The sequence below is a fragment of the Bidens hawaiensis genome, unplaced genomic scaffold, assembly GCF_021521415.1.
Source record: "Bidens hawaiensis isolate Kalapana, Puna unplaced genomic scaffold, B.hawaiensis_p1.1 tig00010601_1, whole genome shotgun sequence".
Taxonomy (NCBI): domain Eukaryota; kingdom Viridiplantae; phylum Streptophyta; class Magnoliopsida; order Asterales; family Asteraceae; genus Bidens; species Bidens hawaiensis.
Window position 1 is genome coordinate 142,082 of NW_027491814.1, and position 72,089 is coordinate 214,170.

The window sequence follows — 72,089 nt, forward strand, 5'->3', positions numbered from 1 at the left end:
TGATATTTGCACGTTCATCTTCACATGAAATCGTCCATTAACAGCTACATTAAAGTAGGATCCTGGATCCACGTTCTAGCTATAGGATGTCCCGTGAGGATAACTCGTACAAGTACATCTTAAAGTTGCTACATCTGTCTAACACATCACCATACTAAATGCAATCATTAGTAAACAAGTAATACCGAGGATCATGGATCCTTTATATCCTGATGTATTTTTCAAGGATAAACTATCCATAAGACAGTCAAGGATAAAGGATCCTCCGTATAAAAATCATGGCCTAACACTATCCACCTCAAGAAGTATTTTTTCTAGTAAGGATCCAGTATCCTGAGAGGATATATTATCCATAAAGGATCAAGGATCCCCGAAATTGGTAATATCTATCCGATTACTTATCCTTTTCAATTTCTTATTATTAATTTAAGGATAATACATTCTTAACATTTTATCTTTTCCAAGTTTTAAGTCTCAATGCAGGGTTATAATAATACGTTTGATGATCAAGAGGTTGGCCACCTCTCCTTTACATTCAAGGTACTATCCTATTTCCCTTGGCCTAGCCCACGTTTGGGTATGACCCCCGATGGTCATATCCTCTAAGGTTTAAAGGTTTTCACCTTTCTTATAAATAGAATTCTACACTCTCGCCTGGAGCGCACGCTATACAACGTATAGTCCGGAGCAGCGGGACCAGTACACGCTTAGTGGCTGACAATTTCGTTGTTTTCGGCTATATGGAGGATCCTACGAATTATGGTAGACGTACCATACCACCGGTTTATAACGTCTTCACGTTATCTCAAGACAAAGGTTTCTAGCATTTTCATGTTAGCTAAGGTTTATGTTATCTATATTTGGGCTAAATCCCGGTTGGGCGAGTCCCCAGTTAACATCCGTATTAGGGCTTGTCCCTAGTTTTTTGGCTTGTCCCCAGTTCACGGGCTTGTCCCTAGTTTTTTGGCTTGTCCCCAGTTCACGGGCTTGTCCCCAGTTTATTATTTGGGCTTTTCCCCAGCTTAATGGGTTTGATCCCAGTTAACATTATGAATTATATGCAACAAATTTTCTAAGTTCAGCATGAAGACAAAGTTCTATGGATTCAATATCCTAAGATTATCTCTTCAAGGATCATTGAGAGTTCAATAATTATGGTAATTTAGGTCTACCTAGACTCTCTGGTATGATCTCTAATGATGAATTTATTTTGTCTTACTCTCAATAATTTTAAATGTTTTAATTTAAATAGTTTATTTCTTTAAGGGTATTCGGTAAAAGCTTTTGTCAAATTGTAAGGATACATTATCCTAGAGCTTATCTTTTAAGAATATTCTATCCTATATAATTTTCATAAGGATCTTTTATCCTAAAATCTCATAATCTAGATTATTTTTTGAAACTATCAATAATGCTAAAGTTATATCAAACAAACTTTTAAAATAAACAACAGGCAAATAGTTAAAAGATTTATATTAATTAAAATAAGCCACCAGGACTTATCCAAAATTCTTAACCCGGACTTCACCATGCAAAAGATGGACCATCCATCCGGGTTAAGTGAGTACTACTAACTGTTCATGAGTGCAGGAAAAATAAAAAAACAGGGGCATCAAAGGCTTCATCACCATAAATAGAGGATCCATCCACCTTTGTCACCCCCGCAAATTGTCTTAAGGATCATGGATCCTTTACCCTAGTTACTACTGTTTATTACAAACCAAAGTTATTGTTCAAGAAAAACTTCAACACAAAATAAAAAGTGGGCTCGGGCCTTGTCTTCTGTATCCTTCATCGCCAACCTAAGCTGCTTCTTCACCCTCAGTAGCACCTTCTCCCTTTCCAGCTTCAGCCACCTCTTTGACGCTACTAGTCCCAGCCTCGGTATTTTCAGCCATCTCCTCATCGTCCTCACCACCAAGATCATCAAGGGCAGCCTTCCACTTTTCCACATTCCAGGTCGTCTTATCAAAAGTAGGATCACCAGCCTCCTTCACCATCTTGATCCGTGCTTGGAATACCGACCTAGCAGCCCACACCTTGGCCTCATCTGTAACTTGCTCCACTTCTTCTTGACGTTGGGCTTCGGCTAAGGATAGCTGATCCTCCAACTGTTTCTTCTCTTTGGAGAGCTGGATCATGGCCTTGTCCTTCGCAACCACGGCTTTCCCTAACCCCGACAGTTTATCACTCATTTGGCTAATGATCTTTTAATAGTGCTCTTTAAAATCACTCATAGCCTATGCACAACAAAGCAATAGAAATCAGAAGGATGTCGGATCCTAAAATTTAAAGTGTCAGGATGCAGGATACTTACAGAGAGGACAATGTCATAATGGATCTCAGGATCAGAGGACCTCTTTCTCTTGGAAGCAGCGGACTTAGCCCTTGTTGTTGCAGTCTTGGGCTCAGAACTAGTGGCCGCTTTTGAAGCTTCTTTCTTAATGACAGGAGAGGTTACCGTACAGTTAATGTCTTCCAGGGAGAACTTGCCGGCTGACTTCTGGGATTTCTTAGCGCCTGAGAAAGAGAAAGCTAACAGTTAAGTATTCATATTCTAATTTTATTTATCTTAGAAATATTAACTTACTTGACATATTGGAACCTGAGGAGATCTCACAGAAATCTTCCACGAAACGAGCTTGAAAGGTTCTAACTTCTGTATCCAGTTCTAGGAACCGTTTTGTTTTCTCTTCCGTGCCAGGTAACTTGCCCAAAGAAGCAAAGTTCTCAACTTCAAACAAAAAAGAAAGAATCAGAATTAAAGTTAAAGCATCAAGGATCCTGTTATTTCTTAAGGATCCGGGATCCTACCCTTTCTAACCCACTTTGAAGGAAGGTCAATCCCTCCTGGTATTGAATCACATTTTACAAAGAAAAACTGGTTCCTCCATAAGGTATCGTTAAAATTGACTTTTGATATCGGGTGAGGTTATTGAGGCTTGGATTTGAAGATAAATCGGGCAAGACCATGGGTAGTGAGGGTGTACAGGTGTGATAACTCTGGGAGACTAACATCCATCTCTTTCTCTTCAACGATTCTCTCAATAGTGCTAAGGACCCTCCATACCAAAGGCATAGCTTGTATATAGGATATGCCGGTGGAATCGAAGAAGCTTTGAGTAAAAGGAGGAAAGGGATACTTGTAGCCGATCAGGAACGGAGTCACCGGGAAAAACACCTAGACCTTGGAATATACGCCGCAACGGACGCTGGATTCATAAGGTCGAAATAGGGTTTTCGGAGGGAACAACGAGCGGAAATCATCAATCTCGGGATCCGTGAGTTTGCAAATCTCGGCAGACGGGTTGGCTAAGAGGCATCGGGGTTCCATTTCCGACAACTAGGAGTCATCCGAGGTTTGTGCAGAAGGTTTGGAGGGAGACGGAGAAGAAGAAGATGAAGTAGTAGACATTGTTAAAGAAAATAAAGAAAAGAGTAGGAAGGATACCTGATTCGTCGGTTGAAGGTATGGTTATAATCAAAGATATAGGACGGCATATATAAACAGTTATTATTAACTCACGGGCTAAATGGTAAATATTTTATGGCAAAACCGTCCCATCTATCAGTTTTCGCAGTAATTTGAATTTCAAAATGACAGCTGTGTTCCACTATCACCCGCCATTTTGGGGGCAATTGTTAGGGCATGAATTTTATGCTGAGGATTCTTAATCCTTAACTATCTTTTGGATAGATTATCCTTGAGATATGTATCAGGTTATGAAGGATCGAAGATCCTCGGTATTATTTGTTTACTAATGATTGCGTTTAGTAAGGTGGTGTGTTAGACAGGCTTAACAATTTTAAGGCGTGCTTGCATTAATTATCCTCATGGAGTATTCTCTAGCTGGATTATCGATCTAGGATCCTTATTGAACATAGCTAGTAATGGACGATTTCGTGTGAAGATTGATGTTTAATTATCAACAACGGCTCTTAGACTTGTTCTTCCACTTATTTCGCTACTGGACTTCTATGGCACGTGGTCAAAGTGATGGGAGTGGCTAGTGGAGGACTTGCGGATTATTAGGAGTTATTGTTAATTGTATTTTCTCTATAATTATCGAGTTATGATCGATTAGGTTTGACTGGCACTCTCACGCACTCTAGAGCAGAAGCAATTACTCTCTCTACTCACTAGTTTACTTTGTAACATCGATCATAAACTCCACAACACTTGTAACCACCTTTTACCATTAATAAACTTGACGGTGATTGTTTTCACCTTCCGAGGGTTTTTTGTGCCGGAGATTATTATAATCACGTACCATCCGACCAAAGATTACCTTGTTAATCTTTGACCGAAGCAATTCGACCAAGGATTACCTTGCTAGTTTTTGACCGAAGTAAGATTATCATAATCAAGGGTTTTTTCCCTCGTGATCAAATCATTGTGTTCACCAATAGTTCAGTTATACATTCACTTTTATCGTGTTAGCACTATACCTCACTTGACAGATTTGGCATTAAACTAGGAAGAGAGCACTATGGTTGCATGTATTAGATAATTATATACATTATTAATAGTTTATGTTTAGTTTAGTTTAGTTTTATTATAGTGACATATTCTTAAGTATTATTAATATTTCTATTAGGATAAGATTTAGGTTAATTGAGGATGTTGTTGTTAAACAGAAAACCGTTTATAACGGTTTCTTGTGATTAACCGTCATCTCCTCCTAGTCTATATAAACAAACTTATGTATCTTTGTAAATCACCAAGATCAATCAATCAGTTATATTGTTTTGATCCACCTTATTGTTTCATCTATTTCAATTCATATCATTGTATACTTGTGTTGTGTGATGTCCGGTTTCTAACAAACTGGTATCAGAGCCATGTTTCATCACTCACAAAATCACAAAACCTTGATCATGGATAACACAAGAAGAAGGCACATGAACCGCATGAAACAAATTCAGAAAACACGAAGGCTGTGTTATTATTGCAGGCAACCAAGGCACTTAATCCATAAGTGCAAACTAAAGGACCAAGACGATGCCACACTTCTGATCCGCCAGACAATAGATACGGGGACACAGATGGAGAACGATGTTACTGATTATGCGGAAGAATACATCGTAAAAGTCATGGAGAACGGATTTTGGTCAGGAAAATGGGTTGTTAACACAGGTTTTCATCAACATATATTGGGTAATCATTCTCAGTTTAAGAACATTAAACAGTCTTTTGGGATAGAAACCCGAATAGGAGGAAATACGATTGCATTTATTAGAGGTATTAGTAAAATACTCTTAGATATTGATGGAAGAAATTTTAGGATTGATAGTGTCTAATACTCTCCTAATTTGGATAAAAACGTATTAAGTTTATACCAATTAAGATTTCAAGGGATTATGATTGAAATGGAGGGTAACAAGTGTTCACTCAAAAGTATGTTTAAGGAATCTCATGAAGTTATTTCTGACAACACAAATTCATTAGTTAATCTTGGAAATTCATCAGATCATGATGATTATGAACAAGAATATCTAAATGAATATTTTAAATTTCTGGATTTAAGTCAAGATAAAACCCGTTTTCATAAAGTAGAGAGTTTGATAAAGGATCTTGAGTTTAATTCCTTAAAAGACTGTGTTGCTTTGTTGGATTTAATCGAAACAACCAAAAATGTTTGGTACCATCATGGAGCATTCAAAAATAAGTTTCTACAAATGGTAGATTGGTTCTTGCATGTTTATCTATTGATTTATGATCGCCCAATTCCACCAATGTTTAAAATGAATAAAAGAGTGGAACTATTTGATCTCTACATGATTGTTAAAATGGAAGGAGGATATCAAAGAGTTACAGAATATAACATGTGGACAGTGATTGCAAAAGACTTGAATTTGGACTATGAAGATTGCAACTTGGTTCGGATGTTCTATGCTCAATATCTTGATGTCTTGGAATAGGGATATCAATATATCAAGAACCAACAGTTAAGGAATGAAGAAGAAACATTCTCAAACACAAAGGATGATCATTGTTAGTGCACGAAATTGTTGTCCGTAGCATTCGAATAATGTATACATAGTCTAGATTGTTATTTATTGTAAATGGCCCATTCCCTATGGTTTGTATAGCGAATGAGGTCCATTCGTTATACGCTAGGCTAGTTCGTTAAGGTATAAGCTCATTCGTTATGGTAGCATAACGAATGAGAACTAGTTCGTTAAGTTTATAATCCCATTCGTTATGTAATATAACGAATGGAGGCTGGTTCGTTAAGTTATCATCATTCGTTATGGAATCATAACGAATGGAGTCTAATTCGTTATGAAGATATAACGAATTAGACATAAGTTAACGAACTGGTGCTTTGGCCTATAAATAGGCATATCCATGCTCATTTGTAGGTGTACATATTTAGAGAGATATCTAGATCTAAATTATGCTCTCCATAAGTTATTTCCATCCACCATAATGTATTCATCATATATTTATCAATAAAGTAATAATTTAACGTTTAGATCTTGTATATAATCGATGTATCTTATTATCGGCTAGATCCGTAACGGGTTCTACAATCATGAGATTAAAGCCAAAGGAATTGCAGGGATTAACGAAGAAGAATATGCATGTTATTTAGGAGGAGACTGGAACGCAACAAAAAGGTTAATCAAGCGGAAGAAGTTCAACTTTGCAAAGGCAACCACTGCAGTGAAGGAAGCTCATTCAAGCCTACCCAAGAACCCTCTTAAACTTAATAATGTTTAAGGGGGGAATATTAGATAATTATAAACATTATTAATAGTTTATGTTTAGTTTAGTATTATTATTGTGACATACTCTTAAATATTATTAATATTTCTATTAGGATAAGATTTACGCTGTGTTCCTGAGTTCATTTAAGAAAAGAAAGGCAAGGAAAAGAAAATTTTCTCTTCTTATCTTTTCTTTTGGTATCTCCTCTTTTGCTTCAACTTATTTTCCTTCCTAATCTTTCCAATTTGGAAAGATACAAATTCTTTTATTTTACTCATTATTTTCTCTTCTCTTCCCTCCTTTTCTTTCTTTAAATGAAACTCGGGAACACATCTAAAAATTTTCCTTCCTTTTCCTTTCTTAAATGAAACTCGAGAACACAAAATATTTTTTCATGCCTCCTTTTCCTTCCCTTTCCTCAGTTAAATGAAAGTCGGGAACACAATGTTAGGTTAATTAAGGATATGTTAGGTTAATTAAGGATGTTGTTGTTAAACAGAAAACCGTTTATAACGGTTTCTTGTGATTAACCGTCTTTCCTCCTAGTCTATATAAACAAACTTATGTATCTTTGTAAATCACCAAGATCAATAAATCGATTATATTGTTTTGATCCACCTTATTGTTTCATCTATTTCAATTCATATCATTGTATACTTGTGTTTATTAGTATATAAACTAAACTTATTAATATTTATATTAAGTATAGGGGTCTTATTGTAATTATTGTATTTAGTAGGGTTAATATGTAATTGTTTAGTCAATAAATAGGGATGATGTCAGACAAATTAATAATAACGTATTTAGTATATTCAATCGCATATTTTCGGTATTTTATTTCAAGAATCAGTTTGTGTATATCATCTTGTTCTAATTGAATCGTCAATTGTGTGATTTGATCTCTGATTACCCATAGTGGCATAGAGCCAAGGTTCTTATCGATTTTGGATATGTTGTGAACATCCCAGGTTTAATTGATCCATTGTGGGAATCTGTGTGATAATCAATCGATTGGGGGTTGTGATCAATTATACTCCAATCAAGGGCTGGTTAAAATCAATAGAAGTGATTAATCAATTATTATTAGAAAAGAAATTCCAATCAAGGCGATTGACATCTTTTAATTGAATCTGAAATGAAAATTTGTCTTACACTAATTCAGAAAAATCAAATCAGATAGTGTTCGATTGAGTTTTTGATTGGTCTAAGGGTGTATTGTTGTTGAACTATTGATTTGGAATCCAAGTATTGGTTACTTGATTGATTAAACAAAAGGGGAATACGTTTGATTGCCCCTGGTGTGTTTGATTGGGTTCATAGCATTGGTCTAAGGGTGATTGCCCCTGGGTTCGTTAAAAAATCTGAATTGGTATTTAAAGGAACTAGAGGTTCTTGAAAATTTTGTTTTAAGAAGGGGCTGGATTTGTTCTAAAAAAACATTGGTAAAAAAAGGTTAAAGAATAGTTGGTTTGATTTGTTTGGCAACCGAAAAACCCGTGTATTGTTGTCGGTAGAGACGAACAATTGGTTTTGATTTGCCTTGAAACCGAAAACCCGGATACTATTCTTGGTCGAAGCGGTTGGATAAACCGGTATACCGTTTGTGTTTTGAATAGACAGCTTAGGCAACGGATAAACCCGTGTACTGTTGTTGGTTGAGACAAACAGTTGGTTGTTAAACCCGTGTACTATTCATCTCGGTTTTTAAGGAAAACGGTTGTTTTTAGTGTTTAGAATAGTCGGCTTAGGCAACGGATAAACCCGTGTACTGTTGTTGGTTGATACAAACAGTTGGTTTTGGCTTGCCTTGTTAAACCCGTGTACTATTCTTGGTAGAAAACAGTTTGGTTTTGATTTACATTGTGACCGGAAAACCCGAGTACCGTTGTTGTTGAAATAGTTGGTTTCAAAAAACCCGTTCACTATTTTTGGGATTAACAGTTGGTTTGTTTATAACCCGAAACTGTTTGGATTAAATTTGACAACAAAATTTTCTAAATTTGTAATAGTCAAGTTATCATAATTGGGAAAAAGAAAACTCGTAAAATGGTCGAGTCCAAGGATAAAGAAGTTGTGACTTCTAAGGAAGGAGGGACATTAATGAGTTTTCAGTGCCCTGTGTTAAACTCCACAAATTACACCATTTGGGCTATAAAGATCAGATCGATCTTTAACGTCCATGGAATTTGGGAAGCTATCGAACCAAAAGAGGGCAGCGAATCTGATGAGAAAAAAGATAATACTGCAATTGCATTACTATTCCAAGCGATTCCAGAAAACATGGTATTGCAAATTGCTAATTTCATTTCGACCAAAGAAATTTGGGACGCATTAAAGGTTCGACATGTTGGAGTTAACAGAGTTAAAAAAGCGCGTTTAGAAACACTCGAGTCAGATTTTGAGTCTCTAAAAATGGGTGTTGACGAGTCGCTTGATGTGTATGCCGGGTAAATAAGTGAGATTGCATCACAAGCGAGCAATCTTGGGCATACCATGAATGACAAGAAACTGGTCCGAAAGCTACTCAGTTCCGTGCCGGAAAAATTCATACAGATTGCTGCTGCAATCGAGCAATTTGTGGATCTTGGTGCAATGCCATTCCAAGAAGCCGTTAGAAGGTTAAAGGCTTTCGAGGAACGCACCAAGAAGAAAAACAAGGAGGTAGACAAGCATGACAGACTTCTGTTCACGAAAGAAGAAGGAAAAGAGAAAGTAAAGGAACAAAAGTGTGAACATTGCTGTCATGAAAGTTCAAAGCAAGGAAACAAAGAACGTGGTCGAGGCAAGTATGGGAAGACTTGGAAGAATAAACAAGGAAATCAAGCCCAACAGGACAAGGATCACATAAAATGTTTCAAGTGTATTGAACGTGGGCATTTCAGGCATGAATGTCCAAATTGGAAAAGAAGGGAGGATGCAAACTTGATCCGGGATGAAGATGACGAACCAACGCTACTGTGATGGCAACCGGATCTTGAAGAAACGCAGACCTCACTTAAACTAGGTTTAGTTTAAGGGGGAGTATTAGTATATAAACTAAACTTATTAATATTTATATTAAGTATAGGGGTCTTATTGTAATTATTGTATTTAGTAGGGTTAATATGTAATTGTTTAGTCTGTAAATAGGGATGATGTCAGACAAATTAATAATAACGTATTCAGTATATTCAATCGCTTATTTTCAGTATTTTAATTCCAGAATCAGTTTGTGTATATCATCTTGTTCTAATTGAATCGTCAATTGTGTGATTTGTTTGCTGATTACCAATAGTGTTGTGTGATATCCGGTTTCTAACAGCATGGTTGACCTACTAGGAAGAGCAGGGAGGCTTAACGAGGCTGTTGAGTTAATACACAACTTGGAGCCCAAACCGGACATAGTGACATGGAGGAATTTTCTTGGCGCGTGTAGGATTCACCACCACATGGATTTAGCTGCGTATGCTGCCAAACGAGTGCTGGATCTTGACCGGATGATGCAGGAACTTATGTCCTGTTATCAAATATTTATGTGAATAGTAACAGGTGGGAAGATGCTGAACGCGTGAGGAAGATGATGAAGGGTAACAAAGTGAGGAAAGAACCGGGGTGTAGTTGGATTGAAGTTGATAAACAGATTCATGCGTTTTTGTTGAGGGATAATTCCCATCCGAAAATAGATGATATCACACGATAGCTGGTTCAATATGTTCAGAGGTTAAGGGAAGTGGGTTATGTTCCGGATACGAGTTTTGTGTTGTATGATGTTGAAGGGGAGCAAATGGAAGACCCATTGATGTATCATAGTGAAAAGCTGGAAATTGTGTATGGTTTAATGGCTTTAACAAAGGGGAAGACTACAAGAATCAGGAAGAATCTTAGAATATGTGGAGATTGTCATTTGTTTGATAGACTTTTGGCAGAAATGAATGGTCGGAATATTGTTATTAGATATCCGATTCGTAATCATCATTTTCAAGGAGGAGTTTCCTCTTGTGGAAATTATTGGTAGCGGAAGCTGAGACTTAATAATTGGCATTATGCCAAACATTTTTACTCTACTCGGTTTTTTGTTTTTCTGTTCAAAAGGTTATGGGGTCTCGTAATTCTCTCTTTGACAATCATATACATTATTGAATGTTTTCCAACCTTGAAGCAGTCATCTATGTTCCAGGTGTTAGATACAGGTTTCAGAAACAAGAGAAAATAAAAAATGAATATAGGAGTTTGCTTGTTCGGTCAAAGAATGTCCTACTCTACTGGCACTAGGAAGTCTGTAATATTCATATAACTTTTTGGCTTCTTGGGGCTTACAAAAACATTGCTGATGTATTTTAGGATAACAAGTCTACATGGCTTCTTTAGGTATACAGTTACATTGCAGATATACTAATAGAACGATGAAGATGTTCGGGTTTATTTATATCAATTTAGTCCTTGGGTCTTGGCTTATTTCTGTTAGATAATATTATCATATATTTTTGTATATTATGCAACTATTAGGTGATATTTGTCTCCCTTCTAGTTATGCTTATACCATATCAAATAGTGATCAACATAACACAGAATGCAAACGTACTGGTTTTCATTATTTTATACGATACCAAGTGTTTTTCCAAACATATACATGGAAACGAGAAAGGCTCACCTCACATGATTTAGCCTCTTGTGAAGGGCTGCAAGGGCAAACAGAATGAAATCCAAGAATTAAGTCCGAAATCTATATGTTTGTTTATAGCTGTTCTTTTCTTAGTAGACTTAGATTTCGACCCAAATCTTTAGATGACTAGCATTTCATAAAAGCATGATCTTGTTACAATATATCGATGATTGTATCAATTGTTTAAAAATTTTTTATAGTTACAGTGTCTAGATGCTACCGATGAATCATTGCATCAATTGTTTAGAAACTGCAATCCCTTTCAAGTACTCTTGTTTAGAAATTGCAACAAAAACACCACTCAATTAACTAGCATTTCGTATTCCTAGTACATAATGAGAAGCTGATAGTTCAGTCGCTTCAAGTGCAGGTGGTGCTGTGATAAATTAACCATCACTGAAGACCCAAATTTTAATAGCACATAAGTGAACAAGAAGACAAAAAATATATTTTAAATGAGCCTTAGGGAGTATAATAAACATATGACTGCCACTTGCATAAAACTATGATAACTAAGAATATTATATACATGTGGGTCGGTTATAATGTTTTAAGTATCTAAAGTTACCTTTGGGTTTCTGCTTCTCAGGTAAGCTGCAGTTGACTAAATCATCTGAGTTATAGAGCAGTAGTTGATTAATCATCTGAGTTATTCTTGGTCACTGAACAAACCTGTGGGTCGGTAATAAACTTACAATGTGTAAACAAAACCGAATCAGCTAGAAAATGGGTATGATTGATGACCCGATAACAATTTGGTATGAAAAGTAAGCATTGGGGTTACTGTTAACAAAACAGACCTATACCGATGTATAATCAGATTGAATGTATTGTGTTTTCTTAAGAGTGAAATAAAAAATCTATATGTTATTAACCGTCAATATGAATGTGCTTAAGGTTATATAGCCCTATTACAATAACTGTCATCCGAACCACAATAATATTCGGATCGGTATGACATAAAGAGATATATTAAAGTATAAATTACATAATATAAGTAAATAAATTAATCTAGCTTAATCTAATGTATTATCGTGTTTAATACCCTCCCGTAAGCTAGATTGGGAGAACATTTAGTTGTTTCTTGAAATGGAGAAAATCTTTAGGTTGCAATGCTTTGGTGAAGATATCTGCAACTTGTTGTTTGGTGGTACAGAATTGTATGTAACCTCCTGATTCTTTACCAAGTCTCGTATAAAATGATATTTCACACGGATGTGTTTGCTCTTGCCATGTTGTACAGGATCCTTTGTAAGACATATGGTCGACTTGCTGTCACAATATAATGTTAAGGATTCATCACAATCAACCCATAATTCTTTAAGTATTCCTTGAAGCCATATGGCTTGACAACTAGTTAAACATAGAGCGATATATTCTGCCTCTGTAGATGATAGAGCTACCAAATTTTGCTTCTTAGATTGCCAAGACACCACTCCAAAACCCATTTTGAAAGCATAACCAGAGGTACTCTTGCTATCATCCAAATTACCTGCATAGTCACTATCGCTAAAACCAACAAGTTTTCCCTGATTATTGGAGTAGACTATTCCATGGCTTAATGTCCCTTTTATATAGCGTAAAATTGTCTTTCCAGCTTCCCAGTGCGTTTGTGTAGGTTCTTCCATAAAACGACTTATTTTGCTAACATCAAACATTATATCCGGTCTTGTATTAGTGAGATACATGAGACTGCCTACTAAGCTTCGATATCTGCTTGGATCAACAGATTCTTCTGGATCATCTTTATTCAACTTAAGTCCATAGTCCATACGTGTAATAGCAGACTTGCAATTTGTCATCTTAAAATTTTCAAGCATGTTTTGTGCATACTTGTATTGGGATATGTTAATATCATCACCTGAATAAGATATCTCCATTCCCAAAAAATAGTGCAAAATTCCCATGTCAGTCATCTCAAATTCTTGTTTCATTCCACTCTTAAACTCATGTATTTCTTCCGGCGAGTTACTTGCAATAATAAGGTCATCTACGTATAAACATACAATCAAACGTACTTTGCTTGTTAATTTTATAAACAGTTTATGTTTAAAGGTACACTTACTGAAATATTCATCAATCCTACTATACCATGTACGTGGTGCTTATTTTAAACCGTAGAGAGCCTTTATAAGTAAGCACACTTTATCTTCATTACCGGGTTTAATATATCCTTGTGGTTTTTCTATGTATACTTCTTCCTTTAAAAAACCATTAAGAAAGGCGGACTTTACATCCATTTGATGTAGGTGCCAACCATGTTGGGCAGCCAACGCAATGACTAATCGTACCGTCTCGAATCTAATCACAGGAGCAAATACCTCTTGATAGTCTATTCCATACTTTTGCTTGTATCCTTTTACTACTAGCCTTGGTTTGTATTTGTCTATATTTCCATGTTTGTCATATTTAGTTTTGTAGATCCATTTGACTCCAATGGGTTTGTAACCATGTGGTAAATCCACCAGATTCCATGTTTCATTCTTGATTATGGATTGAATTTTATCATCCATATCATTCCTCCATTTCTCGTCTAGGCTGGCTTCGTCATAATTTGAGGGATCGACATTAGAAAAGAAAACATAGTTTGATTGATTCTCATGAAATAATGCTTCTGTTTCTCTATATTTATTTTCCGTTTGTTGTTTGGTTAGAGGTCAAGTCTTGCGATATAAGCTATTTAGACTTTTAATTTTCTGAGTTGGACTTTGAGAACTTGTGGTTGCGTCTAATGTGGTGTCTATCTCTTGGATGTCAACCCTTTCTCTGAGGCATTTCCAATCATCTGGTGATCATTTGCCATTTCAGGGTCCATTTCTATGTCAATGGCAGTAGGCATGTAATCATTATTAGATTGATTGTCAATATCAGGATGCACGTTCTAATGTATTTTGGAGGAGTTGTTGATAATCAAAACTGGTGCTTCATGTTCACTTTGAATGTCATGGCTTAGTGTATTTCCTTCATCAAATTGCACATCCCGATTCACTATAGTTCGTTTTGTTATTGGATTATATAATTTACACCCTTTGCTATTTTCACTATAACCTATGAAAATTGTTTTTTCAGTTTTATCGTCTAACTTCCCCCTTTTTGTTATGGCATATGCGCATATGCCAAGCTTCCGAATACTCTTAAATGATCAACCTTCGTCTTAACCCCGACCATGTTTCTTGAGGAGTTATACTTGGTACACTCTTTGTTGAGATTCTGTTTAATAAATATACTGCACATGCCACTGCTTTCCCCCCAATATTTATTAGGCAGACTTTTTGCTTTTAACATACTCTTGGCCATTTCCATGATTGTTCTATTCTTTCGTTCCGCGACACCGTTCTGTTGAGGTGTATAACTAGTGGTCAGCAGGTGGTATATCCCATGTTCATTTAATTTTTTTTGAAAGTGGATACCACAATATTCACCACCACGATCAGTTCTAATGCATTTGAACTTTTTCTCGGATTGAGTTTCAACTCTGGCTTTAAATATTTTGAAGAAGTGTATGGGCTGTGACTTTTCTTTCAAGAAGAATATCCAACATTTTCGAGAAAAATCGTCTATAAAAGTGATAAAATATTTATATCCCCCAATGGTTTGCGTTCTCATTGGTCCGCATATGTCAGATTCTCAAGTGCTTTACTGGCTCGCCATTTTGCCTTCTTGGGAAATGATTTTCTTGAATGTTTCCCCAATGCACATCCTTTGCATACTTCATCTATTTTGTGAACTTTTGGCAATCCCGTGACTCTCTTTTTGACTCATATTAACTAAGGTGTCATATTTCACATGTCCAAATCTCTGATGCCAAAGTGTTGAGTCATCTTTCAAAGTCATATTTAGAGCCAACGTTATATCCTTACTTGGATTTAAAGGAAACATTTTATTACCCGTCATGCTTATATTAGCAATACTTATCCCTAATTGTTCTTTGATTTCACATTGGTTGTTTCTGAAATGCACATCATAACCCATTTGTGTTAACTTTCCAACGCTTAGCAAATTGTGTTTGAGTCCTTGTACATAGAATACGTTTGGTATGGTTTTTTCTTTTCCTTTGAGATTTATCCGAACCTCACCACACCCGAGTACTTCAAGTATCTTGTCGTCCCCGGTTCTAACTTCTCGTCTTTCAGCATTATTTAATGTAATGAATACGTCTCTATTTCCTGTCATATGATTGCTACAGCCACTATCTAGATACCATTGGGCATGATTGTATGTTTCTTCCATGTTAAATATTATAAACATGATTTCATTCTCTTCGTTATCTTCGTCATTTTAGTGCATTAATACATTGTCTCTTTGTTCATCGTTGTTTTTCATGGGGCAATTTCTACTTATGTGTCCAATCTTTTGACAATTATAGCATTCTATTTCACGATTGGGGTAAAAACTTCTGCTTCTTCCTCTACCTCGTCCTCTAAAGTTTCTAAAACCTCTACTTCTATTCAAATCAAAGTTAGAATTGGAATTTTGAACCTGAAACGCCTGGTCTATTGGTTGTGCATATTGCGTGAGTCGCAATTCGTGTGATTGTAGAATTCCCATAAATTCTTCTGTGGATATAGTCGTTACATCTTTGGATTCTTCTATTGCAACGACAACTGATTCAAATTTTCTTGTTAATGTCCGGAGTATCTTTTCTATAATCTTTTGTTTTACAATTGTTTCTTCATTCATTCTAAGTTTATTTACAATGGTCGTAATCTTGTTGAAATAATGTTCAATGGTTTCCGTTTCAGTCATTTGGATAATATCAAACTCACATCTTAGTGTTTGGAGTTTGACCCGCTGCACTTGTTGTTACCCTTTGTATGCCTTTGTAATATTTCCCATGCATCCTTTGATGAAGATGATGTCGCTATTCGTTCAAATACGCTTTCACAGGATGATTGAAATATAATGTGAAGCGGTTTCTTATCCCGTCGCTGGTTTTCTCTATGTTCGGTAATCACGGCATCCGTTGCGTTTGCCTGTAATTCGCTACAACGCGTTTCAACAATACCCCAAAGATCTTATGATACTAGTAATACCCGCATTTGAATATGCCAATGGTAGTAATTGTTTCCCAATAATTTGGGAATCTGGGTGCAATCCGTTCCCTTGTGTCGTCATCATGTATTCATATATCACTTAAATGGGTTCTTCGTTCGTGTGTGGATTAACAATCAATCGATGAAGGTTATCAGAAATTTCAAATTGAATCTGGCTCTGATACCAGTTTGATGTATACTCAGATTGAATGTATTGTGTTTTCTTAAGAGTGAAATCGAAAATCTATATGTTATTAACCGTCAATATGAATGTGTTTAGGGTTATATAGCCCTATTACAATAACTGTCATCTGACCCACAATAATATTCAGATCGGTATGACATAAAGAGATATATTAAAGTATAAAATTACACAATATAAGTAAATAAATTAATCTAGCTTAATCTAATGTATTATCATGTTTAATATATACTAGCCGGACGTCTAATGCAAGCCTAACATTTTAAATATACATAAAACCAGTGGCTGATCCAGAAAATCTAGCCAGTGGGTGAAAAAAAAAGTCAACCTAGAACTCGTCAATTCAAACTAAAGCAAGCCAAACCAAAATGGGTCGGGTCAAACCAAAACATGTTGAGTAAAAATGTGCATTAAATAAACTACGTATAGAAATGGAAACGATAAATTTCATTAAAGATAAACAAAATGCATATTACAATTGACCTCTACGTGATTTTATCTTTTGAAATCGGTAAATTAAAGCTTTATTCGTAACACTTAAAAGTGCTTCTTTTTCAACACTAAAATCACACAAGCATTCAAAAATTCTTCACCAATTCGTTTACGTAAATTTGTCTTTATGATCTTCCTTGCCGAAAAACATCTCTCAACCGTTATAGTTGCAATAGGCAAAACTAATGTTAGCTTTAATAATCGATAAACCAAATGAAAAGAGATATCTTTCCTTGTTTCCACCATGAACTCTAGCAAGATCCGCAATACCTTTCATATTAGCAAATCTTTCATCTTTTGGCACACTGTCGATGCACAAACCAAGTTGAGATGCAAGAACAATTTTGTCCCCATTATCAAAATCATATGTATATAACTCACATAATCTCATTAAATTTGATGCATCAAACTTGGAAAATGAATCATACGGATTGAAATCCAACATGTTTTGAAGTAAACCCGTGTTAATCTCATTAAAGCAATCATAAAATTCTTGAATTTCCATATCGACAACAATGTTGAAACAATTAAAATTATAATAATGCTGATTGGTGATTGTGTACCTTTGTCTTTTGGGTCTATAACCAGTGTCATCGACAAGATGTGAAGTCGCCATCACCCTAATATGCTCGCCAACCAATAATTCCAAATTTTCAATTAAAATTGTTGAGTAATTAACTAATATGGGCTTAATTGTTATTATTAAGAAAATTAAATTTAGGCTTAAAGATTTTGGCTTAAAATTTAAAAAGTTAAGTTTGGGGCACTAAAAAAATTATGAATGGGTCACTAAATATTTTTGGATGGATCACTTGGGTCTTTGGACATAATATATTACAAATTTATAAAAGAAACTATAGACTTGAGTGGGTGTAAACGCCCCCTGCCCGAACACTGGATCCGCCCCTGCATAAAATGACACAACATTTAACATATTGCAAGTCAAATAATCAACCAGCAAATCCCACAACCTAAGATTAATAGTGCTCCCATCTACCAACCCATTTGCACTGTTATATTAAACATACACGATAAATAGTCCTACAAGATATCCATCAGTGACACCGTTTTGATCTAGCAATACCTGTGTCTAAGAAACTTACATTATATATTAGTTTTTATTACCTGATGGGCGGAAGAGTAATTACATCCTAGTTAGGTGTCTGTATGACACACTGTAGCAGCTTAAGTTGTATGCCCTTGCAAGCCTCCTGCATCCTCTGCATGTGACTCATGCCATAAATCTTATTCCAGCATACCCGATTAAGATTTTCTACACCTATAATCAGAAATGAAAATCATCGGCTAAGTTGGAATAATCGATATTCCCCCACCCGAAACCCGAATCATAAGCGGATCGGCCGGTTTAGATGGTTTATGAAATATATACGACATGCTTACCTACTAACGAATGAATAAGATTCAGTTTATGTTTTATCTCTTACAAGTCATCTACAACAGGTAGGAGTATCGATTAGAAAGCAGGAAAAAAGAGTATATAATCTTCTATTGGTAATGGCTTAAGCACTTGTGTGCAATCATCATCTAGATTGTGAAAGTTGATCATCTTTCTTCTTTTTGTTATAAACATTACCAAGTTCATTGAAAATACATGGATTAAATCAGAGGCCACAAATATGATGCAAGCAACCAAAGTATGACCTCACCATTCGTTAAGAGCTAAACTACATAAGGAAATTAATCCAACACTTATCTCGGTCAGTAATGACTTTTTCTTTTTCCCAACAATTCACAATATGATTTAGGTTTTAGTAAATCAAGACTAACTGTACAGAACAAGACAAAAATTAGCAGCCACAAACCAGACTAAGTGAACAATCAACACCAGATGATTACAGTCTTTAGGTCGTAGTTTCCCATATCTTGTTGCTCTAGTTGAATTCTTGTAACAAAATCCTCAACTGAGTGCTTACACTTAGTTGGTATGTCACCAATCTCAAGGGGGATCTCTTCAAGATCGTCACAGCTGTCAATTTCAATTTGTTTGAGATACGGGAAGCTTGGACTATAGACCTCCCATTGTTTGATATTAACCACTAAAATTTCAAGAATTTTAGCTGTGGAAACTCCTGACCATCTGTGTTCCAACAGCTTCCCTCAAAGGCATTGTCTTTTAGTTTTAGAACCTCGAGATTAGGTAACGACTGTATGATTGACATATCACTCCAACAAAGACACCACCCACCTAGTGTAAGTGCTTTCAATGTTGCTGGGAATGTAATCTGATTCTTTCCATCCACAAGAAAACTCCACAAACTGAGCCTTTCAAGGTAGGTGAAAGATTTGAAGTCATTTTGCTTATAACTTGAGTAAGACATGAAAGTCTTTTAATGCATGTAAAATACTTTTGAAAACTAAGTGCCTCATCTTTCAACTTCACACATGATATAGTTTGCAAATTCTTTGGTTTTTCAATGGAACCGATAATAAAGTTGCAACTCCGGCTAAGCAAATGCCTCAAGTTAACGAGATTTGATATCTTACTCGGTAAAACAAAACTGGTACCCCTCGACTTGTAGATGAGAGTTTGAAGGTTCCATAAATTGCATATTGAAGATGGGAAACCTGTTGATAACTGAAAGATACCTCAAGTTAACTAGGAAAACACTTATTTCACACTTTTGTAGATCTAACAACCTAAGTAACACAAAGGAGCGGAAATACTTTGCAATGTTACCACTCAATAAATTGAAATACCTTAACCACAAAATCGATCAAAGGTTTGGGGTGGACAGATGAATTAAGTCTAGATTGTTGGTATTAATGAACTTACAAACCGACTTATATGGTGGTGTAATTACATTTAAGAACAATATTAGCCTTTCTGTTTCAAGGATGAATTGTTCTTCCCTGGCTTTTTTCAGGCATAACTCCTTAGTAAGATCATGCACTTTACAACCTTTGATAGCTCCACTAGACCTGCTCCTGCGTGCTACAATTACAAGATTTTAGTCAATTAGATCCATGAGGTAACCCTCTGGAATATCCTTCAACCTTTTATTTCCATCTTCTTGAATAAAACCTTCAGCCACCCATAACCAGATCAACTTTGGTACTTCTAACTCATAGTCTTCTGGGAAGCCACCAAGATGAAGAAAACACTCTCTCAAGCGAAGCGGAAGATGATTGTAACTTAAACATAACTAGTTAATACCCCCGGCGTGTTGCGCTGGGCTAATGGTGTAGTCATTAAAAAAAATAACTCCATCAATGCCCAACAAGATAACATATATAAAAAACAAAACCCACGCATTGCGGCCGCATACCGATGTAAAAAACTAAAGCTAATTCGATCTGTGTCAACATTAAAAACAACAAAAACCATGCATTGTGGCCGCAGACCGATGTAAATTCAGGCCTAAAAACATCAAATTATCCATGATGAATCCGAAAAACAAAAGAATACAACCCCACGTTCCAGACGCAAACTGTCAACACAAAATGTTTTAATTAAAACATGTTTTAAACAAAAAAGTAAACTTGTCAACCAATCTTGAATAAAAGAAAAACAAAGTCATGTATTTGATCCAGAAAAGTATCTTGGCCCATCAAAAGAAAATACAAAAAAAAAAAAAAAAAATGAAGAAGCACAACCTCGAACTTGGGCAAAAGCCAATAATGACACTAAACACAAACAACTTGAGCCAACTAACCACCAAACAATCTTAATTATTTATGCAAAAATGAATACTAAATAGTAAATCAAAAAATGAGGAGCTTTTTTGTGGCACCAAGATTCAATATTTATCTAAATATATGATGTTTCAAGGCAACCATTCTCCTTACCATCAATGTATGAACCTGTCTTGTAAGCAATTTCCACCCAAGTTTTCACTCAATGCTTCTTTTACTAGAACATCTGCAACGACAACCACGACAAGTGGTACTCCTTTACAATTTTCTACTATTTGCGTTTCGGGTTTAATTGACCATTCATGGTACTCATTGCCATGAAACAACTTCTAACACAAGAGCTCCCAACTTCTTTCTTTGCTCAGATATCCCAAGTGATGAATGTGACATTAATCATTTTCGATTCGATTTGTATTTGTTTTTGTAATGTAAACCCGGCCCATATTGTTTTTCGGATCGTTAAATATTAATAAAACAAAGCGTTTTATGTTATAATAATGTTTCATACTTTCGTTTCATTGCAAAGACTTTAACGGTGTTTAAAACAATTATTTTGTGCTTAAAATGACCTTAAACGAACTACGGGGACTAAAATTGCCAAAAAAAACAAAGTTTGGCCGAGAACCCCCCCTCACGTGGCACGTAGGTCTGGCCTCGGCCCGCTTTGCAGCAGCCAATAGTGCAGCTTAGCAATAAACAAAGCAGCTTTGTTACGTTTTTGGTTCGTTTAAGCTCGTTTAAAGCCCGAACTCGTTTTTTAACCATCCATACCGACCAAGACTCGACCCATAATTTATCTAGAACCCTACAAACTTGATATTATCTCTTGATATTATCTCTGGTTATAATTTATTTAACTTAAAACACATTTTAACTTATTTTTAATTAAAGAATCAAAGTGTACCGCTTACCCTTAAGTGTTACCCGCGGGTCAACCAAAACTCCCCCATAAGGCACCCGCGGGACATATGGAACGCCCGCATAATTGATGGCGGGAGAAACACCCCCATCAGGAATGCGGAAGCATCCTGGCATCCTCAAAAGTCATCCGTAATACGGAGAAAGCATCCGCATAAATATCTACGAGGTAATGCCCCGGGACAGCTGTCATTAACTAGTGACATTCTAGAAGATCTACCAAGATGCTTTCTTGAGCAATACGTGATCTCTCAACCAACCGAAAAGGACACCTGGCAAGACCGTTATAACCGTGCACATGGCAAAGGGTATCCACTACCCTATTATATGAAGACGCATGTCCAGGTTGTTATACATGCACATGCAACGTATAAGCTGAGCCTATCGCATGAGGACACGTGTCCAGTTGGTTACAAGAGCATCTTCTAAAGGAACAGCTGACCCAACCACCTTCGCACACCTTTCGGCTATAAATACCCTCTCAATCGTCATGAGGTATTCATTCACTCCCACTGTACTATCTCAATTTACTTAAGTATTTTATATTCATCGGAATTGTCCTTATTCTCACGCCAGAGGGTGGTTACGGGAAGACCCCCCTCTTGTCCTTCCCGTAACGAGCTCATGGTGGTTGTTTTGCAGGTTCACGTCACTGGACTTTGGGAATTGAGTTCATATCATGTTGGCAGTTAACCGTATCTTACCCTGGGGATTCATTGGATCTAGGACCCGCCAAGGGGAGCAGATCCGTGTTTCTTCATTGACGCCATCCTTGTTTTTGTTAGAACAGCAAGAAATTTTTTCCGTCCTCTTTACGATATGAATCTGTTACCTAAAGGGCCGACGGAGAACCAGGTGCAATCTTCACGAGATCCCAATTTTGAATCACGTGAAAAAGCAACATCTGTTTTTGCTCGAATCATGACTCCTGTTACAAGAACCGATGCTGTAAACCCCAGAGGTTTTACCTTAGGTGGTTCAACAGCTCGGGGACATTTCACTCCATTACCAGATGTCACTCCGGTAGACACTGGTAATGTCGTTACACCAACTACTATCCTAGGGCATGTTACAGCCCCAAGAGTTCTAATATGGGAGATCTAGAACGAATCATGAGAGACGCCCACCGAACTCACTCAAAGTTAGGCCTGGAAGAGGATTCTGGCGATTCTAATCCAAGAAGGACTTGTCGTCATAGTTTCAGAACCGAAGGACTTTTGTCTCCGGATGAATGGCTTCGTATCCAACAAGATAAATTGAAAGCTGAATATGATCGCAGGGTGTAGAATGAGCGTTTTCATGGCTGCACCTTGACGTATGATGATCCTCCTAGGAGATCTGTTTCTCCTCCCGTAAGGGGAAGTCACATTCAATACAGTCAGCCATTAGAACAAAATTTGGATGATCCAGAGGTTACGTCATCGTCCTCGCATAGATATGTGACTCCCATCTTATGAGGACGAACTGGATGGGCATGATTCGACATATCGCCCTGAGGGCAGTTATTACAGCGGGGACAGCCAACTCTCGTCATACGAAGAGGCTAGTTACCCGCGACTAGTTGTCCGCCATGCGGAGTATTGCAGTAATGTTGAGTATGATTTTTCCAAACCATACTGTCCAGAATCTTTTACAGAAAAGTCAAAATTTATTCCAAGCATCGCACAAGCTCCATTTCCAATGAACGCGAAGATTCCAACATCTGTTGGAACATATAATGGAATGACAGATCCCAGCGCTCACTTGCTAAGATTTGTGGCAGTAGGAGGAGTCAGTGGTTGGACTCTTCCGTACTGGTGCCACATGTTCGCATTAACGTTTACGAGAGCTGCTCGTGAATGGTTTGAAAAACTACCCGCTGGACAAATTAAAAGCTGGAATGATTTTGTGGCAAAATTTTCCCAGCATTTCAGTCAGCAGAAGAAGCATACTCGTAATCCTTCAGAAATATTAGATGTTACAAGGCGGAGTAATGAGTCTATCAAATACTTCGTTACTCGTTTTAATAACGAGAGCCTTAACATCGGAGGGGTCAACAAAGATATGTTGAGGGGAGCATTCCGCAAGAACGTTCATAGTGATGCTTTGATCCGCACTCTCACAGGGAGAGATGGAATGCCGAATCTTGGGATGATGTCATGAAGGAAGCAAAGTTGTTTGCAAGAACTGAGAAAACTTTGGGGTACAGTAGTCAAAAACAGTTACCAAGGGTCGAGTTCCAAACTCCAAGACCAAATAGACAGGGCAAGGGAACAATCTGGTCAAGACTACAGCCAACTTCGGAACCACCATAGCAATTTGATGCAAGATCCTTGATCGGAAATAAGGGAAAACATAATTTTTCAGCTCGATCTTCCAACAGTTGGACACCATTATCAAAGACTCCCTCAGAAATCCTCACCACCAAAAATTTGCTTTCAGAAAACCTCAACCATTACCAAGGAAGTCATTCCTCGACAACAAAAAGCACTGCTCATATCATAATGATATTGGACACAACACGAACGAATGTGTAGCCCTCAGAAATGAAATTGAAGTAGTTTTCAAAAATGGCAAACTCGAATATTTGGTCAAAGGCACACAACCAGGGACGGGTAAACCTCCCACAAGAGACAGACAGGCCCAGCTAAAATACAAGTCAAAGATTTGAACGTCCACATGATTCAAGGTGGACAGATGGTTACGGGAAAACGGAGGGAATACTTAGATGAGGAATGGAAGAATGAGCCCGTGATTTTTCCTCAAATCAGAGGAGGACCGTGTAACAAGAATCCATTAATAATCACTGCTCTGTTCGGTCACTATCGGTCGCAATATGTGTTCTTCGCCACCGGCAATACATCGGACATCATGTACGAATAGTGTTTTGAACAATTGGATGAAGAAGATAAGGAAAGATTAAAACGAATTCATGGCCCCATTTCTGGTTTCGGAGGAGAGATAATGAACCCGAGAGGGGTGATATCGTTTCCCGTAACACTTAGCGATGGAGTACACTCAAGAACAGAAGCAGTTGAATTTTTGGTTTTACCAGCAACGTCCAAACATGACATCATCTTGGGATGAGAGGCGATTGGTGACTTCAATGCACACCCATCCACAGCCCACGGTGAAGTAGGAGTCCCGACTCGCACCGGTGTGGCAATAATTCATGTCAACCGACATTGCTTTACAACGTAGAGTTCAAGGCCCGACAAGGTCCCAAAGAAAACTTTAAGAACTGAGCCGGAAAAATGGGTTTTGAACAAAAAATACCCTGATCAAACAATTGTGATTGGACCTGCTGTCTCCGAGATAGTAAGGACCTTCCTATAGCAATTACTGACAAAAAACATGGACATCTTTGCCTGGCAACCCGCGGACATGACTGGTGTCCCGCGGAGCATTGCTGAACATAAGCTAAGGGTAAACCCGATGTTTACCCCACTGTCTAGAAAAAGAGATAAATGGGTCCAGAACAAACGAAAGCTATGAATGAACAAGTGCAAGACCTTCTTCATGCCGGGATAATCAGGGAAAGTAAGTATCAAACATGGGTAGCTAATCCAGTCATAGTTCCAAAAAGCAACGGAACATGGCGAATGTGTATAGATTTTAAGGATCTAAACAAAGCATGCCCAAAGGATTGCTATCCATTGCTGGAAATAGATCTCAAGGTCGATGCAGTGGCCCCGTTTAAATTTAAATGCTTCCTTGACGCCTATAAAGGCTATCATCAAATTCGCATGGCAGTTGATGATGAGGATAAGACAGCATTCCGCACTGACCAGGGGATATTTTGTTATAAAATGATGCCTTTCGGACTAAAAAACGCGGGTGCTACATATCAGCGGTTAATAGATCAAGCGTTCAAAGATCATATAGGCCGAAACTTGAAAGTCTATATGGACGACCTAGTAATCAAAAGCATTGAAGAAGATCAAATGTTGAGAGATATCAAGGAAACTTTCAAAACACTGAGAAGGGTCAACATGAAGTTAAATCCGGCCAAATGTTTGTTTGGGATGGAGGAAGGAAAGTTCCTTGGAGTCATAGTTACGGATGCGGGCTTCAAAGCTAATCTTGACAAAGTTCAAGCTATAGCCCGCATGCCTTCTCCTTCATCCCTCAAAGAGGTTCAGACACTTAATGGAAGACTCATGGCGCTAAACCGATTCCTATCAAATCATGTGGCCAAGTCTTACCCATTCGTGTCAACACTTAGAAATTGCCTCAAAAACGCACATTTCAAGTGGACCGCAGAATCTGAACAAGCATTCTCAGAAGTTAAGAAGTGCTTAACGGAGTTTCCTACTCTAACAACACCATACGCGGGTGAACCATTGACATTATATTTGTCTGCTTCCGATTTTTCCGTCGGGGCTGTACTACTGACAGACAGAGAGAACGTCCAAACTCCAATATACTATGTCAGTGGGATCCTGTCAGATCCAGAGACTAGATACTCAATGTTAGAAAAACTCGTCTTACCACTGGTCTATGCAGCCCGACGACTCCGCAGATATTTCCAAAGACACCCTATAAATGTCTTAACCGGATACAAACTCAAGAATGTGTTACGGTTGGCAAAATGGGCCATTGAACTGGGTGAACATGCGATTGACTATAAACCTAGACCAGCAATTAAAGGACAGGTATTGGCGGACTTCGTCACATAAGTCCCGCAACACAAGGAACAAGAATGTCTGATTGAGCAACAACCCCAAGCACCTCCGGAACAAGGGCAAATTGTCATTGTTCACGGATGGAACTTCAAGCAGTGAGAGATCCTGTGCGGGCCTCCGATTAGTCAATCCCGAGGGCCACGAATTCACATACACCATAAAGTTAGACTTCAAAAGTACTAAAAATGAGGCTGAACATGAAGCCTTTTTGGCGGGCCAGTGGATAGCTAAAAAGCTTGGAGTAAAACATCTGGAAGCACGGGTGGATTCTATGCTGATTGCGTGACAAATAAACGGAACATATGAAGCAAAAAACAACGTTATGGCTTCTTATCTCTCGCATGCAAAGGACCTAATTCGACAGTTTTCTTTCTTCAATGTCATTCACATTAAGAGGAGTGAGAACAAATCTGCGGATGCTCTTAGCAAGCTCGCTTCAACAAATTTCGAGCACTTTACTAAAGATATTCGCGTAGAGGTTCTGGACCACCCATCCGTTCCGCAAAACCAAGTTCTGGTAATCGAAACGGGTGTTGAATCATGGATGACACCGATCAAAGCTTACATATCATCCAGAATCCTCCCAACAGAGAAAGCGGAAGCCCTGAAGATTAACCACAAAGCTTTGAATTACCAACTGAATGATGACGTGTTATACCAGAGATCATTTCTAGGGCCACTGTTGCGTTGTGTAGACGCCGAAGATGCGAATTATCTAATACGAGAAATTCATGAAGGCATTTGTGGCTTACATGCGGGTCCTAGAATGACTGTTGCAAAGATCATGAACGTAGGATATTATTGGCCTGGTATGCACTTGGACGCTGTGCAAGAAATCAGAAAGTTCGATTCTTGCCAGCACCTTGCTCCTAATACCCTGCGTCCTAAGAACGAACTGATCCCGGTAACATCCGCCTGGCCGTTTCAGAAGTGGGCTGTAGACATTATGGGACCACTCCCGGAAGCCCCTGGACGGGTCAAATTTTTGATAGTGGCCATTGATTACTTCACCAAATGGGTGGAAGCCAAACCGGTTGCATCGATAACGGCATCAAGTGTGAAGAAATTCCTGTGGGAATTCATCATTTGCCGTTTTGGTCTTCCGTAGGAACTGGTAAGTGACAATGGGACCCAATTTGCTGATAGCGGACTACATGAGTGGTTGAAAGAACTTCAAGTCATTCAAAATTTCACCTCGAACGAGTCAACCGAACTATTAAAGAAGGGATTAAAGCAAGGTTAGGAACTAAGCGGACGGGCTGGGTGGACGAATTGCCCCATGTAATTTGGGCCTTTCGCACCCAAAGGAATTCCAGAAATTCCGAGACGCCGTTTAGTTTAACTTATGGCACTGAGGCCATGATCCCAGCCGAAATCGGGATTCCATCCGCAAGAGTTCTATTGATCGATGATAATGATCATGAACTCCGGATGAATCTTGACTTACTTGAGGAAAGAAAGGAACTAGCATCAATCTGCGAGCACAATTATAAGCGACAGCTTCAGAAATATTACAACTCGCGGGTCCAGAAATGTGAGTTCGATGCAGGAGATTTTGTCTTCCGCAATAACGAGGATTCCGGACAAGAGCCTCAAGGCAAGTTAGCCCCAACTTGGGAAGGCCCGTATAGGATAAAACAAGTCTTATCTAAGGGTGCTTACAATTTATAAAAGTTGGATGGGACGGAGGTTCCCCGAACTTGGAATGTGGCACAGTTGAAAAAATGCTACATATAACAACTTCGTTTATCTTTACTTTGGCCTGCGTGCCTAAATAGGCTTGCAAAAGTTATGTAATTTTAAGTTCTGTAACATGGCTTAGGCCTGATCTATGAAAACTTTTTGTTAGTCTCATAATTATTTTATTTGTAATCTTTTATTGTTAAAAACATAGTTATGGAAAGACACTTATATTATAGCATAAAACAAAGTGCACTGGAAGGAGACAAATTTTTTATTATTGATCAAAAGAGATTACAAAGGGGAAATATTTACAAAGAAGACCATCTACAACTATGAGGCGGCATCTTCACCTTCGGCATTATTATCATCCGCCTTATCTTGATCTTCTTCTTCTTCCTCAACAAGGTCAAGGAGGTCTTTCAGCCTGTCTACGTTGTCCTCCTCGTCCGCAAGATCTGATATCTGCTTAGCAAGAGAAAACTTTAAAGAATCAAATGTTTTTGTCTTTTGAATAAGCACGGCAGCAGTATCTTGGCCATCCAGGACGTATTCTTTCGGAAGTCTGCCCGCTGAGGCGAATATATAACCTTCCTCGAAGCCCATCTGGCGGCCGGCTTGTTTGGACGCCTTCAAGAGAACGGCCACACAGTTCCCAAGCTCGTCGCTACTTCAGACATCGAAGATAGCCTATTGACATGATAAATATGAGTACTTATGAGTAATTTTACTTATATAAATAAGACAGAATACCTTGGGAATCGCTTCCGCCAGAAGCCACTTCTTGTCCGCCTTAGCCCGCAGCAATTCCATTTTGTGGCCAACACATTCCAAGGTTTGGTCACGGCTCTTGGTGGCAAGGTTGGACAAACGCTCATCCTTGACTGCTGAGTCAGCCTGGAGAGTTCTTATTAGCCCAGCTTGCTCTTCCAATTGCTTATGGAGAGCAACCTTGGTCTCCTCAGCAGCAAGGCGATTGGCTCTCTCGGCTTCGTAGGCTTTAAAATTCTCTTGAGCCTCAGTTAGAGCATTGAGAGTTTCTTTCTTGGACTCAAGCAGTTTAAGCTCTAACTCGCCCCACTCTTCGTTCATCACCAACCAATCCCGGGTGATATCTTGATTGGTAGAAATAGTATTCGCCAGGTGATAGGAATTTGAGTTCAGCAAATCCTGGCGAATATGGCGACGTTGTCGCTCCCTTTCTACGGGAGGAAGACTTTCCTGCAGATATTCAAAACACAGTATTCAACGTCGAATTTTAGCGTAATGACCAGTGTGGATTATGAGGGGCAGTGTCCTCTTCCGCGAGACGCGGGGAGGTCTGACCCCCATAACGGAATGCATTGACGCCCCCTTGGTCTCTAAATTGATGAACATTAAAGTTTGGAGACATACGAAGGGCGTCAGGCTCACCAATCTCCCTCTCTTTCAAAGGAGAAGTATCCATCAAATTGATCGGATCCTGAAGAGTGTTTGGTGGTGAGGATGGTGGAGTTGGAAGTTTTGGAGCACTTTAGCTCTTTAAACCAGAGACGTCTTCCGAAAAATCTTTCAAACCTACTGACATAACTATAATCACGCATCAGATACATTACCGTTCGAAAAGACGACAAATATAAGAGATAATGAAATTACCTAAGGAGCTGTCCCCAGCATCACGTTGATGAAGGCGCGATTCCAAGTCGGCGAATTTAGTCTTCTTCTTCTTCTTCTTAGGTGGATCAGCTTTAGTGGGTTGAGCCTTACGCTTACCAGCCGCCATAGACGCAAACGCATCAATGGCTTGAGGCTCCTCCTCAAATTTGGTGTCGTCAACCACCTGGTGATCACCATCATCACCCACCGACTGTTTGGCGGCAACTTTTGAGTCCAGCTTGCGGGTTAGACCTACAGTTGAACGAGATGGGTTAATAGCATCAACTCTAAACTCTTCCTCGCGGAGTGATGACTCCTCACTGGACGAAAGAAGTATTATCACTCCGCTAGAAGTAGCAGCAGTAACGGGTCGAGGTTGTGGAATCCCCTCACCTATCAAGACAAACTCCTCACCTTAAGCGAATATCACCTCAGAAACCACAGGCTCCGGGCTAAGAGTAGTGGAAAATAAAAAAATTGTTATGGGTACGCTCCAAGAAAGGCACGTCCCTCGAATCGATAGGGCGACGTACCATCATCCCTCCCTCGCATCTTAAAGAGTGTTGAACACGGAACCCTCATCTGTGCATGAAAATAATAAAGTTAAGAACGAGGAAGGATATTAAGAATAAGTTAACAACATACTTATGTTTATTCGAGTTCTCGTAATATGGTTCTAGTTGAGGGAACAGCCATAAGAGGCTCATCTTCGCATGTACCATCGCCCCTTTGTGAATAGGGCGCATGGGTGTTGGCGTTTGGGTCAAATTGTTGAACCATTTATGACCCTCGTATTCAATGGCGGGGATCTCAGGGGCTGCGTTTTTCGGTTTCCGTCGAGCCATTGTGAATGGGATGTCATCTTCCCGGATCCAAAAGAACTTGGATTTCCACCCATGAATACTCTGGATCCATTCAAAGCCGATTGGACCCTTTCCGGTATTAGCAAAACCATACCATCTGTCACGACACGTCATCTTGTAAAAAATGGCAAACATGTTGACGGACGTATCATAGTTATGAGATTGGCAATAGAATTCGAAGTGTCGAATTCTCAACATCCCAAATGGGTGAATTAGGGATAAATGGAGCCTATAGGCTTTCAGAACGGATCGGACGAACTTCGTCACGGGTAGCGGAAGTTACCCGTGGTAAAATGGTCCAGGTATACGGCCATCTTCTTCGCCGGCGGCGCCGTGGCAATTGCACCTTCTGCCGGACGTTCGGCTCCCCATTCCGGTGCCAAACCATATACGTTTTTCACATCGTTTAAATCTTTTTCTTTGATGTTGCATCCGACTTCATGGATGGCAGGAGAATTCTTCTTATCACCGGCCATCGTAGTATAACTCGATTAAAAAATAGAAGACGAAGTCTTAAAGATCTCAGATATGTTGAATATTTGAGAGAGATGTCTTAAAAGCGATAAGAACGAATGAAAGGCCATGGACCTATTTATACTTATCGCAATAAATGCGTCTGATGGATTAACAGAAGAAAGAGAAAGAACGGGCCGTTGGATGCTTGACACGTCAGGCGGGAAATTCGAAAAAGCGTGTACAGGCTATCAAGAGGCGTCCATCAGCCGTCGCTTAAAATTTCTTTCCCCGCCATGTCATCAATATTATCCAACTTGCAAAATTCAAAAATCAAAAAATATCTTGCAAAGATATTATCTCGTAAACAAGAACATAGTTATCAAGGAGTAAAAGTTCTTTTCATTAATAGTCAAGAAGGTAATTACAAAATATAAAGAACTATTACAAGCCCTACAAACTAAACCTATGGGTTAGAGGCTGGTATGTCTTCTGGTGCATTCGGAGCAGTATCCTCAAAATCGTCGTCCTCAGACTCATCATCTAAGTACACCCGCAACTGCTTTACACCATCTCTTGCGGACGCAAATTCCGGGAGCATATTCTGTAATATAAAAGTTAGACCATCATACTCCCGAACACGCATGGTATATTCCTGTTGTGCATCTAGGCCATGAAGCGGATAATTTTTAATAGATTTACCAGATTGGGCATACGTCATCCCTTCATTGAAAACCTTCATCCGGCCAACTCCTTCCGCATCAGTCATCAAGTTCACAAAGCAGTCAGTAAGCTCAGTGCTTCCTTTTATGTGCCGGATGACCAAACAAAAAATAGAAGAAATATGTTAATATCATAAACAACTAACGAGAAAAACTTACAGACTCAAGGCCTCGGTTGAGGAACCATTGCCGATCACGCTCAGCACACTCCACCCTATTCCGAAGCTCCTGCAATTTGGTAGAGGCGCGGGTCTCGGTTTTGGAGCGGGACTGCAGCAAGGAGTCGTATGCGGACTGCATATCAGTAATAGTTTTGTCCTTAAGCTCAGATTGCTCCTTCTGCAGCCTTAACTCAGCCTCGAGCTCTTGTATCTGTGTGCCTTTGGCGGGTCACTTCTTCTTATACCCGCGCCAAGTCATCCTTCTTCTTTTGAGTATCAACTCGGGCAACCTCAATAATAGCATTCTGCTTCTCACAAGCTTCTTTCCATCGTTTAGCAACATCAGCATTTCGATCTTTTTCTTTTTGGAGTGCAGCTTTGGCATCAGTTTGTTTCCACCTAGCTGCACTCGCTGCTTTGTGGTGCTCTTCACCTTCTTTCTTGGCAACATCTACGACCCGAGAAGCTTCGCCCAGTTTCCCGCCCATGGTACGCCATTCGCGTAAAATTTCTTAACAACAAGCTAAGCTATTAGTCAGAGAAACGGATAAGTCGGTGTGAAGTTCTTGGCGGGAACGGGTTTGCTGGTACGCTATTTCGGCAGGTGGCACGCAGTGTTTGACAAAATTCATGCAGGTCCCGGGGTCAGAAAACCAAGACCCGTTGACAATATCCCAAGGAGGGAAAAATAAGTCGAAGTCCCCTCCTAAAACGGCACCCCCAAAGTACTGGGAGCCGGAGGTTTCAAGAAGGATGGGGGGCGAGGACGATTGCTGCGGAACACCTTGTGTTGAGCCCCCTGATATAATGCTAAATGTTTATGTTTCCAGTGTATATTTTATTTAATATTATAATTGTTTTGTTCGTTTTTAGTTAAGATTTGTATACTACTAAGGTTTTTGTGTCTCGTAGGTTCTGGGAGTTGATCGTGATTAAAAAGAGCGAAAAACGAGCTAAAACGAGCCGAAACGGAGATCCGGAACGCGTCAGGAAGGAGTCAGAGCAGAGAACCGGTCAGACCGGGCCGGTCTGACCACCCCCTTGGAAAAGCACGTCGCTCCGCGCGACCGGGGTGCTCAAGGCCCGTCGCGCGGCGCCTAGGGATAGCTGGGCTTGATTTATTTCATTTTTGCTTAATGTCGGGCCTTGTTTTGGGTATTTAAACACCTTTAACTTAGACCTGACATAAACTGAAAGCCACCAGCCGAATTAAAGAGTCCTTGGAGCTATCTTACGAGTATTTTGGTGATTTTAAAGGAAAGAGAAAATCCGGTGAAGAGCTAGACGTTTAAGATCGAAGAATACGGGTTTTATCGCCTTTAATCTTTCGTTCTTTATTATTTCACTATGTTTTCAGTATTACTTGTTTTGTTTTATTTAGACTTTATGATTTTAGGCTAAATTTCATAAACTACCTAGGTCGTGATGAACCTTAGTTCGGTTTGATTTTGTTTGGATTTCTTTTCGTTATGGATTTTATGTTCTAAGTAAACAGTTGAGTTTGATTTAATTGATGCTTTTGATTGCTTGGTTTTGTTTACTTGAATTTATTGTTTCATATTGCCCTTGTTTATTGTTTCATAGGATAGGGTTTTGTTAGGTCAATTACTGTGTGTTCTTGGCTAGTTTGTGATTAATATGCAGTAAAATAATAGAAACAATAAAATCAATTAAATAGAGAAAAGTAAACTGCCAGCCTAGAAAGCGGTAAGGTGATAGGCTGTTGATAGATCTTTTCTTTTCGGGATTGCTAGATTTAGTTCTTCGTAAGGTGTCCGTCTATGTTTGATTGTCAGCTTAGTCTATTAAATTAATTGAGTCCGCTTTGCTATCTTTGAATTCCGCGTTGTAAGGTAGGTTTTCGTCATAAAGATACTTAGACATAAATTATTAAATAACCCTAAGGAAGTTTAATTCATAAAACTGGTGAGTCTTAAAACTTGTTAGAAATCCATAGGCGTCTTCTTGAAGTTCAAGGGTCCTGTTCGGGTTTTCTATCAAGGGTCTATTTTATGATCCCGGTTCCATAACTTGGGTTTTCCATTTGATTAATAACCGCATCTTTGGGGATTCTGGCCTGGGTAGTTATCTTTATCATCTGAAGTAATCTAAGTTTAATTAAGTAATTAATTAGTTTAAAGTAATGATTATGTTTTATTATTAATTAGGGTTTGTTTTAATTAGTTTAAATAATTAGTTTAAATCCCCCCTCAAATATTATTAATAAATAGTCGTGTCTTGTAGTTGAGTCTAATTTGCTAGTTTTGTAATTTAAAGAGTCTCGTGGGTTCGATATCCGGACTTACTTAGCTGTACTAGAGTCGATCGGTTCACTTGCCGGTTAGTAGTTTAAGTTAACTTTAAGGGTCTAGAGTATTACTTAGTGTCTAGATTAGTATAATTTTAGTTATTTATTATTTGACTACTTTTAGCACATCACCCCCTCCGACATCATAGACAGATGGTCCGAATTGAAAGTTACCCCCTACACCCACCCGTGGTAAGAGGCGAGGAGGTAGTGTAAAACTGTAAAGGAGATCGTGAAGGAGATTCGTGGATCCGGAAGCCTTCTGCAGTAACTTCCAGATTCTCACTTTGAAAGTCGGAGGCCCCTCCGGCTTGAAAAAGGTAGTCCAACGATTCGTTGGCTCCCGCTTGAAAATTAGACCCCTCCACATTTAGTTCAGTCAGGGGTAGTAGGCTTATCTTCCACTTCCTTCTCTGGAGGAGGAGACGGTTGTTTCTCAGCTACCGGAGTAGACGTCGGTAGTTTCTCCGAAACATCGTCCCCAGCTATAGATGGATCTGCACAAGAAAGTCATGTTTAAATCATGCCTCAAAAGCAAAAACAGTTAGTATACAAGACACGTACCGGTTGTCGTCTTCAGACGATCTTCAAGACTAGGCGGAGTGTTTTTAGGACGACGTGTCCGCCGTTTCTTGGTCATTGGTTCATCTGTGGAACCTGTAGTACTCGAGCCTGCACCACCAGTTTGAACGGACCCAAAAGGCCTCTTCTGTGCCAATTCTGTCAACAAATGCGAGACAGATGAAGCTTCAAAAGTATCATTAAAACTCCTTTCCTCTGAGGATGAAGAATCGTCACTCGAAGAAAGAATGACGATAACTCCCTCAGAGGTAAATGCATTAAGAGGAGGAGGATTTAGAGTATACGCACATGTTTGAAAGGTGGCGTCAGAAACTACAGGTTCGGCGCGCACCTTGACCGGAAGAAGGAAATATTTCGCGGTCTTCTCGAGGATAGGTGTATCACTCGCCTTGCGGATGCTCTTCATCACGCGATCTTTGTCATCAAACAGGGCATTCAGCATAGAACTTGGGCCTAGAAAGACAAACATCAATGTTAGTCGTGTAATCCTCCTGTAAAAATAAAAAGAAAAAAGACTTATGTTCGTCTAGCCCAACAAAAATAGGCTCCAGGTACACAGATGACCAAAGACGGCTCATGCCTGCCCATACGAGGGCCTCCTCAGGTAGCACCTGCATAGGAGTTGGATTGGAAACTAGGGTGCGGAACCTTTTTGCCCCTCGTTGGCAGCAGGGGTAATTTCGATAAGAGCCTCGTTAACCAAACGGCGTACCATCTTATCTGGTATCACGTCCTCAGAAACCCAGAAGAACTTGTTCCTCCAGTCCTCGGAACCCCCTCGACTTCCTGACCAATCCTCCTGCCAGTTACCACATGGCAAGTAAACCACCCGTTTCGGTTAACCAGTCGGTAAAACACAACAAACTGGTCAAGACGAGGCACCATATCGTGAGCTTTACACACGAATTCATAGGGACGAATTCGCATGACATCACGGGGGTGTAACTGGGACAAATGGATCCCAAAGGCACCCATTACCCTCATAAAAATTCTTGTCACAGGAAAACGGAAATTTCCACGGACAATGAAGTCTGAATAAACAGCCATTTTCCTTGGAGGTCGGAAACTGGCTATCGAACCGGCAGAGGGAAACTCTGGCCCCCCACTCCGGTGGGATACCATAGGTCTCAGTAAGCTTTTCATACTCAGAACGGTCCCATTGAACCTCTATCTCATTAATTTCAGACTGAATGCTTGTCATTTTGGTAATGTTGGATGAAATATCGAATGGTTTTAAGAAAGACTGGATGGATAATCAAAAATTTCAATGAAAGAAGGCAAAGATAATACTCAGAATTCAAAGGCGATAAAACTTCAAAAGGAAGTTAACTCCCCCTATTTATACTCATCGCAATTAATGCGATGGGATGCGAACAGTGGAGAGAGAAAACATTGCCCAATATGCAGACGCCACGTCATGCGGGAAATTCAAAAAAGAGAAAAAGTTGTACAGTTGGGTACAGTGACAGCCGTCATAAACGTCCAATCATCTGCACACGCGCCTGTAAGTGGTCAACTTGTCCTTTTTCATGATTATCCACAGCAACAAAAGATTTTTTTCAACAACTTGCAGAATAAAAAATCCCCAAATAAACATTAAGTCCAGAATTTCACCCGCATAAAATACTTCACACGGAAGAAACACTGGACTGGGGAGACTTATAGAGGTAGGGTACCAGAAAGACCCAAATAACCTTAAGTGTTACCCGCGGGTCAACCAAAAGGCCCCCATAAGGCACCCGCGGGACATATGGAACGCCCGCATAATTGTTGGCGGGAGAAACACCCCCACAAGGCATGCGGAAGCATCCTGGCACCCTCTAAAGTCATCCGCAAGACGGAGAAAGCATCCGCATAAATAACTACGAGGTAATGCCCCGGGACAGCTGTCATTAACTAGTGACATTCTAGAAGATCTACCAAGATGCTTTCTTGAGCAATACGTGATCTCTCAACCAACCAGAAAAGGACACCTGGCAAGGACATTATAACCGTGCACATGGCCAAGGGTATCCACTACCCTATTATAGGAAGACGCCTGTCCAGGTTGTTACACATGCACATGCAACGTATAAGCTGAGCCTATCGCATGAGGACACGTTTCCAGTTGGTTACAAGAGCATCTTCTAAGGGAACACCTGACCCAACCACCTTCCCACACCCTTCGGCTATAAATGCCCTCTCAATCGTCATGAGTTATTCATTCACTCCCACTGTACTATCTCAATTTACTTAAGTACTTTATCTTCATCGGAATTGTCCTAATTCTCACGCCGGAGGGTGATTTTTATGTAAAAATATTAACACTAATAGTAACCGAGATTTTTTAAGTGTAAAAATAACATTAAAACCGGTCTAAGATGAGACCCCGAACCCGAGACCTCTAGTTTAACAATTTATGTACAAACCAATCGGACCAAAATAACCATTGCTAATTAAACCCATAAGAAAATTTATATATCTATTACCCGGGTGTTTATCCTTTTCCCAATTCAAACCAACTTCAAACACGTCCAACCCGTATCAAATAAATATAACCGATACGCAAACCAATTATTATTAACAACTTGGATCTGAAAAAGATGATAAGCGAAAACCGATAACACCAACGCCCAAAATAATTTACCTATTAACTGTCCATATGGTCGTGACTCTACACCGAGAAGAAAATGAGCCGAGACCTGTTGAAGACGAAGCAACAGCAGTCGCCGAGGCCAATTCCGGAAGAAGGGAGAGAGAGAGAGTCGTAGAGAGATAAAGACTGTGAGAGACAGAGGCCGAGAGAGATAGGGTGTCGAGGAAAGAGAGAGTGAGCCGGAGAGGGTGAGAGAGACGAAGAGAGAGAGAGAGAGGCGGCTGAGAGAGAGAGTACGGCAGTGATGGTGGTGCACGGCGGCCGGTTTATCGGTCGCCGGAAATTAGAAAGAGGAAATTAGAAAAGCTAAGCTCTCAAGAAAAATGTAATATGAACTGACCAGACAAGAAACATAAAAAAACCATCTTCATAGACTGTTTTATAAAAAGTGATTTAAGTTAAACATATGGTCGGAAAACACGAGATTTTTAAAAATCTCATCTGGTGTGTCAGAAGCTTTCCACATGTCAACTTTTCATTGGTTGAAAAATCTCGTCGTTTATTTTCTCAAAGCGTCGGCTCAGTACATATTTAGTGGGTTAGTTTGGGAATGTGGACAAATTTAGAAACTTTTTTATTTTCTCTCTCTTCTTTTGGGTTATTTTGGGAATTTTCTCTAAATAAAATGTTAAAAAAAGACCGTTAAGTCTTGGCATGCTTGGAATTAACTAAGTTTTTGGATGACAGTTAGTGTAAAGCTAAAAAAAGCGAATGTATTTTGTCATATAAAGGACACCATTTACAAATAAACTTTTTAAAGTACCTGATCCATAAATCGCATATATTTAAAGGACAAAATTTGTAATTCTGTCAAAAAAATTTTGAACTCTATTTGGTTTCTCTCTCTTAAAAAGGACTATCTTGAGAATTTCTCTAATTTTTTTAACGATCAACAAACATAGAATGTCTAGGTATTCGGTACAGGGTGACTCAATGACAAAAGGCCACCACCAGCTGGCAAACCCATCCGTACAAAGTCCTTAAGTGCCTCAAAGTTATATCTAGTTTCGGGGAAAACTCACCCACCCAAAAGCCCACCGGTGGTAAAACCCGGATACCTTCAGGATCGAATCGAGATCACAAAGATCCCTAATCTTCCTTCATTAAGCCACCCACGCCCCCAAAATATTATAATTGAGTTTAAACTTGTATATCTGTTAAGAAACCCAAACTTTCTACTAATACACCACATTAAGATGCAAAGAATTTCTTTAATGATAAAGGAAACATAATGAAAAAGTAAACATTATTATATTATATCTTCATTCAACTTTTATAATTTACAGTTGTCATCCATAATCTTATAAAGAGAACATAATGATAAAGCAAACATTATTATATTATATCTTCATTCAACTTTTGTAATTTACTATTGTTATCCATAACTTTTTCAATCATGAACATATATTATTAATGTATACAGTCATAGATCAGAGCATTTTCATACGAATCTATTTCTCCATCTTTATAATTTGTTTAAAAAAATATATAATTCTTTAAAATTTATTTGTTATTTTTAAAAATCTAACAACATCTATCTCAATCTTACTCATAATTACTCAAAAACAGTTATCTTAGGGCATATTTGGCTAAGTTTTTTGTTTTTGCTTTTTGCTTTTTGGAGGGGTAAAATGTCTAAAATGCCTCTCCAAAAGCATCAAGTTGAAGCTTTTTTGCTTTTTGGAGAGGCATTTTGGACATTTTGCCTCTCCAAAAAGCAATAAGCAAAAACAGAAAGCTTAGCCAAACATGCCCTTAATGTTTTAGTTCTTTTCTTTATTTTTTTATCAATACTTGTAGAGAAGATGAGTTTTATAGACTTCAATGTGAATAATACTCTCATATGGATCAAAGAGAAAAACACAAAACATCCACAAACAAGAATCATATTATTCATAACAGATACATATTAACCTCAAACAAGTATTTCTTCACACGCGTTGTAGCATAGCGGTTTAAATGCATTACGTGCTAAAGATACTGAGCGATATGGCGGGAAGTTGGTCGGTATCGGTTTGTTTCGTTACGGTAATAGTTAAAGTTGAGGGATCAAAAAGTGTACATGTAAAACTTTTGTGACAAAAGTTTAATAAACCAAAGTTTATACATGAAGGTGAGGGGCCAGAAAGTATATATGCGAAGTCAAAAGTCTAACGAAGGAATATTCGTAAATAAAGTTCAATGGCCAAATTGTATATATGCAAAAAGTTAGTGGCAAAAGTTAAAAAAACAACTTTTCTAGTTGAGTTTAATACATATTTAATGTCATACTGCATGAAACCGAACCGAACTCACCTTCATGTGCCCAAACCCCGCTCCTAGACACCCTGGCTTCTACTAAACATCTGTTCACTGTACACAAATGAACATCCAAACTTTCATAGAACAAACCACAAACATATGGTTCATGGCTAGGGTTTAAAGTAAAATAAATATAATTATACTCAACTATAAATAAAGTGCCACCAACATCAAACTCATGATGGAAGTGACAACTTGTGATTTATAAAAAGCATTTAAGTTTAAATTAAATATGAATCCATTATGTTAACCGACTACTTATGTAACACATTTAAATGAAGAAATACCATGTGTGGCCAACCATCAACTATAAAGACGTCATACGAGTAGTGATCCACTGTAAAGCGCGTGTGCTTCTGATGACCGTCATTTGAGTCAATCAAAAACCTAATTATTCTAAATAGTTAGAGTAAGTAGGGTATCGTATCACAAGGAGTATATGATCAATGTGTTCGTGTAACAGATTTCTAATTATGAAATGACTGGTTTTTAATGCTGATCACACAAGCAATTAAGCAATTAAAGTGAGTTTAGAGAACAAAGCAATGAACAAGTAAACGAATTTCAAACAGTTAACAAAGCAAATCACACCCGGGAATTCAAGTAAGCAACCAACAGTATCTCATATAACCTAACCAATTAATTGCTAACGATTAACTGAAAACTGATCAATCAGACAAAACCTTAGACATCAACAATTACTTTACACACGGTACTGGTTATCAAACGGTCTTTGCCAGTGTGACTCAGTTAAGGGTAATTGTATGTTTTATCGTATTCAATTTAACCAAACAGTTATATGACTAATTATCTAGTAACTGGTAACAGATCGTTCAGACCAACGTAAACATAAACCGACCGAACACTCAGAAATACCAAACATCAATAATCATATATTAATCATCAATAACAAAACACAAGTATTCTTAATCACATGAGAAAAACGGTAAAAGGTTACAAACTATACATCCCGGGTGCGATTCTAGGAGATTAGCCAAGCCGCGATATCATCAAATCGTCAGTATAGATGAAATGGATCATAGATATGGTCTTGACACGAGCTACAATGGTGAAATCGCCTATTGGAACTGCTGGAAGTCACCTCTCTTTGTCAAAAACGGAGTTAGGGTTATCTTCTCATGAAAAAGATGATATAAACTAAAGAATCCCGTCTGCACCTCCTGTCGCGGTACGCGACGGGGTCTTCTATGGCCTATCGCGTACCGCGATTGACCAAAGTCAACATTTAATTTATCACCCATCGCGCTACGCGATGGGGACCTCAGCAAGCCCATCGCGTACCGCGATGGGACCTTGCTACAGCAAACTTCAATCATTTCATCGTTTTGCGTGCTGGACATCCCGGGTCTTCATTCAGTGTCACAACAGGTCCATATTAAGTACTTTAACGCCTGTGACCTGAAATCCAATAATACACGTATGAAGTATCGATAGTTCTAGAATAAATAGTTAAAACTAAACAATAAACAAACTAAAACATATACAAATTAACCAACCATCAGCTTCCTGTATGTCGAGTCCTACTTCAGCCAATAAACATATCAACAGTCAACTGCGAATTTTGCACCAATGAGAATTTATGGCAAATATTTGGCTCAAATTGTTGTAATAAGTATCTGATTCAGAAGCTTGGGCTTGTAACGTCATTTGATGAAAATGTAACTTCATGCAATGACTTGTATTTATTAATCAATAACATAATAAGAATTCAAGTCATGTCTTCGGGCTGGTGAGTCAAACCTGACACAAAGACAAGCACGGCATAAGTTTTCATGGGTTGACACAAACAATTGCAAGACCTTCAAGATAAGGTGGATGAATGATGTCATAAACTAATAAGACATGGTGAACAAGAAGACAAATAGTATACTTAGAGTTAATGGGCCTTGAAGTAGCATAAAAAACATATGACTATATGAGTGCCACTTGAATACCACAATGATTAGCTAAGAATATTATCATATAGACGCTGGTCAGTTATAATGTTTATCTAAAATTACCTTTGAGATATCTGCTTCCGAGGTAAGCTGTAGATGACTAAATCATCTGAGGCACTTAACAATCGGTTTAAAACTTATGATGTTTAAACAAAAGCAAATCAGCTATAAAATGAGTAGGGACTGATGATCACACAGTTAACATTTTGGTAATAAAAACAAAACTGTAAGCTTTGGGATTATTGTTTAACAAAACGGGAAGGCCCCACATTTCTAAAGAACACAAAACAACACCAATGTTTTTAACATATAACAAGTTAAATAATAAACCTACATATCCCACGACCTAAGATTAATAGTGGAAAGTAGAAAGTAGCGAAAATGTGTACTTTTAATCTCCTATTGGTAATGGCTTAAGCACTTGTGTTGTGTGCAATCAGCCAATCATCATCAAAATTGAGAAAACTGATCATCTCTGTTCTTTACTTTAAAACGTTGCCCACTTTGACTAAATCATTGGTCACAAATATGACGCAAAGCACAAGTATGAACTCACCATTTATTAAGACTATTATAGCAGTTAATTTACAACTGAATTACATCAGGAAGTTGTAGTTTAATCTTTATCTCGATCAGTAATGATTTGTTTTTCCCAAAGAGTTCACAATAGATGTAATTTGGGATTTACTAATTTAGTAAACAAAAAATGTACAATAAATCTTGACCTAATTTCAATCGTACAAGTTGGTCAAGCAGGCAATGAATATTACCCTAAGACGTTTTTAAGACTCACGATACAACACAAGACCAAAATTAGCAGCCAAACTACCTAACTGCACAAAGCAACACCAAAATTGGCAGCCAAATTGGAATTATCTTAAGATGGAGTGACCTCAATCTTTAGGTCATCGTTACCCATCATATCTTGTTGCTCTTGTTGAATTCTTCTAACAGATTCATCAACAGAGCCCCTACATCTCCTGATTTCAATAAGCTCAAGTGTTGGTATGTCACAATTTCAAAGGGGATCTCTTCAAGTTCAATGCAGCTGAGGATTTCTAATTGTTTGAGACACGGGAAGCTTGGACTACAAACCTCCCATTGTTTGATATTTAACCACTCAAGTCTCAAGAATGTTAACTGTCGGAATTCCTGACCATCTGTGTTCCAGTAGCTTCCCTCAAAGGCATCATGTCTAAGTTTCAACGTTGACATATCACTCCAAGGTAGAGCACAATATTGAATGATTGACATATCACTCCAAGGTAGAGCACAATATTGTAGTGTAAGTGCTTTCAACGTTGCCGGGAGTGTAATCTTATTCTTTTGATTCACAGTATAACTCCACAAACTAAGGCTTTCAAGGTAGGTGAAAGATTTGAAGTCATTTTGTGTATAGCCTTTAGTAAGGCATGAAAGTTTCTTAATGCATGGAAAATACTTTTGAAAACTACATGTCTCGTCTTCCAACCTCACATATGAAATAGTTTGCAAGTTCATTGGTTTTTCAATGGAACCAATATCAAAGCGCCATTTCTAGCTCTTCAAATGACTCAAGTTTACCAAATCTGATATGTTACTTGGTAAAACAACACTGGATCCACGTGATTCATAGATGAGGGTTTGAAGGTTCCATAACTTACATATTGAAGATGGGAAAACTTTTGATTTTATCCAAATTGCAAGATACCTCAAGTGAACTAGCAATTCCATGTTGTAGGGAAAAACACTTATTTCAGATTTTTGTAGATCTAACACCCTAAGTAGCACAAAGGAATGGAAATACTTTGCAATGTCATCACTCAATAATCTGAAATATGTGAACCACAAAATCGACCGAAGGTTTTGGGTGGACGGATGACATAAGCCTGGATCGTTGGTTCTGATGAACTTGCGGGCTGGCTTATAGGATGATGTGATAACATTAGAGGACACTATTAGCCTATCTGTTTGAAGGATGAATCGTTCTTCCCTAGATTTTCTTAGGCATAGCTCCCTAATAAGATCATGCATTTTACAAGCTTTGACACCTCCATTTGACTTTCTGCTGTCTACAATTACAAGATTTTTGTCAATTAGATCCATTAGGTAACCTTCTGCAATATCCTCCAAGCTTCTATTTCCAGTATCTTGAATAAACCCCTCAGCTATCCATAACCAAATCAACCACTTTACTTTAAACTCGTAGTCTTCAGGGAAGCCACTAAAATAAAGAAAGCACTCTCTCAAGTGAGGAGGAAGATGATTGTAACTTAAACCTAATGTTTCCAAGCATCCATTCTCCTCATCAACAATGTATGAGCCCGTATTCTCAACAATTTCCACCCAAAACCTTTCAGTTAGTGCTTCTTTTGCTAAAACTCCTGCAATGACAACCACCGCAAGTGGTAATCCTTTACAATTCTTACTATTTGCATTCCAGGTTTAATAGACCATTCAGGGCACTCATTTCCATGGAACACTTTCTTACGCAACAACTCCCAACTTCTTTCTTGGTTTAAAGATCCTAAGTGATGAATGAATCCACATAACTTTGCATGCTTAGCAACTTCAGTGAAGCGACTGGTGAGCTGAATTCGACTTCCATTGTTGTTATGGGGGAAAAATAATTTCAATCTATCCCATGCCTCTGTGCCCCATATATCATCAATGAAAATCAAATATCTCCTATCAGTTAGGCTTTTATGCACCATTTCACGAAGTTTGGAATCACTAGCCCGCTCAAGGACTTCTTGAACACCAATGCGTTCAAGGGCTTCTTGAACACCATTGGATGCCAGAATTTGAAACAATAGAGTTCGCTTATCATATGTTTGAGACACAGTGACCCATACACGGACATGGAAATGATGCTTAACATAAGCGTTAGTGTATACCTTGGAGGCGAGGGTGGTCTTGCCTATTCCGCCCATACCAACAATAGAGACAACATCTACATTCTTATGATCTTCCACAAGTTTGTCTCTTATCAGTTCAACGTCACCATCAAGCCCCACCAGATTTCCATCCAATAATTTCATCGATGCTTGTGAATTTGTGGAGATGGAAATTGGAGCAGGAGGAGCTGATTGAATTTCAGATGAATCCATCTTAATAATGCTCGTGAATTCCACCACCAGAGACTTGAATGATCTCCTAACATCATCAAGACTTAGGGATAAGTCTCCTTGCGTAAGAAAATGCTGAGTATTCCTAATGTGAACAGATGACAGAAACAGATAGACGACAGACTTGAACGATCCTCTAGGATTTAGGAATCGCTTAAAGCCCCTGAATCTATTATTCCTAATGTGAACACCCGACAGAAAGAGATCTATGATATATTCTGCCTTTTCTGCTGTGTCTATGAATCTTTTCTTCAGATCTATAAGTCTGTCGAGGTCTTCATACTTGTCGATCAAAATTAGTGTTTGAATCATGGAGTTTAGGTCGTGATAGAGAAGCTGGAACTCAGGCCTTTGAGATATAATGGAGGGGTTGTTGTTGATGACTGGAATGTCGCTGCGGTTAATGAGTTGGTTCAACTTCTCCATGAACATCTGGGCACCTCCGTATGCCATCTTGATTGAAAAAGAGCAAACAGCTAGTCGTCTCTGTATGGAGTAGAGAAGGAGACCGAGTCAGTTTTCACTTATTCTGCATTGAAAGTGGTACAACCATCTCCACGTCTTCACTTTAACCCCTTTAATACAATATAAAATATAAATAATTAGTTACGATATTTTTTTTGTTCATGTATATTCTTCTCTTAATTTTTGTTTCCACTTTATGACTTTAAATTTTTTTATCACATCTTTAAATAATATTTTTATATTTAATGAAACAACTTTTCTTTTCTCTTGTGCTCGGTTTACGTACCGTCGTATGTTACGTCACATAATTCTGATATTGTGGTGGCACAACAAGTGTCTAGTGGTAGTTGGCGGTGCCCAAGCCAAAATCTGCAAACCAGCGAGAACCCGGCTAAAATGACATCGTTTGACCTAAGTGAGGTAACGGAATTCTCCAATTCAAAGAATGTGGTAGCCTAAACACAAAAATGGCGTCATTCCAAAAACAACACTATGTTTCGAAAGACCCCACAACAATACGCGAATACTCATGCTCATTCAAAAAAAAGTGCAACCAGAAGAATATTTTAATTTAGCATGTTAGGTAAAAAGTATATTTATGTATGATTAGAAAGTACTTATCAAACTCGAGTATTTTGCTTTAATTCTTTTTCCTCATTAATCTATTTCGTTAACTAATTTACCCAGCCTGTGGTTCCTCCTAGACATTCCTATAGTGGACGGACTCAAATTCGAATTCAAGCTCCTTTTTTTTGCCGGCCATTCAGTCGATTATTATTCTTCAACTCCGTCACTAATTGAGGCATCTAAGAAGCCCTCTGGCTTCCTGAGCATTTCAGCAAAGCCCCTTGACCTTTAATATTATAACCAAATCATTTAATAACTCGTCATTCACCTTTTACACAAGGAAAAAACAAGCAACAAGTTTAATAAAATATTTTAAAAAGAAAAACAAAGAAACATCACCTCGGAGCATTCTCATCCAACCCTCTATTTTTTATGAGAGATGTTTTTATAATTTAAAAAGTGATTATGGGTGTTGTGAGTGAATAATTTTTATATTTTAGAAAATGCAGTGAACATCGCCTCCCCACGATGTAGCCCCAAAGCGTCGGGGGAACACCGCCCCAGAGGCGCTTTGGAGGGGGAGGGGGGCGCTCCCCACATAGCGCCGAGCCATCTCCAAATATCCTTGATTTTCTAATTTTGGTCAAAAGTATACGTTGAATAACGGCTACATTTAAAAAAAATCAACTATTTTTCTATATATATACAACAAAACATCTAAGCTTTCTAAAACAATCTCCACCAATTCCTCACACTTTTCCTCACACTTTTAAACTTTATCTACAAACTCTCTATTCAAAAACCAACAAAATGGATTCTCCTTTCTCGTCCGACATAATCAATCGATATTTGCAAAATAACGAGCAAACGACCGAATACGAGGAATAGGAGGAGGAGGTTACAAGTTCAGTTACGCTTGCAGTAAACGAGCAAAGTATATTCAATCTATGTATTGTTCTCCTCCTCAACCGGTTTTGAGAAGAGAATATTTTGAACGAGACCGTAAGGGCGCCAACAAGCGTTTGATGAACGACTATTTTGTTGACTCGCCGACATACAAGAACCCGAAGGCTTTTAAACGTCGCTTCCGGATGTGTAAACGTTTATTTTTGCTCATTGCCAATAATTTGGAGCGCGAGTATGATTACTTTAAGAAAAAACAGGAACACGATAGTTGTTAGGATTCATCAATATCCAGAAGTGTACGTCAGCGTTACGCGTGCTCTCTTACAGAATCACGACCGACATCAACGATGAGTGCTTAAAAATGACGGAAAAAATGACACGAGACTCCTTGGAGTATTTTTGCCAAGGTATTTATTAAACATTTGAAAACATCATATTGGTTTATTTTAAATATTTTTATTTAATAATTCTAATATAAGCATAATACAACTATACGGTGAACGTTATCTTAGAAGACCCACTTGGCACGACCTACAACAGATTTATTCGGTGGAGAAAAGGGAACATGATTTACCCGACATGATCGGGAGTATAGATTGCATATATGCATTAGAATTCGGGTAACTGTACAACTGCATTGCGATGCCAATATACACGTGGTGACCAGAAAGTACCAACGGTGAGTCTTCAAGCGGTTGCTTTGCACGACCTTTGGGTTTGGTAGGCCTACTTTGGCAGCCTCGGGTCCAACAACGACATAAACGTCTTGGAGGCGTCGCCCGTGGTAGAGGATTACATCTTAGGTACCGCACCACACACATCGTTTTGGCCTAATGATAACTACTACCCACACGGATACTATTTGGGTGATGAGATATATCCAGAATATTTTGTTATTATTAAAATGTTTAGAGACCCGATGGATGAAAAAAGAAGCTATTATAAGAAAGTACAAGAGTCTTCATGAAAGGACATGGAGAGGTGTATTGGGGTTCCTCGCAAATGTTGGCATTACGTGAAAATTCATATCTGGAAAAAATGACCAACTTCTAGACAGCGGAAGACTTTAACCAAGTCATTCGGGTGGTGACAGACGCCATTTCAACCAATCATATTTATGTATACACTTCTATTGAAAGTTGAACTTTATTTAGTCATCAGAGTCATTACACGTGTCATATTACACGATTTTTATTCAAATTACAAGTTGTAACTTGTAATTTACGACGCATCACTATTTTTCAACATAAAGTCAACATTTTTCATTCAAACACACATCACTATTTTTCCGCGTTCTTCACGAAGCTTCAATACTTCTTTTATATACCTGAAAAGCATATTCACTAGTAGAAAAAAGGCTTTTAACGACATGCGCTGATTTATGACGCGAATGTGCATGCCATTAAGAAACGGTCATATTTTAAAAAATTAAAATATTTATGACCCAAATTTTTATACGTCATAAAACCAGTGTCATAAATTAAAAAACTAACCATGCATGTCATATTTGCATGTCATATTCAAATCAAATAAAGAGATAAACACCCATCCATCCTTTCAAAATTCAAAGTAGCGCCCAACACATCATTCATTCAGGTTCCCTCATAATTGAACATCTATCTTCTCTATCAGCCAATGATATTCACCATCAGTCCTACTACACCATCGAATTCGATCTAGTGTTCGGCCCAAAATTTGGTTTTTGCACACGACGGCATCTTGGGTTTGCTTATTTAAAGTAAAATTTTTGTTCAAATGAAGGATTATTTGCAAGAGTTCAACTACTGTGAGGTATGTGCCTTCAATATAACCTTGTTCTACTGTCAATTTTACCTTCAATTTCGTAGATCGGTTGCGATAGATCGGTTGCACATGGGTTTGACTCCGATTATGGGAGTGCGATAGATCGGAGTGCGATAGATCGGTTGCACATTTCACTTCCCGATTTTGATATTAGCGGTTTCTCTAATAAAGACACCGCCCCCCTAAAGCCCAACATGCTTTGGCGAGTGCCCTTTATAGTGCGATGCCCTAAAGCCCAACATGCTTTGGCGTGTTTCGCAACCTTGCCCGATGGGTTTGACTCCGATTATGGGAGTGCGATAGATCGGTTGCACATTTCACTTCCCGATTTTGATATTAGCGGTTTCTCTAATAAAGACACCGCCCCCCTAAAGCCCAACATGCTTTGGCGAGTGCCCTTTATAGTGGAATCATCAAGAGTTTGGAAATGAAGTTTGATTTATCCCCTCGTCTAGAAAAGAGGTGTTTGAGTGTCTTCGGGCTCCTCGGGCTCAAGATTTCTTAAGTGTTCTCCCTATTGAAGGATTGGGCCAACATATGTCGACTTTGGAGTACCGAGCCATCCTGAAGTATCGGTTAATGATCCTTTTGTTTCCGGTAGATGAGCCGTGCCCGGTTTGCCGTAAGGTTTGTTTGGATTCTTTTGGTGAGCATGCGATTCACTGCAAAGAGTTGCCTGGGTTTAAGTACATGCATGATTTGGTGAGGGATGTTCTATGCGATGTTCTTAAACGAGCCGGAATTTCGGCTAAAAAGGAGCCCCTGTAAACTTTCTTACGGATCTTCAAGAAGGAAGATCTACATTACGACCGGCCGATATTCTTGTTTTTGGGTGGGTAGGGGGGAAACACGCTTGTGTCGACCTCACAGGAGTGTCCCCTCTTGTTGGGATTAGGGACAATGGGTTTGTAGCATGCCCGGCATCATTGAAGGCGGCATCGGGCAAGGTTGCGAAACACGAGAGAGCTTGTTTGGAGAATCAACACGTGTTTATCCCCTTTGCCTTTGACACTTTTGTGTTCTTAGCTCCGGATGCCGTGGACCTTTTGAATCGAAACATAAGAATCGAAACTTTGTGCATAGTAACGTATCGGCACATAATAATCGAAATTTTGTTTTAGTAGGATTGGGTTTGCTATCCAAAAGGGGGTTGCGGCGTAGCTTGTTGCCCGCTTACCTGCCACTTCATTGTAAATCGTTTGGATGTTTCTATGATATTCAATATTTATAATTTTATTAAAAAAAAATTCGTATGGGTATAATGGATTGTTAAGGTTTTTTTTTTTTTTTTCTTTTTCTGTGAAATTTGTGATAATTATTAAAGGACATCGGACAAATTTGACTAGATTATGGTGTAGATATGACTACTGAATTGTTATTATGATCTTTTAGTGTTGTTTTTGAGAATGGTTGTGGTAGATAAGAAAACCTGACTGGTTATCAATCAATAATGTGTGGTACAATTATTAATGTGTTTTGTATATATATGTAGCACCGTGTATAGAAAATATGCTTAATAATGAGGAGTATTAGAGTTTGAGCGTGTAAAATGTAAAGGTTCTGATAGTAAGGTGGGATATCAATTGTGACTCGACAATGTGCCACAATATTTATGGGTCGGGTTCAACAGGTAGGTCCATGTTAATGTGGGTTGATATAGCAAAGTAAAGAGCCTTTCATAACTGAAATTTAAAACGAGCATCGGATATATGATTTATTTGGTCTCATAAAGGAACCAAACCCATGTTCACCACTTAAGAAATGCATTTATGAGATTTTTACTATCTTCTATCAATAGATTTCAATTTGGGTTTGACTCAACAGAAGACAACTAAATCGAAACGTTTACTCATAAGTAGATAATTAAGTAATTGCTTTATAAACGTTTACACATGTAAGTTCATCAAAATTGTAATTGCAATTTCTTATGTAAATAATTAACTACAAAATAATTGTACACAACAGTTTAATGCCTAAACAGTTAAGAATTACCTTTTAAATTTTAAGCTATAACAACAACGAAATGCAGTATGAAATGTGCTTCTGGGCAACTGTTAAAGAGAGGCACAAATGGACAAATAATAGTGTGCAGATTAGTTTTATGTGTTTTTTTGTTAAACTATTTTACGTTAACTATTTTATACAGGTAATTTTGATACAACTAAAATGAATTTGGGTTAACTCTTATCGTAAGTAAATAAGTACTTGACTTGCAAGCACATATACTAAAAAGAATATGACTAACATATTTTGACAGTTTGACTTTTTAAAGTCAAAACTGCATCCAAATGTATCCTATTAATATCATGCATGTATCATAGTTATTAAATGCGATAAGCGCTCGAAAGCGTCGAGGCTGGGTCTAGCGCCCATGCGATAAGCGCAAAAAAAGCGCCCGATTTAGAAAAAAAAGCTCACAAAAAACAAAAAATTTAACTTAAATAGAACATCTTATAAAGAACAAATACATTCATTCTTCAAAATGGTTTATAAAAACAACCAAAAACCAAGAGTGCATAGTAAATAAAGAAATCCGAAATTAGGGAAATAAGAACAAAACTAATCTGTAATTTTTAATTTCTTGATGATTTTGTGTGATATAATATAACCCCTTAAATAGTGGAGTGTTATGGACTCCTAGAGAATAGAAACAAATAATTAAAGAGAATTTATTACGCATGGGAGGTTTGGGAAAATAAGACTGCGCATTAAATATCTGTTGCATGCTAGTCACACTTAATGTGCCTGGCGCTTTAAATGCTCTTAAGCGCAAAAAGCGTGCGCTTTTAATAACTATGGCATGTATAAGTTTAACCCTTGAAAATAAGGAGTGCCTTGCACAGATTTGATCAAAATGCCCCTGTACAGATTTATGTATAACAAATTTGCTGGCAATACGAATACATACAAGCACAAAATAAACAGAACACATTTGCATAATAATTAACGGAAAAAACAAGCAAAATTATTAAATGTAATCCGTATTTAAAAGATCATGGTTGGTCTTTTTAGTTAACTTTCGGCTGGTTGGTTTCAATACTTCAAACCGTAGTGAACGGTTTGGTTTATGGTTTATACTGAAAACCAACTGTATAAAACCGAACCAGAGCGTAAGAAGTTTTTTTTTAGTTTTTATTTTTTCATATTATATATGGAATACTATTCGACATAATTAAAATTAATATTGTTTAAATTACAACACTAAAACACTAATTATTGAGGTTTTTGATTTCAAATGTAGGACAAATTTTGTTTTGTTTGTTTCTAACCAGATACCTTTTTTCATGGCTTGTTAGGACATATTGTGTTTGGCCACTTGTTAAATTCTGAATAAGTTTACTATATATGGCATATCTTATTTTGGAGATCTTGTATAAAGGCCAAACGAGCCTAAATCGTGAAACCAAAGCGAAACCAAACCGTTACTAGCTGTTTGGTTTGGTATGGTTTAGGGATTCTATGGTTTGGTTTTGGTGTTGGTGTATAAAATTAAAGACCGTTACTAACGGTTTGGTTCACGGTTTGGCTCACGGTTTGGCATAAAAACCATGAAAACCGGCGTGAACACCCCTAACTACTATATTCTTGTTAATAATCACTAGAAGCTTAATTATAGGCTTAGTTATTTTATTGTTTGTATTTGTGTAGTGTCCAACTCAGCCGGGAAGGAGTGAGTATAGTTATTATATCTTAAACTTCGGAGATCGTCTATGAATTACTTGGCATACTCTTAAATAACAATGTAAGTGTAGTTTATTTGTTAGCTTATGTTTGTAACTTTGTATTGGTTTGTAATTTTGCCCCAATTCATCTTGGCCCGACCAAATTTTGTAATGTTATCTTTTTTTTTTAGTTTTCTTCTTAGGTTGGGGGAGCAAAGAGGAATACACGGATGCGGATTTTGATGCAGTTCGCGAAGAATGGTCGGGTTATGCAGCACAATTTATTTTCCGGTAGTGATGTATTGTATTGACTATTGACCAATATTTTGGATACCTTGGGAATATTTTTAATATATTGATGTAGGATGCCTACTTATGAAAAGAAATGAATAGTTTTGCTCTATAATTGGGTCAATAATATAGAAATTCAGTATTTATGACAATTTAAAAAAAAATTGGTGTCGTAAGTGCAGGTAATGAAAGCATGCCATAAAAGTGTGTCACAAATGTCTGTCATTATTGCGTGTCATTTGTGTGTCATTAAAGATGACACGTGGGTGCATGTCATTTTATTAATGATTGCGCTATTAATTACACGCATTTGTGTGTCATCTATACCATTTAATGACACGCAATGCGTGTCGTCAAAACGTTCGTCAACACGAATGTTGGTGAGTTCTCTTTATTATACAAAAATAGTTCATATATATATATATATAGGTATATATATATAGGTATACATATATATAGGTATATATATATATGAACTATTTTTGTATAATAAAGAGAACTCACCAACATTCGTGTTGACGAATGATGTACATAGAAAAATACATCTTTCGGCATCAAATAATCCCTAAAAACTGCAAATTCTATCTAATAACATAGCATAAAAGACAACTTATCATAATAAAACATAATTTCAGGTGAAACCAAGCCTCAAACGAAGAAACAAGCAAAAAGACGAAGAAAAATAGAAGAAAACAAAAGAAAAAAAAAGAATCACGCCCCCATGCTTCAAGAAACACGCCCCCATGCTTTCAACACAAGAAAAGACAAAATCTGAGAACAAAAGCATGGGGCCGTGCTCAGCATGCACGGGGCCGTGGACGGAAATGCAGAAAAGACAAAGAAGAATTTAGCACATGTCACTAAAAACCACGGGGCCGTGCCTGCTAACCACGGGGCCGTTGCCACCTCACACAAAAGACAAAACAAATCTGGCACATGTCATAAAAATACACGGGGCCGTGCTCATCTTGCACGGGGCCGTGCCTAATCGTCCAGATTGCCTATAAATAGTGGCTCATGTTGCATTCATCAAGTGTTCCTTTAAAAGATTTCTATTCGATTCTCTCTTATAAAAACACACACTAACACTCACTTTGAAGATCTAGTGAAGAGTTTGAAGGCTTGGAGGTCATCATCACTAATCATCATCATCAACCATCATTACCATCATTAAGAAGAAGGATTCATCTACATTTGGTTAGATCGTTCTAAGTTTAATCATGTATTTGTTGTTATCAATCATCTTAATGCTTATCACTATGCTCATTATGAGCTAAACTCCTTTTACCATCTAAAATCTATGAAAAAGCTTTGTTTTACTTGGTAATTAATCAAGACATGTGATGTAGTCTAGTTAAGTACATGGTTATGTTACATTTATCTTTTGATGAGAAATATTTCACCATCTTAAATTACTAAATCAAAGTTGGTGATTGTAAATATCATTGGCAATCGTTCATGATCGATTCATGTTCTTGAAAGATAGAAATACTTTGATACATTATCGAAACATGGATCCTTATATTGTACTTAGAAATGATGAGATATAAGTTATGGTGTATTTTTCTAAACCTTGGTAATCCGAAAATGGCTTTGCTTAGGATATCAAATTAGCTAAAGAAACTATATGTTAACGATATGTGTAACCATAACCTACTTAAATCAACCAAGGGGATGTTGTGTGATAAACTACAACCACCCGAAGTTGTTAGAATTGGTATTCGAGAAATTGAAGTCAATCCTAATCTCTCTACTTAACGAAACTACTTGCCAACTTAAATCGACATCATTGAGATGGTATGACATTAGGAAAGGGTGGACTTTAAAATGCGCATACCATCTCCTTAGTGCCGTAGATTCTCACTTTGGGTTAAGGAGCTATCTATCATATATTGCTACGGTAAGTTTATCACATGTCTACATATTAATTATCAATGCTAAAATGGAGTGGATTCTTGATATTAGATGGTAACCTTCGCATAATTGAACAACTCGTTTAGAATTTCTTGTCTTGGTCACCTATATATTATATATATAAGTATTTACATTTTATAAAAGTTAAAAATCTAACCTCAAAATGATTAAAACCTCCGATTAAAGTAATGCAACGATTTATTATTAGAAACCTTTGTGTCCACGGATCGATACTTGGTTCTTACCAATACAATTCTACATATATGATAGGTACACTTGCCTATTTTATGTGTGTTTAGTCTTTGTAGAAATCACTTTTATAAATTTTAAACACGATCTTGTGCAAAAGCTAAGTATCCAATTCATCATATTTTAATAGATGCGTAAGCACACATCAAGATTTTGGCGCCGTTGCCGGGGACACGGTACGTTTCTAAGAACGATCCAAGTTTTAATTTAATCATTGTCTATAATTGTACAAATTTTTAAACTTCTATTTTATCTTTATTTTTTATTAAATATTAAAATATATAATTTTACGGCTAGCCTAATTTTTAACCTTTATATACCTTACCTTACTTTAGCTTAATTAATTTAGACCTTAGTTTAGATTAAAATAGCTTAGCCTAACTTTTAGCTTAACTTCGACTAACTTTACTAACTTTTACTTTAGTGTTTAATTTTGATTTAGTCCCATGTATGTCCTCTACTTTTGAGCCTGAGCTTGTTTCTCCAAATTCTGAACCGGAACGACTCTTTCGTCGACGAACTCGTAAACGGACTGCAGAAACCGCCGAAGCAATCAAAGACGATTTAGTAGACGCCACCACCTCACGAGAAAATCAAACCGAAGAAATGATGGCGGCCCAGAATAATGAGCCGAACATGAGCCAGTATGCCAAGCCAACTCTCAAAGGCTACGACAATGGAGTGGCTCCACCCGAAATTACCAAAAATTTCTAAATCAAATCTAGCACCATTCATATGGTGGAAAATTCAGTTCAATTTCATGGTCTCCTTCACGAAGACCCTCTTTCTCACATATCTCGATTCTTAAGAATCTGCGGAACCTTTAAAATCCAAAACTGTTCAGACGATAAGATTAAACTCAAACACTTTCCTTTCTCTCTAAGGGGCCAAGCCCTGGAATGGATATAATCTATTTCCTCTGGTTCCATCATCACTTGGGACCAGATGGTTGAACAGTTTCTCCTCAAATATTTTCCGCCCGATAAAACTGCCAAATACCGAGCCAGCATTACCGGATTCCGGACCGATGATGATGAATCGTTACATGCAGCATGGGAAAGATACATAAGTCTTCTAAGAAGATGCCCACATCATGGACTGAGCGTATGGTTACAAGTACAAACTTTCTTTGACGCACAATCCAGTCAAAACAAACAGGCCATCGACCAAATCACTGGTGGAGACCTGGGATCCAAATAACCTAACGAAGCATTTGAAGTCTTGGAGAAGGCCGCAAAGAAAAGTTTCTCTTACAACCCACCAAGATCTACACCTGCCCACAAAGGAATACACCACGTTGATTCCAACACCCTTGTCACAGCACAGCTTGAAGCTCTTTCTAAAAAATTCGAACAACTTCAAGCCGAGCTATCAAAAACCAGACTCACCCGTGACACTTGTGGAGGAAGTCATAAGACGAGTGACTGTAAACAAGTCATTATGGCTATGGAAGAAGTCGATTTCATCGCTCGACAGAACAATGCTTTCAGCAATAACTACAATCCAGGTTGGAGAAACCATCCAAACTTCAGCTGGAAAGACGGAAGTAACACTCAACCCTTACCAGGATTCGAGAAGAGACCGATGAATCAATCCTTCCAACAAAAGCCTCAATACCAAGATCAAAGCTCGAGTAGCCATCAAAACCCAAGCTACTCTAAGATCGAAAAAATGTTAATCCAATTAATGACCAAAACAAATGAAGCCGAGAAGAAAGCAGACTCAAGAGCTGTTGATATCAGCGGAGTATTACTGAAGCATGAAGCCGATCTCAAAAGTCAACAAGCATCACTTCAGAACCTAGAAACCCAAGTCGGGCAGATTGCTCGACAATTATCCGAAAGACCACCTGACACTCTTCCAAGCAATACAATCACCAACCCTAATGCAACAGCTAACGCCGTTAAACTCAGGAGTGGTACAACAACTGTTGTCTCACCAACTTTGGAGAAAAAGTCTTCTGATGAAACACAGGAAGGACTGACCCCAACAAGCACATCACTGCTTAAGGAGCCAGTTCGAACCTATGTTCCACCTATTCCATACCCTGGAAGATTGAAGCAGGAGAGATTGGAGGCCCAATACGGGAAGTTTCTAGAACTCTTTAAACAACTCCATATTAACATCCCTTTTGTCGAAGCTATTGCTTAAATGCCAAAATATGCCAAGTTTCTCAAAGAATTACTGACAAACAAAAGGAAGCTGGAGGAGCTCTCGCATGTCATCTTAAGTGAAGAATGTTCAGCTGTCCTCCAAAGCAAGCTACCAACAAAAATGACCGATCCAGGGAGCTTTACTATCCCTTGTCTCATAGGAAATTTATCTGTTAGCAATGCCCTGGCTGACCTAGGAGCTAGTATTAATTTAATGCCTTATGCGGTTTTTTCAAAAATAGGGATAGGAGAACCAAAGCCCACCCGCATGAGCATTCAGTTAGCCGACCGTTCCGTTAAATATCCTAGGGGCATTGTTGAAAACATGCTTGTCAAAATTGATAAGTTCGTTTTCCCAGTAGATTTTGTGATTCTAGACATGGAGGAAGATAAAAGCATACCTCTAATTTTAGGAAGACCCTTTTTAGCCACTGCAAAGGCTATCATTGATGTTTGCACCGGAAAACTCACTCTTAGGGTCAATGACGAGGCAATCACTTTTGACATAGGAAAATCTATGCAATATCCGCAACAACACGATGACACTTTATATTGTGTTGACGTCATAGACTCTATCGTAAGTTGCTATATGCGAGATTCCTCAATCAATGCTCCTTTAGAAACACAAGTCTTAGACAAAACACTCAACAAACCCATTTTGGAAAACGAAAATCTCAACAATAACTATAACGAAGAATCTGAAGCAGTATACGAAATCATTGAACACAATGAAAAATCAAAAACATCAACGAAGAACCACCAGCCTTAGAATTAAAAGAACTACCAAAACATCTCGAATACGCCTTTCTAGAAAAGGACTCTCAACTCCCAGTAATTATTTCATCTCACCTTTCTAAAGAAGAGAAAGACGAACTTCTTAAGGTTCTAAAAAACCATAAGAAGGCCATCGCATGGAAGATCATGGATATCAAGGGCATCAGTCCCTCCTTTTGTACTCACAAAATCCTCATGGAAGAAGAATACAAACTCGTGGTCCAACATCAAAGACATCTCAATCCCAACATGCAAGATGTGGTGAAGAAGGAAGTAATCAAACTGCTTGATGCCGGATTAATCTACCCAATCTCATATTCACCTTGGGTAAGTCCCGTTCAAGTGGTGCTGTCACACCCTCAAAATCCACTAACGGAGTTTTACCGTCAGAGGGTGTGAACTAACAGGATCGGATTCATTAGTTATAATCAAACCATAAAACAAAGTTTCAAAACCATGAAAACGTTTACGAGTAATTAAATGCGGAAGCGTAAAACTATAGAAACCAATGTTGCGTCACACAGGACGACTTAAAACCCAATGATCACAGTTTAAAATAAGTTTGCATAATTAAAAGTGTTTCAAGCAATGCATGATCCTAAACCGCGCGCCCGCCTCGGCTACCTGAGAATAACATACTAAAAGTGTCAACACAAGGTTGGTGAGTTCACAAGTTTATATAAAAATAAAGCGTTTAGCGATTGCGTTCAGCGTTTTGCGTTACAGCGTTTTGCGTTACAGCGTTTTGCGTTACCAGATAGTGTTATGTCAATTATATATATATAGGTAGCTAGCCTATAAAACAAGTATCACCAAGTGTTCGACACCGAAGCTGACTGTTTCTCATTTGCCTTGCCACCAGGTCATCCAGACCATGGTATGTGTTTAGCCAAGATTACACCCACTCGACCTCCAGTCGAGTTTAGCGTTGGGTGGGGTTTGTCAAACCCAGTAGTACTACTCAACAGTGACTCGCTATTATCCAAATATTAACCGGTTCGATGTTATGAAGGACTTTAGTTATTGCGTTTGCCACTTAGTCTTTACAAGTGATATATAATCTATATTAACAAAATCTTAAATGCGTTTCGGAGTATGTTATCTCCCCCAAGTGAAAAGCGTTTAAAAAGTTTAAAAGGGGAAAGTGAAACTCACTGTTTGCGAAGTATTCCCAAAATAATTCACCAAGATGCGCGTCACAGAAAAACTCTCTCTAGCGTTCTAAAACAACAAAGAGATTTTTCTAAGTGTCGGAATATTATCGAGTCTCTAGACCCGGCACATAATACCTATGCACATAACATGTTTCGTGTTTCGTTTGTGAATCGTGTGTGACTTTAACAAGTGTATTTGTGATACGTTACATGTGTAAGCAATTATTTACGTGTCATGTATTCATAAAGTACATCACTAGCCATTACTCCCCGTAAGGGCAATTTGGTCAATTCATGACAATCAATTAGCAATTATTCCCCGCAAGGGCAATTTGGTCAAAACATAACAATTATATAGCAAGTATCATGTTTCATGCATTTTCACAAAATTCAGCAGCTAGTTCCACCGAGACAGAAATTCTACTTGAAAGATTGTACTATTCCACCGATCATAGCATCTCAATTAATTTACCAAAAATCATCAAAAAAGAATATATGTCTTAGGTTTCCAGAACATATTTTATTATATTTTTATTCCACATAGGTTTCTCACAATCATCAAATCATTACAGCAAACTCATAACAGTCAAATTCATGCGCAACAGAATGTTATTTGAAATTACTGTTAAACGAAAAATCCAATAAATGTAAGACCACTTGGGTTAGGTTCCTAACTCAACAACTCAACTTTCAGAAGTGGAACCAACCCAATTGGTCTCGTAGTTCATGAGATATAATATTTACAAAACAACCTAACAGCAGGTCTAACAGCTCAGCTTTGCACAACGTTCTTGTAAAATCATAAAAGTTAACTTTTCCACGTCCAAAAATTGCAAATTTATATTCTTTAGAAACTAGACTCAACCTAGTTTACTATAGTATCAATAATCTCAACCAATTTTCACATTTACACTTCGTTACAGTCAATTAAACATCAATAACACAATCTGTCCAGAAACTGTTTGCATCCAAACTCAACATATTAACTATCTATGGACCATCATGCATTCATATAACACTCTAGACTCCATAATCACTATCCATGCACATCAATTACACATTACATACATGATTAGGGTTTTTGTTTGAACTCCAATCAAAGACACAAGCAATTAACATGTAACAATATCCAATCTAGTTATCAAATCATCATCAAATCAACAACAATCATAAGAACTACATACACACATAAAATCGGCCTCTAGGGTTTTCAATTAACCCATTAAACATCGAAATTAAGTATAAAGGATGCATAGGATAGTCGTTTATACCTTCCTAGCACCTTAATCTTCAATCAATGGCTTGAATTCTTGGTTGTATGTGTGTATATGAGTGGCGGCAGTCGAGGGAGCCAAGGGAAGAAGTCCGATCGGGATTGTGGGGAGAGAAAAAAAATAAGTTAGGGTTTATTATTATTATTATATACAATAATACTATGTTACAATTTGGCCCCTCCACTTCCAAGTATTACTTATCTAGCTTAAACTAACTTGTTTACATCTTGAGTTAGTGTTTATAATGATGTTATCACACAACACATAAGTCTAACACATAATTATCACATAATTACTGTTTTGACGTTTTTCGTTTATTCACCAATTGTTTGCGTCAACTCGTTTGCGTTTCGGTGCAATTCCCGAAAGACTACACATGTAGTAAGTGTTAAGCGTCATTTAAACCCTAGCTTAAATGTAATGAGGTGTGCGTTATAGATTCAGTGATCTTAAGTTTGAATTGACGGAGTTGAGTTAACGGAGTTAACCTGAAATTGACGATTGTCACAGGTGCCCAAGAAGGGAGGAATGACAGTCGTAATGAACGAGAAGGACGAGTTGATACCAATGAGGATCATTACATGCTGGCGAGTCTGCATCGATTACCGGAAACTTAATGATGCCACAAGAAAAGATCATTTTCCACTTCCTTTCATAGATCAAATGCTCGAACGATTATCTGGAAAAAGGTTCTACTGTTATCTTGATGGATTTTCCGGATATTTTTAGATTCCCATCGCTCCTGAAGATCAGGAGAAAACTACTTTTACATGTCCATACGGAACCTTCGCCTACTGAAGAATTCCATTTGGACTATGTAATGCTCCGGCCACCTTCCAGCGTTGCATGGTGGCCATCTTTCATGAAATGATCGAAAACTCTATGGAAGTTTTCATGGACGACTTCTCAGTCTTTGGAGACTCTTTCGATCATTGCCTGAAAAATCTAGACAGAATGTTAGCTAGATGTGAGGAAGTAAATCTAGTGCTCAACTGGGAAAAATGCCACTTTATAGTAAAGGAAGGCATTGTTTTAGGACACAAGATTTCTCAAAACGGACTAGAAGTCGATAGGGCTAAAATAGAAACCATATCCAAACTTCCGCCACCAACTTCAGTCAAAGACATTAGAAGTTTTCTAGGTCACGTAGGTTTCTACCGACGTTTCATAAAAGACTTCTCAAAAATTTCAAGACCCATGACCAAACTTCTAGAGAAAGACGCGCCATTCGTCTTCTCTGAGGAATGTGTTGAGTCATTTAATGCACTGAAAAACAAACTTGTTAACACACCAATCATGACCACACCTGATTGGGCCTTTCCATTCGAAATTATGTGTGATGAAAGTGACTTTGCAGTTGGAGCCGTACTCGGACAACGTAAAGAAAAACATTTTCACCCAATCTACTACGCCAGTAAAACTCTTAACGATGCACAGGAAAATTATACCACAACTGAAAAAGAGTCACCAGCTGTAGTATTTGCCTTTGAAAAATTTAGATCCTACTTAGTTCTTTCCAAAACAATATTTTATACCGATCATGCCGCAATACGATACTTGTTCAATAAGCAAGATGCCAAACCGAGACTCATCCGGTGGATCCTACTACTCCAAGAATTTGACATCGAAGTTAAAGACAAGAAATGAGCAGAAAATGTAGCCGCAGACCACCTCTCACGTTTAGAATGTCCAACTTCCAAAGAATTTACCAAGGAAACTATCAATGATAATTTCCCACATGAAGTTCTTATGCACAATCAAGAAGTGATAGAAGAAAAAGACGAAAGTCCTTGGTATGCCGACTTCGCTAATTATTTAGCCTTTAGGATCCTTAGAAAAGGGCTTACCTATCAACAGCGGAAGAAATTCTTCTCCGACCTTAAGTTTTACTTCTGGGAAGATCCATATGTGTTTAGGATAGGTGCGGATCAGGTCATTCGTAGATACGTAGCAGGTAAAGAGGCCTTAGACATTCTCAAACACTGCCATGAAGGACCAACAGGCGGATACCACGGTACTGCCACCACGGTCAGGAAAGTGTTTGATGCAGGATTCTTCTGGCCCACTATATAAAAAGATACACATGCTTTGATCCAAGCATGCGATGCTTGTTAGAGAGCCGGAAATATCTCATCAAAAAATGAGATGGCTCAAAAAGGCATTCAAATTTGTGAAATCTTTGATGTATGGGGGGTATATTTCATGGGGACGTTTCCTAACTCATTCGGAAATAAATACATCCTTGTAGTAGTCGACTACGTGTCTAAATGGGTAGAAGCGCAAGCTCTTCCCACTAACGATGCTCGAGTAGTTGTACGATTTCTGAAAAAGTTATTTTCAAGATTCGGAACACCAAAAGTGCTCATCAGCGATAGAGGCACTCACTTTTGTAACACCCTGATGGACAAGGTCTTAGCACGATATGGGGTTCACCACCGCCTGGAAACTCCATATCACCCGCAGACCAGTGGACAGGTGGAAGTCTCGAATCGAGGAATCAAGAGAATTCTGGAGAGAAGTGTGGGGATGAATCGCAAAAATAGGGCAGAAAAATTAGATGATGCATTGTGGGCCCTTAGGACGGCCTACAAAACTCCCATAGGAACGACACCCTTCAAGCTCGTTTACGGGAAGACATGTCATCTACCAGTAGAATTAAAACACAAAGCCTACTGGGCCCTCAGAGCAGTGAATTTTGATCTAACGTCCGCCGGAGCAAACCGGGAAGATCAAATTCGGGAGCTCGAGGAAATGAGGATAATGGCCTATGAAAATTCCTGGCCATACAAAGAAAAGACTAAACGCATACACAACGCTCATTTAAATGGAAAGAAAATATTAAAATTGGCGATCGTGTACTATTATACAACGCTCGTTTACGTCTTTTCCCAGGAAAACTGAAATCCCGATGGTCAGGTCCATACATAGTTGAAACAGTTTTTGATTATGGAACCATCAAAATTTCAAATGCGAACGGCCAGAAGTTCAAGGTGAATGGACATCGATTGAAACCATATATCAACGGTCCACTTGAAGTAGTGTTGGAGGTATTAACCCGCCAAACTTCTTGATTAAAAAACATATGGAAATAAGGTCTGGCCAAGACCTTCAAAAAATTAGGCCTTGTAAATATTTTATATATAAAAAAAAATTAACACAAAAACGCGGGGGTGTGCTCTCAAAAGCATGGTACCGTGCCTAAAAATGCGGGCCGGCATCTACGCTGCAAAAATCTCAGTCAGACTGGCTTGTAACTGAATTGTCAGACTAAAAACACAGGGGCGTGCTTCCATAAGCACGGTACCGTGTTCGGTTTCCTGTTTGGTTATAAAAGGCACCTTGTGTCATTGCATTCCTTGCACAAACCAAAACCAAAACCAAAAACCCCTGAAAATTCAACATGCCAACTGAGATGAATGAAGCAATTCCAGTTTCCCGACATCCGAGAAATGATGCCCGCCATGTTCCCAAAATCGAGCTTCTCTTGAAACTTCAAGAACTCGTGAAAGAACTCACCGAAATGAATCTCCTTGTGGAAATGCGTCTCTTGCAACTCACCGAATCGGTGGAAAACATGAAAATGGAACTCCGAGACATCAACGTGCAACTCCAGTTTCAAGTTCTCGGTTTCACGTATTTTCCACCACCGGGACCATTCGGAGGAGAGCCTTTCAGGGAGCTATAGGAAACTTAATTTTATGCTTTTATGTGTAATCAAGTGTATTAAGCACAATGTGTTAGGACTTCGGGCTTAACCAGACTATTTTCTTTTCTTAGGAAACCCGGGCTTACCCCGAAATTGTTCTAGGATCCTTAATTAATGAAAAGTAAATTTTAGATGACTAAACTTCCAAAATTATCACAATAAACGTCATTCTAAAAATTCCGGATCGCAAATCATGTTAAAAATCAAAATAAAAAAATCACTGTGACAAAAAGCACGGGGTCGTGCTTTCCTAAACACGGTACCATGGTCACCCTAGAATCTTCAGCATGATACGCGCTGACTCCGTACAATTCTCTGACGTAGGAACATTTATTCTTCTAGCAGCAAGGGGCCGTGTTTCTTAATACACGGGGCCGTGTTCAACTTCCCAGTTCTTATATAATGCATGCATAATTTCACTATTCCATTCACACCAAACAAAAATTACCAAAATGGAAGGAAAACGGGTGGAATGGAAGCCAGTGAAGAAAGGGAAGCAACATGAATCTTCCTTTCTCGAGGAACAAATCATGAGGTTGCAATGCATTGTAAAGGACCAAGTTGAAACAAACTTGCAAACTGAGGCTCTAGTAGTCGAGCTGATCAACAAAGTGGAACTACTCAGGTTCGAAAACTTCCATGTGGTGGATGGCCACCACAAGGATGTAACTTCCAAGCTCAACTTTCTCAACCGAGAACTCGTCACGCTAAACAAGAAGCTTGACGAACTCGTGGAAGCCAAACGAGCACCACCACACATCCAGGACTTGTTCGGGAATGGTGGCCGTTGAAGTTCTCACTTTGTTGCAAGTTTAGGTTGTTCCTGCTAGGATAATGTGTTAGGACCCGAGAATTGTTGTAACTTTTCATCTATTTTAATTTATGTCTTTATTTATATATTTTAATGAAAATTAGGATTTTTAATTATCAAGTTTAAAATAACCAGAAAATAAAAACCCATTTAAAAACAAACCAATCTCAACAAACAAAATAAACAAACAGTACTGTCTGCACTCAGCAGCACGGTACCGTGCTCAAAAAGCACGGGGCTGTGTTTTTGGTATCTGGACAGTTACGAGTTTTAACTTTAATAAAATAACTTTCTATCACTTCTAACCCTATTTTTCGCTACGGGAACCGTCGAAACCTTAACTATTTCACGAAATTCTTCATCAAATCATCAATTCTAAACCTAAGGTATGTTAATTTAACAAATGTATTGTCTAAATTCGTCATTCTAGGTTTAAGGTAACCCTAAAATTGTTCAAATCGACCAAATCGGTCAAAACCCGAAGAGGGTATGGGTTATTATGCTTGATTATGTTGAATAGGTTGTTGAATAATTGATGGTTAGGGTTTAATTGAAAGAAACAATTCGGGTTTTGGGTTTTTACACAATTACCTGACCCACCATTAAACCCAAGTGTTATAACCGGTTGGAAACGAAGGTTCGAATCTGAGTAAGTTAGAAATCGATATTAGAAACACGAGCCTTGCCCAAAACAACACGAGTCGTGGTCAACCAAAAGTCAAAATTCAAGGAAACTGAACTAGAAGCAGCAGCACGGCACCGTGCTTCTGAAAGCACGCCGCCGTGCATTGCCTTCTGTTTCATAAAATGTAATTTTTTCGTATATTTTGACTAATATAAGTGTGAATTGCAGATGGCCGAGTACGGGGACGATTTTCATGCATTCCTAGTGTTCGGATATCGAAAGAAAAAGGACCAATTGGCAAACGAACGATTAACATACCTCAACAATAGATACCCGGAAGCCCATTTCCGTGCATGTGAAAACACCCTAAACGTAAAACAACGGGACCGATATCAAAGCATTCTGACGGAACCTTGGAAAAGAGTTTTTAACCAGACTGGGGATTCAGTTACAAAACTCACAAAAGAATTCCTGGCCTCGTTCAACTTCAAAAAGAAAAGGTTTGACTTGTGGGATTCTAAGACGATCGAGTTTCGTTGTGGGGGTGTTTGGCATACAACCTCTGTCACCCAACTGGGAATTGATTTGGGTATTTACGCGGCCGAAGAAACTGACACCGACATCTGGTTCGAAGCAAAAACAACGTTTACAGATGAAGGTGATGATGAAGAAGCCGTAGCAGGTGCTATACGGGAAGAAGCTTGGGAACAATTAAGTGATGGAACAACAACGTACAGGCCAAGCGTTTCTAAAAGCACTGCACTACGTGACCCGCTGATGAGGTATATCCACCGTTTGTTGAGTCACACCGTCAAAGCTCGGGGACGGAGCGAAGGGGTTGTCAACCTAAAGGATCTTTGGGCATTGTACTGCATGAAAAACAAAATACCTTGCAATATAGCAATGCTTTTCTGCAAACTTTTTATGTCAAATGCTACTGCCCGAGGGAACTTGCCAATTTTCGGTGGTCCTTGGATCTACAACCTCTACAGGGCCTATGGTTCAGACACAGAGGGAACCCCAAGCCGGCAAACGATCGCTCTAAACCTTGACTACTGTGAAAGCTTGAAGATGGTTCAGGAAATCAGCACGGGAGTGTGGAGATTTTGTGACAAAAACAACCAAGTGTGGGACCCAGAAGACCCGTCGGAGATGTTGATTCAGGATGTGCATGAGAGACGAAAGTCACCGCCCAGACAACACCGCCGCCGCATTTACCATAAGACAGGAGGCCCATCTTCATCAGGGGCCGGCCCCAGTTCATCACATGATAGCCGATACTCCTTCGAGGGTATATTTGGACTTATTGATCAATTCTCAGCTAACACTACTGCCTCGTTTAACAGGATATCAGAACAAATGGCTGCATCAGACGCACAGCGAGCAGCCGAATATGCAGAGACGAGGAGAGAGATTGATCGCCTGGGCTATCGCATGGACAAGCAATGGGGACCGTTTGACCCGGATGCAGGTAACTGATGATTGGCGGCACTGGTAGGTCGGGCATGGGCATGGGCACGGGCTCGGGCTCGGGCTCGGGCTGGTAGTTTTATGAACTTATTATTATGTGTGTTTTAAAAAATTTACTTTTCATCGTACTTGTTTATTTGTGTTTGTGTTGGTTTGGATATTATTATGGCCATGGGTGCCAAAGACATTATTTTAGGTACTAACTTAACCCGATAGGGCAAGGGATGGATGATTCCATACCCAATATTCAGCAGTTTATGCTTGGTTGTTTGTGGTTGTTTGCAGTTTTATATTATACAGGTACAAAAACAGGAAAACGGACGAAAAACAGGGGACGCTCTGTCGAAATTTCGTTAACCCGTAGGGAAGTAACTCTCCATTTTCACCCATAACATGCAAACTTGAATTTTAATACATTTTCACAAATCTTGTCACATTGAGGACAATGTGAGATTCAAGTGTGGGGAGGGGAATTACTTGACCAACTAATTATAAAAATTATCTAAAACAAATATTTTTGCAGCAAACGAAGACTATTCTAAACCTAAAAAGAAAACCAAGAAATTTTTTGCAAATAACCAATCATTACATAAAAATGAAAAAAGTAAGAAAAAGTTTTGAAATATTGAGAATAAATTTATGCAAAATATGGTGTTAATACCCAACTCCTCCGTTACCGTGAGATAAACCTCATGCCATATTTTTTCAGAAACTTTGAGTGAGTCATATGTTTCATGTGATTTAGAACTTGTCACAATTTTCCATTTCAAGACCGCATGAAGCATTGTATAAGGAAGAAGGTAATATTTATACAATTCCATCAAACCCATTACAGAACCCAAAAACCCGATCACCCTATCCATTTCCACCGGTAAAATACAACACTGGTCTTTTACCGGCAGACCCTAAAGAACTGGAAATGCATTATTTCGATTTCAATTTCCTTTGCTGCATACACTTTACAAAACCTAGGTTGCCTCCAGAACTTAGGGAGAGAATCTTTCTCTTTAGCAATGAGGTGAGGAAAAAGTGGCGCCAAAACGAACAAAGGCCACCATTCTGTGGAATTTCCAAAAACGCAATGAAGAGAAGAGCAAAAAGATATGAACGATGCTTAGGTTGCGGAAACTGGTCCAACGAATGTAGAAAAAGTCAAACTCAGTCTCAGCATGAATATACCGAGCTAATGAGGGTGGGGGCTATTAGGCTCAAAGCTGAACGATCTATCAGAGTTGGAAGTTATATTCATAACAGGATTGAGGAAGAATTAATCCACATCCTCGACAAAACCGGTCTTGACGATCTGACCTTAAAAGAGTCATTAGGTATATATAAAAAAAAGTAGCTAACCATCGAAGACATCTCAAACAGTAGAAGTTGTAGAACCACCACAAAATACCAATCCCTACTCACACAAAACCACGGTTTACCTTCCGATCTATGCAACCCTTCAAAAGATGGAGATTTGAACTTGTTACAAGCTTTTATATCACATGTTACATTTTGGCTAAGAGTGTTCACATACCCACATCAAAGGTATGATCAGATATAAAACCGAGTGTGAGTGAACATTGTGAGAACGTGACGTTTTGCATAAACGGAAACTCGTAAAAACAAAAGTTTTTCTATCTTTTATCACTAACACATAGATTGGTTATTTTATTTCATCTTCTTGGAGCTCACTTAAGGAATAGCTATAATCTAGATTTGCTGTTTTTAGAGAACATTTATAAGATGATTGCTTGAGGACAAGCAATGTTCAAGTGTGGGGATGTTTGATGTACATAGAAATATACATCTTTTCGGCATCAAATAATCTCTAAAAACTGCAAATTCTATCTAATAACATAGCATAAAAGACTACTTATCATAATAAAACATAATTTAAGGTGAAACCAAGCCTCAAACGAAGAAACAACCAAAAAGACGAAGAAAAACAGAAGAAAACACAAGAAAAAAAAGAAACACGCCCCCATGCCTCAAGAAACACGTCCCCATGCTTTCAACACAAGAAAGGACAAAATCTGAGAACAAAAGCACGGGGCCGTGCTCAGCATGCACGGGGCCGTGGATGGAAATGCAGAAAAGACAAAGAAGAATTTAGCACATGTCACTAAAAACCACGGGGCCGTGCCTGCTAACCACGGGGCCGTTGCCACCTCACACAAAAGACAAAACAAATCTGGCACATGTCATAAAAATACACGGGGCCATGCTCATCTTGCACGGGGCCGTGCCTAATCGTCCAGATTGCCTATAAATAGTGGCTCATGTTGCATTCATCAAGTGTTCCTTTAAAAGATTTCTATTCGATTCTCTCTTATAAAAACACACACTAACACTCACTTTGAAGATCTAGTGAAGAGTTTGAAGGCTTGGAGGTCATCATCACTAATCATCATCATCAACCATCATTACCATCATTAAGAAGAAGGATTCATCTACATTTGGTTAGATCGTTCTAAGTTTAATCATGTATTTGTTGTTATCAATCATCTTAATGCTTATCACTATGCTCATTATGAGCTAAACTCCTTTTACCATCTAAAATCTATGAAAAAGCTTTGTTTTACTTGGTAATTAATCAAGACATGTGATGTAGTCTAGTTAAGTACATGGTTATGTTACATTTATCTTTTGATGAGAAATATTTCACCATCTTAAATTACTAAATCAAAGTTGGTGATTGTAAATATCATTGGCAATCGTTCATGATCGATTCATGTTCTTGAAAGATAGAAATACTTTGATACATTATCGAAACATGGATCCTTATATTGTACTTAGAAATGATGAGATATAAGTTATGGTGTATTTTTCTAAACCTTGGTAATCCGAAAATGGCTTTGCTTAGGATATCAAATTAGCTAAAGAAACCATATGTTAACGATATGTGTAACCATAACCTACTTAAATCAACCAAGGGGAGGTTGTGTGATAAACTACAACCACCCGAAGTTGTTAGAATTGGTATTCGAGAAATTGAAGTCAATCCTAATCTCTCTACTTAACGAAACTACTTGCCAACTTAAATCGACATCATTGAGATGGTATGACATTAGGAAAGGGTGTACTTTAAAATGCGCATACCATCTCCTTAGTGCCGTAGATTCTCACTTTGGGTTAAGGAGCTATCTATCATATATTGCTACGGTAAGTTTATCACATGTCTACATATTAATTATCAATGCTAAAATGGAGTGGATTCTTGATATTAGATGGTAACCTTCGCATAATTGAACAACTCGTTTAGAATTTCTTGTCCTGGTCACCTATATATTATATATATATATAAGTATTTATATTTTATAAAAAGTTAAAAATCTAACCTCAAAATGATTAAAACCTCCGATTAAAGTAAAACAACGATTTATTATTAGAAACCTTTGTGTCCACGGATCGATACTTGGTTCTTACCAATACTATTCTACATATACGATAGGTAAAATTGCCTATTTTATGTGTGTTTAGTCTTTGTAGAAATCACTTTTATAAATTTAAAACACGATCTTGTGCAAAAGCTAAATATCCAATTCATCATATTTTAATAGACGCGTAAGCACACATCAACGAACGTTTTAATGATGTTTTGTGAGAAACAATAGTTTTGTGAGAAGCATAAGAATAGATGTAGACTCTTGGATCTAGGATCTAGTGGTTGAGATTGGTAGTTTCTAAAAGTTGTATAGTTTCCTATTTACATTGTATAGTGTCTTATTTAGGTGGTGTACTTTATTTTAAAGCCTTCTCACACTTCTCACAAAACAATTGCTTTTTATTTGAACCATTTTCTAAACTTTATAATTGATTATCACCAGTTCTTTATATATATATATATATATATATATATAATTTAGAGTATATATGTTAGTAATACTTACTCGATATACAACGCTATTTCGGACGTATTCTGCAGCACATAGGAATGTGCTCTCTTGAAGAGATCAGGAGAAACTTCAACTGATTTAGCGCCTGTGGCAGGAATTGTCTCCCCATTATCATCATGATTATCATGTGGAACACCAACAATACTCTTGATGTTTTTTGGCATTCTCTAAGAAACTCGATTGTTTCTTCCACAATGTTCTCCTCAGCAATGCACCCTTCTGGATAAGTTTTGTTTTGCACATGCCCTTTGATAACCTTCATATACCTTTCAAAGGGATACATCCAACAAAAGCATGGTGGCCCACATAATTTTATCTCTCTGACAAGGTGCACGGTTAAGTGAACCATGACATCAAAAAATGATGGAGGAAAGTACTTCTCCAGCAGGCACAGTGTAACTATTTGCTCTTCCTGCATCTTATTAAGTTTTTCTACAATGATTTCTTTTCTACAAATTGACTTGAAAAAAAACAAAGCCTGATTATAGCATTTCTCATTGGTTCTAGCATGACGGACCATATTTCAAGGGGCAGAAACTGTTGTATAAGCATGTGATAATCATGTGATTTGAGGCCTTGTAGCTTCTTTTCTTTAAGATTCCCCAAACTAGATAAGTTAGAACAATACCCTAGTGGAGCCTTCAGTTTATACAATGTTTCAAGAAACATGTCTTTTTCTTGTGCTGCTAATGTGAAGCGTGCTACAACATGCTGCAGGCAGTTCTGTATTGTTGCCTTTCCACTCCACAAATCAAAACCCTTGCACTCAAATCCTTGCCCAGAAGAGAAACAATCAAAGATGAAGCTTACTGATGAACCAATTATCGGTGAAGAAGATGATTTATACTCCGATGAGGACGCTCAATCAAACGCCCAATCAGATGACAGTGGAGGCTACTCCAACGAGGAACCCAACGACGACGACGCTCAAGTAGACGACGATATAGCGACAGAGGCGATCGAATCCATCAACAGTTTGGCTACTACGAAAAAACCTATAAGGGGGTTGACGAGCTTACCTAATCTACGTACGATTATGCAAACTCTGGTGGTGTCAGACTGGTAGTGGAGTTTGATAATCTGGGTAGGTTCACTAGCCAAACCAGATCAAAGTTTGCAAGTTTTTTAGGTGATGTTGTAAGGGAAATAGTTGGCTTGAGACATTTAAGTTGGAGGGAGGTCACAAAGGAGCCTAGAGATAAGCTGTGGGAACAAATAATGGGTATTCTTTATTTTTATTTGTACATTTTATGTTTGTAGAAGTAATTTACTTTATTATATTATGGGGAAATATTTTGAGATTGAGGCGTGTCACAGGCCTTCTGTGATGAATCGGCTCGGACACCTTCTTCGGAATTTCCGAAGAAAAATGTATGCCAAATACATTATGCCGAACATCGGTAAACCTCTGAAGCTGAAGGCGATACCCAAGGGACACATGATGATGGTCAGGCAAGAAGACTAGGATGGCTTTGTTGAGTACATACTATTAGAGAAGTTTCAGGTATAAATCCTCTACTATATAAGGTTTATGTTTTTTTTAAATATAATGAAATGATTATAATGTGTGGTTGAAGAAACACTCGGCTTCAACAAAGGGAGCTCGAGCAAACAATGTTTTTGATTATCACATGGGACGAGGGGGTTATAACT

At 38.2% G+C, this 72,089-nt stretch overlaps 1 protein-coding gene across 1 annotated transcript; it reads right to left on the minus strand.

Annotated features, from left to right (window-relative positions):
• Window positions 1-19,034: 19,034 nt before the first annotated feature.
• LOC143535774 (putative late blight resistance protein homolog R1B-17) lies at window positions 19,035-45,086 on the minus strand. The gene is made up of 3 exons (XM_077029934.1): window positions 43,992-45,086; window positions 43,281-43,950; window positions 19,035-19,670 (listed from the first exon to the last, which is right to left on the minus strand). The coding sequence occupies exons 1-3, from the start codon at window positions 45,035-45,037 to the stop codon at window positions 19,563-19,565; spliced, it is 1,824 nt and encodes a 607-aa protein (XP_076886049.1). The 5' UTR covers window positions 45,038-45,086; the 3' UTR covers window positions 19,035-19,562.
• Window positions 45,087-72,089: the final 27,003 nt, after the last annotated feature.

Excerpts from the sequence above, each read along its gene's own strand:
- LOC143535774 (XM_077029934.1), bottom strand. The coding sequence starts at position 45,037 with ATGATTCAAACACTAATTTTGATCGACAAGTATGAAGACCTCGACAGA. Across the intron at positions 43,951-43,991 it reads GATTACCACTTGCGGTGGTT|GTTTTGGGTGGAAATTGTTG; the intron begins GTCATTGCAGGA and ends ACTAACTGAAAG. Across the intron at positions 19,671-43,280 it reads CAATTTGGATAAAATCAAAA|GTTTCCCATCTTCAATATGC; the intron begins GTTTTCCCATCT and ends AGTTATCAACAG.